The sequence below is a fragment of the Poecilia reticulata genome, linkage group LG5, assembly GCF_000633615.1.
Source record: "Poecilia reticulata strain Guanapo linkage group LG5, Guppy_female_1.0+MT, whole genome shotgun sequence".
Taxonomy (NCBI): Eukaryota; Metazoa; Chordata; class Actinopteri; order Cyprinodontiformes; family Poeciliidae; genus Poecilia; species Poecilia reticulata.
In genome coordinates this window covers 5,048,004-5,117,126 of record NC_024335.1, presented here as the reverse complement: position 1 = coordinate 5,117,126, position 69,123 = coordinate 5,048,004, and the positions used below count along the sequence as shown (strand labels likewise).

Sequence of the window (69,123 nt, the reverse complement as noted above, 5' to 3'; positions counted from 1 at the left end):
AAATGACCAGTTGTCTTGTTTCCTCTTAGATTTTCTTTATGACAAACCAGGAGACAAGATCCACTGCAAAAGCACAAAATACTACCAAGTATTTTTGGTCTAGTTTCTTATTACATCGGAAATAAGGAAAAACTAACTTCTAAGCAACTTTTCAGCAAAATGTAGGAACTTGTTTTCAGTTAATAATTCCTTAAAATTGATGAAAAAGTACTGGTTTCAGTGGCAGATTGAATTATAACAAGAGACTTTCCATGTTACTTGAGGAATTATTCATCTTGTTAAAAAGCTACTTGTCAGCTAAATCTGTCTTATTTCATGAGTATTTAAAGATAGTTGTGTTACAAAGTAGACCAAAAGTACTAGATAAGATTTTGTGTTTTTGTGTTCCCCTGTGGCTTTTCCAAGCTCCCTTTCAAACGGGAGACTGAGACATCTGGATCTGCAACAAGGTATAAAGAGGACAGATGCTGAGTCGGGAGGCCGGGGACTCTTGTGTGATTGCTCATGAGTCTAGGTGGGCACAGTGATGCTGCGAGCCAGAAGAGCCAGCAGAGCGATCTCCACTACGCCGTGGGCTTGCTCCAGTGCCTCCACCGCCTCCCTGGCAGAAAAACCCGCTGCCTGGATCCTCTGGATGTGCTCGGCTGGGAACTGTTCCATAAAGGGACGTGGAGAGGGTGGGACGGGGACCGGGGACGACGAAGGTGGAGGGGCCTGAGTGAGAAGAGGAGCAGACGAGGACGAGGTGCTTGAAACTTCCTGTGGCGGGCTAACAGCCGCTGATGCAGGGCTGAGGAAAGCTTGCTCCGTCTGGAGGGAATCCGGGGTGTTGGCGGCTTGTCCGTCTGCGACTCCTCGTCCGTGTTGCCCCTCCGGTGGTTCCCTGAACTCGGGGAACGTTCCAGAACCGGGGGAAACCTCTGGCTCAGGGTGAGAAGCGCCACTAACGCAGGTCTCTTCTCTATCCTCTGAGCTGTCGGGGCACCGTGGCGGTTCGAGCCCTTCCCCCATTTCTGCTGCGCCTTCATGCAGACGCTCAGCCTGACCTTGGAGGTCGGGGACGGGACTCTCCGACGGTTCCTCGTCAGCAGCACAGTTAGCTTTGGCATCACTTGTTTCTGCAGCAGCTGCGTTGGCAGTAGAAGGGGCAGGCTGGGTGTCTTCTGGCGTCGGTGTGCTTGGCTCAGGGGAAGCTTTGTCCGAGTCCTGCCCATGCGGGTGGGACGGGGAGCAGGACATGCTGCGGTTCTGCGATTGCACCAGCAGCTCGTGGAGCTCCTTCAGCGCCGCCGCCAGGGACGGGATGCTGTCGGAGCTGGAGCAGCGGTCTCCGTCAGGCTGCTCCCTCTCAGCGGAGTCGGCGGGACACGCCATTTCGACGGAGTCGGCCTCCGCGGTCTCCGCCGCTTCGCTTTCGCTCACCTCCTGGTCCATGGGCTGTTCGGGCACACACTCCTCACGCGAAGAGCTCTCCACCTGGTCAGATTCAACATCGTCAGCTGGCGCCGCCCCACTGGGCTCCTGGGACTCACTGGCGAATATATCCGATGTTGGACTGTGAGCGGGGGACAGGTCGGGTTCGCTTTGGAGAGGCAGAGGGTGGAAACGGTCGCCATGAGGTGGAGAAGCATCGTTTTCTGGGGTCAAAGGTTGAGGAAGCTGTGGGGCCTGCTGCACGGCGGCCGGCGCAGACTGGGAGCGATCCAAGGTCGGGTTCTGTGATTGACAACTGGAAGGGCTTTGAGAGGAAGAGGAGGGTATGGCCATTCGGTCTAAGGGTCTTGGTAATATAAATGGCGAGGGCTGCAGTGAGGTAGTTTGTCCATCTGCAGTGTCTAATATGGGAGAAAACAGAACTGGGAATCAGCCAGCTGGACGACGTTTCAACCACATTTATGAATGTTCAGCTCTCTCGCACTAACAACTCATGAACAATGCTACTTCTGCTTTTAAATGTCACAAGCTCAGGTTTAATACACCAATAAGTAAACATAAAAAGGTACGACAACCACACAGCAGCGAAATAACAGCAAAATAAAAAACTAAATGATTCAACTGCAATGGACTTAGCTCTGGCAATGGTCTTGTGAGTTTGCAGTACCTGGTTGGTCGGGCCCTCTTCAGCTGTCTCCAAATGCATCAGTGCTCTCCTGCTCAGGGGTTAGGGGCACACACCACACACATCATGCAAAGGGACGGAGAAAGTTAGCAGTCACACACAGAGCATGCAACCAAACCAAACCAAACTGTCGGCCTTTTCACACACGTCAGATGTGAAAAGTGTCATCTGAAAACAACCTGAGCCCGGGCCGGGTTCTTCATCGGGATGTTCACAAACCCGTCAGTCAACCGCAGAAGCTCCTGAATGAAGTCACTTCGGCTGAACGTTCAAAACCAATTATTAGAAATTTTAATCTCGTCATATATTGTTTTACTTTGACTGAGAACTTTTAAATATTTATCAGATCATAAGAAATCATCATGTTTGAGCCAATATTTTCAACCAAGGGACTTCATTCATCTACAGTTGACCATTATTTTAAGTTAACAGCAATGACACGCTTCTTATAACTGCTAACAAATGTTTCCACTGCTGTTTTTTATCATTTATCTTTTAAAATGAGCTCCATGTATATGAGATTGGAAGGACTTTGTACCATCACCCCAATCTTAAGCTCTCCACAGAAACTCAAACTTCAACTGTTTTTTTCTTTTTTTGACTCGGTAACATTAATAACATTAAGTCCAGTCAGAAGGAGGATGCTTGTAAACCTAAAAGATTAGAGTTTAAGGGTGTTTGTGACACAGTATTTATAATTCAGTCTCTGAGAACAGAAAATTTACATCAAATTCAAATTAGTGCAGCTGATTCTAGTTTCTGAAAAATCTGCAAAATTATCTCTTGTCTAATCAATCCACGTGTTTTTAGTGCAACTTCAAAATCTCAAAATATTATAATACTCGCAATTAACTTAAGTATATGTAAGCTTCACACCTGTGTTGTTTAAGTGAACTAAACTTTGCACTGGGGAAGACTTACTGGTGTTTATAACTCTCATATTCTATTCTTCAAGATAAGATGTTTTACTTATAAGATGATAGGGTAACACTTTATTTGAAGGGGGGTGAATAAGACTGTCATGACACTTTCATAAACATGTCAACACGTCATGAACATGAATACACCTTCATGAATATTTATGACTGTTGTCATAAAGCGTAATTCGGTAAATTATGACACTTTTAATACAAAGTTGACATTATTCAAAATGTCTTTGTTATGACAAATTGACATTAACCAAGAAATCATTACTGATATAAATTTGTTACTGATTGCACTTTAAAAATTAGGTAACTTTATGTTATTAAAGATAAAGTTTAAACAGTAATGATTTCTTGGTTAATGTCAAGTTGTCATAACAAAGACATTTTGAATAATGTCAACTTTGTATTAAAAGTGTCATAATTTACCGAATGACRCTTTATGACAACAGTCATAAATATTCATGAAGGCGTATTCATGTTCATGACGTGTTATGTTCATGACATGTGTTATGTTCATGACATGTGTTATGTTTATGACAGTGTCATGTCAGTCTCATTCACCCCCCTTCAAATAAAATGTTACCGATGATAGATATTATGTAATGGTTTGTAACATTTCAGGTTAACAATGCTGCATTCATTTTGTCTCAGGTTCATGTCTGAAAACCTGCACTGTTTGACTTTTGTTGGATTGCTGTCGAGCCAGTGTTATTTGTTTGAGTTATCAGTACAAATCTGTCACAATGTGTTAGTTTTTTCTGTACAGATGTTGTGTTTTGTTCTGGTGTTCTGAAATGGAGCCATGCTCCTTAATTTAATTCTGTGTATTTCTGACTTTCTGAATGACAGTAAAGTGAATGTTAAATGTATTTCTCTCCATTTTGTGGCTTCACAACTCCAAAGGATTTGAAAAAGAGTTTGAGAAGAACGATGTTCACCTCTAGTTTGGTGGTCAGAAGAGAAAATAAACGGGTTATTCTAGAAGCTTTTATGTTTTATACACGGAGCCTCGTTGCTCACAGATCTCCAGTTTTCCGAGTTGGAATCCTAAGTCTGGGGAAGCTCTACTCGGTTTCTTTTTGTTTAAGAGCTTTGATATTCCCACTTCAGAGAGAACTCAAAACGCAACGCACCAATTACCAGAGAGTTTCTGTTAATGGAAAATCATCTTCAGTTCGCTCTTGCTTTTGTATTCCTGCCACCGGATGTTTATATTCCGTTTGCATTTCATTAATCTGATTCAGAAAAAAAAAACCCTCCTACGTCTCGGCTTGAACTGCATGTTCTTTTCAGTTTATCTGAGTAGGCGGCTCCGAGTGGTTCTCCTCAGACATTCATCTGAACTGCCAGCAGAAGCTCATGCTAGACTTTCATATCTTTGCATAATAGAAAGGTACTGTAAGTTGGCACTAATGCATAATTTTGGAGGGGATTTCCTCCAAATTTTGACTCGGTACAGAAAGGAAGACACCCACCATGAGCGGTACAGCTGACAGGTCCGTTACGCCAAAGACGAGACGCAGATGTTAAGTTTCACCTCATAAATATCAGTTTCTAGCTCTGATGACATAAAATCCTAATCTCATTGGACAGCGATCTGATCTCATCTTTTTCTTGAAACACATTCAAACTGTCGAGGTGATGACATGAAGTGACTGGAAATTCAGATGAGTGCGTAAATGAGGTTGAGAGTAAGAAGCTTTAAGTGGCACATGCAAATGTACATCTAACAGAGCTGGAGAGAAAAAAAAAATAATAAAAAAAATCAGTGAAACCAGAGCGCTGACAGCTTCTTACCACTCTCTTGTATAGATCTCTGAAGGGCCTCTGCCAGTTCTCTGTCGGCGATCTCCTCTGGACGCGCGTCCTCGCGTCCTTCTGGTCCGTACGCAAGCCGGGCGCACTCCGGCAGCTCCGCCTCAGACAGGAAGCGCGTTTCGGTGCCCGTGGTGCCGATGATGAGCAGGTTCTTCTTCAGGTCGATTGAACACTACGAGGAAAAACGGACAGAAAACGTCCCAAAATTATCGAGAGGAGAAAAAGAAATGCCTGTCTGCATGTGCGCCTTGTTAAATTACGATTTCATCTGTATAACTCATCTCAATTTTATTCTATTTATTTATTTTATCATATAGATATACTTTTTGAATACAGCTAACCTGATGTCTCTTAAGCATGTCCAGGCCTAGCAGCATATCCATCGGCTGGTCCTCCAATATGGAGAACGAACAAGGAAGGAAGTCTCCTTCTATTTGGACCTGAGCTGGAAGGAAGAAAACGGAGAGAAAGGAGAACAAAGAGTTAAAGTTTTATCATGATTTTGTAAGGAAGGCATAAGACTGTGTGTCACAGCAAATATAGCCCAACTTTTTGGGCTATAACACATATATTGAAAAGACTGGTATTGAAAAACAATCCCATTTGCAATATGGTTATTAAGGACACCAGTCGTGTTATTTGCAGCATTAAACTGCACACAGTAACTCCATTTAATCATATTTTCAAAAATATTGTTGAGGAAATGGTTGAAATAACAATCCGAACCATGTGGAGAGTTTTGGGGAGTTTTTAAACGTCAAGAATTGATATTTATCGTGACAACAATAAATAAAAACTCTATCACAATAAATTATAAACAATGAGATAAACCCTGTTTTCAGAGAGAATGATTTTCTGCTGCTCCACAACCAGATAATATCAGGACATTTTGTATCCAAATAGTTACATTTGACCGAGCTCTGCTTGTTTGGATTTTAAAAATTTGAATCTGCAAGCAGAGAAAAGCAACGAGTCGCTTCACGCTTATGAAATCACAACCAAAGGATTGTAAAACTAAAGAGGATAATGCATTCAGTGAATATAAAACCACTCTAGTTGTATTTTAATATACTCCATTTTAACATGTTGAAGAGCCATCTACCCAAATGAACTCTGCCGATGATCTTCTGAGTGCCCACTCCTTTGGCGATCCCCGCCCAGCGCCGGTCCACCAGTCGCATGATGTTGCAGCGCTCTGCACACGCTTGGCTCATGATGGTCATCTGCGCTCCTTAACATGACAAACAAAAAACGGATAAAAGGAGGACAAAAATTGACAAAACAGGACGGAAAGGTGCAATTTCGGTATCAAACATACTGTGTCGATTTTATTCATGCTTGAATGTCGGCATTAACGACTGTAACTAAAGTCAGACACTGATGGCTGGTGTGTTAATGTTGCTTTTTTACATGTATTCAAACATGAGAGAACGACAAACAGAAAGGTAAATTCAAATATAAAACAAATCCTTATCAACTAAAAGTGACATTCCCACTAACTTTGAAGCCAAGATATTTTTGAACATGCTGAAACTAAACCGCTGTTCAGCGCTCGCATGTTTTATTACCACTCCGTTTCTTGACCAACAAACTTGTAGAAACTTTATCAGGCATCAGGGTTTTATGTTCATTACCTGAGTCAACAAAAGCTTTCACAGGATGGCCATTGACTTTGCAGTTAATGTACAGCATAACCACCTGTCCAAAGCTTTCTGGGGCCTCCTCCATTGCAATTGTCATATTCTCCTCCACGTTGTGCTGCCTGGAAAAAGGAAGAAAGTTAAAACATGGCGGTTAAATACTGAATTTTAATGCACGGTTGAATTAAGTTAGAAATGGCAAAAATCATGTTCAAATTTTGCACCTTCATTATCAGTGAAACCAGAGCTGTGTTGTATTTTGTATTGCATTGTAGTAAGCTGTTATAGTGATTTTCAAATGTTTTCCTACCTGATGTCCTCCTCAATCTTTGCCTGAGCTTCCAAATCAAACGGATCAGCGGTCAGAAGTCTGATTCGCTCTTGCTCTCTTCTGGCTCGATCCTGTTGTTGCTCCAGCAGCACTTTGGTGAAACGCTCTGAGAAAAGAAAAACCGAGGGATCAAATAACTGCTAGTTGGGAGTTTGTTGATACAACAAATGTAAGCAGCTTATTCCAACAATCTCAGCAAGAGGAAAGGCAGTTTTGAAAGAAAAAACTGAAAAATCTTGTTTGCCAAAAATTGTGTATAGGAGATTGCAGACATGCTTGACATGCTTGTAACTGCAGAAAATGGTTGTTCTAAAATGTATTGACTTGAGGAAACTAAAAACAAATAACTAACTTTTCTGTATTTCTCTTCTCAATTATGCCCTACATAAAATCCTAATAAATTATATTCAAGTTTGTGTTGGTAATGTGACAAAAATATTAAAAACCTCCCCAGCTACTAAGCCTCTTTAAGGAACTAAAAACTTGAATGTGTTCACCTAAATCTCCACTCAGCAGGGCCTCAGCAAGTGGTGGGTTTCTCTCCTTGAGCAGAGAAAGCTCATGCGGATTGGATAAAAGCATCTGTTGTAGTAAGGCGGGGTTGTCCAGGCCCTGTGGCGAAGAGCCGCGAATGGCCATCGGTGTAGAAGGCTGTGTGGGGCGCGGCTGCGGCTGCGGCTGTGGCTGTGGCGGCGGCGGCGGCTGCTGTGGAGCTTGTTGCCGCGGCTGCGGGGCAAAACTTTGATTGGGTGAAGATGAGGTGCCAGGGACTGTGATGGATCTGAAGTCGATACGGGGCAGGCCTGATGAGGAGGAGAAAGGCAGAGAAGTTAGACTTTTCACCCATCCATCCACTGACTCCACCCACTGGTGGGGTGGAGGAGTCTAGAGCCTATCGACACTGGATGAAAGGCAAAGTACACGGGGCAACACACAGACACGCTCACACACATTCACACCTAAAAGAAGTTAAGAGACACTAATAAATGCAATTTTTGTTTAACCTGCTTTTGGACTGTGGGAGGAGGCTTAAGAACCCGTAGAGAACCCGCACATGCACTGGAAAAACAGGAAGACTGGGAATTGAACGTGGGACCTTCTCACCACCATGTGACAGAGCTTATTATCCTTATATGCACTGAGCTAACAGCCTGCAGGGAGTGACGAATGACCGTGAAAGGCAAAAGCTAACCTGACACATGGGACACGATGGCAGCAGCAGCAGCAACAAAAGTTAAAATCAACTTTTCTATTTTGTGGGGTGTGTTGTGGCGGTGCTGGGGTTAAGCACAACCCATGTATGGAGGTCTTAGTCATCGACGCAGCCGTTGCAGGTTCGATTCCTGGCCTGGCGACCTTTGCTGCATGTCTTTCCCCATCTCTCATTACTAACTTTCCTGACAATTAACTATCAAATAAAGGCCACTACAGGCAATAAAATCTTTAATAAAAAATAAAAAAATCTACTTTTTGTGCTTTGTATCAAGCCATAATGTTATTTCTCAATCAAAACCATGTCTGGTATTGAAACCTATCATAAGAACTACTTTTCAGACCAACGCTCCAAAGAACGGTTGTAAACGGCATAATGGAAAGGCATTGATGAAGGCAGAGTGTCAGAAAGAGCAGAAGTCACATTTCTTAAGTTATGCTGGATATACAAAACATTTTTATCAGAACTGAAGGTAATATAGTTACTTTATTGTGCTAAAAATGTCACTGCATTCCTGGAAAATACGTAATACTATCTCTTTCACATTTTCAACATTGTTTCACATCTCTAACCTGCATGTACACAAATGTGAATTCACTTTCACATTTGTGAAAATGAAATTTGTGCAAATTTCACTTGCACAAATGTGCACAAATTTTGCCGGTCGCTTGGTTGAGGCGGACAAGCGATTGTCACCAAATTGCAAAAGTTCCAAAGGAAATAAATGGAGAGGGAATGACGTTGCCTCCCGTGTGTCAAGCCCTAAAAACTAATAAGCCAGCCTGCTGGTCAAAGGAAATGTCAACAGACATGTTACCTGGAAAAGCTGGTTGAGTTTGTGGAGGCCTTCTGTCAGCTTGTCGAAGAACAACCACATCTCCATCCTTCACACCGTAAGTCCCCAAGGCACGGGTGGGGTCTTGTAGGGGCTGCTCTACATACGTGATCTGTTTGGAAGAAAGGTTAAGATTATTTAATCGATGGAGATCCCACTGCAGTCCAACCATGCTGCACTCACCATGAGCTACTTCTTGCAAGTATCTTGCTCTAGTAAATTGAATTTAAAATAGTATAAGAATTTTACAGGCTGCAGCCCGACAACAAGAGATAACATGAAACAGTAATTTGTCATTTTGCATAATGAGTAGTTTTATTTTTGTTGGAAAATAATAGAGGATTCATTAATGCGGTAAAATATAACATATAATCAAAATATTTTTGCAAAACATTGCAAGATCTCAGTTCTGAGCAGCATCACCCTGCTAGAACTTCAGCATCTTGGTCAAGAAGATCTGGAACAAACTCATTTCCTGACCAGCTAAATTACCGACAAATAAACTTTGAATGCATGGGAGAAATTTTAAATATTAGGTTCCACTAAATCTTGCATCGAAGCAGATTTTGGAATGATTTTGGATGAAATGTTACATTGGAACACTTGATGTTAAATGTTTTGAAGTGACAGTATTATTTGTTGTTTGTTTTTTTAGTTTTAAATAAAGTGATAATATGAAAGTTTGGTACTTTTAATCGAGGTTACTTTAATCTGGGAATATACAGGTCTATGTCCATTTGCAACACGTTTAATGCAATGGTTTATCTTAATTTAACATTCTTGTTTTCAGTATGTTTAGTAGAGATCTGTATAAATCTAAAATCAACAATAAACACAGTGAAGACACTGTTATAGTCTGGAGCAGAGAACAGAGATTAGTACCATCAGATTCACCATTGCCTGCTTTTTCTCCTAACACACTGCACATGCTGGAACAAATATCCAAATAACCAGGACCTCTACGTTTCTGACATAGTTCGTGGATCTTCTGGAAAAGGGGGCCTACATCCCAAATGAAAAAATGTCAGAAGATTCTGTTAGAAATCTGGCAAAGTATAAGCTGAAGGCTGTTTTCCAGTCAAACTAAATCAGTTAATTTTTGTACAGTCTTAGACCAAAGAGTATACAATTATGTGTTAGTGCGTTCTATTTAAATTTTCTTAAATGAAAAATATTTAGAGATCCACCAGTCAAGCCTTTTGTGGTTCATACATATTCCCGTGTTTTTTTATTGAGGTTTTTGAGGTAGTATTTTCACGTTTTAAACTGAAGCGATTATGACAGTATCTCTTTATGCATCAAATAATTTTTTCCTGTCCTTTTTCTATTTTTTCTAGTGTTTCTCACCCCACGTGTGAAGCTGTTGCTGAACTGTAGATCATGCAGCAGCAAAAGACTCACATTTTGTTTCTTTGATACAAAAAATACGAGCACAATCTCTACTGTTTTTAATTTTTCCTACTAAGTTGCACATTTCTTTGAATGAGAGTAAGTTAGTTTTAATAACTGCACAGTATATTTTATATATAAATATTTTTTACTTTTGTGTAAAACTACATGCTACATAGCCAGTTGATTGGTGCGTCTACATAGTTGTTGGTTGAGATCAAGCACAAGGCCAATGAAAACACTGAACTTTCCAATTAGTCCCTAAAACCATAACACCAGATTTATACAGCTATGTTTAGTGTTAAAGCTGTTAAAAATACACTGAACCTTAAACTGTAAGAGTATTTTCTAAGCTTACATTTTCTCTTTATCTTGATAAGCCAACCAGAAACATGTAGCTACAGATAACTACTTCATTTGTTCATAGTTAACTTTACAGGTTTGGCACTAAGTTTATGCTATGGTAGATAAAACTTCATCAATAATGTTCTAATAAACGAGTAAAAAATATGTCTAAAAGCTTATTTGTTGTTAATAACTCATGTTTCGCAACAGCTCAAGCGTCAAATCATCAACAGAGCGATTCATGCTAGCTAGGTTAGCTGCTAGCTGAGTTAGCTCCGCGGCTACATTCAGTTTGGGTCTTGCCTGAATTTCCCCAGCTGGGATTCCTGACTCCAGTTCACAAAGTGCTACAAAGTCCCTCAGCTCCAGCTCCGGGGACACGTCGAGGGCAAACGTGGTTTCTGGACGATCCCTCGGCGCGCAGAAAACGGTGACCAGCATCGTTTTGTGGAGCGGGGGGACAGAAACAGGATCACTGGACAAACCCTGTTCTTCTACAACAGAATGCGGTTAGTGTAGTTCCTTATGTCACACAGGAAAACACGATCACTACGCGGATTTTCCGAAAAATTGAAACGTGTATGTCGGTACAAATGACATCAAAAATCGAAAGTACTGTAAAATCGAAAGTCAGGCACTGTTTGGACTCAATTGGTGAACGCCTGACGTGACAGTTTCTCTTTTAAGAACAACAAAATATTAAGTATTGCTCAACAGTGCCACATGATTTACGGCATGTCGCACAACAGTACTTTCTTCTTCTGTGGTTGTTGCAAGCATTTCATGGGAATGTGCTCCGCCTACAGGAAGGAAAAGGGTAATGTACATGATAATTGTACTTTGCGATTCAACATATTTTTACTCAAGTAAAAGTAAAAAGAAGACGCCCAAGAAACTACTCGGGTAAAAGTTAGTAAAAGTACAATTTACATGTTTTATGGGATTGCCTGGATCTTACTGGTAAGGAATCCAAGGAGAAATCTGAACCATATATTGAAGCTTAACTTGCCACTTGACCAAAAATTTTTATATCTTGAGATTTATGTCATTGTGTGGATTGGAAAGAAAGTTCAAATTCTCAAAATCTGTTTAATGGTGACAATAATAACGATAAATATTTGGGTCAAAGCTCTACCTCCCACACATCATCAGTGGCAAGAAGGTTTAGATGTCTATGTAATGGAAAAAAAATACTGCAGGTCTTTATTTAAAGACTTGTTTATGTGGTTTCTTGTTATTAAACCACACGCCACTTTGGTGAGATTAAACTATTTACTAGCTTCACTTGATATGTTGATAAATTGATTTTTATTCCTCATTTAAAGTCTAAGTGTGTGTGTGTCTAAAACGGCTCATCAAAACTGCCTGATTTTTCTGCGGGAGACAATCCCAGACATTCTGCATATAAACAGCCAAAGAACCAAGATCTCTAAATTACTGATGCTGTGCAGGGATTAGTCAATGAAGTTACTCCTGTGGGTACATTAACTTATTATTTAAAGCGAGGCAAGTTTATTTGTAGTTCATAGCAGATTTCATGTACAGGAGAATTCAAAATGATTTGCATAATAAAAAAGTCTTAAAACATTTAAAAACACATATAACAACATATAGTACATAATAATAAATTACAAAAATGCAACAGTAAATAATTTTTTTTAAATTCTTGACTTAAAACAATTGAACATTTGAGCAGGTCTGATTCATTCAGGGAGTTTGTTCCGCAGGCAAGGAGTATAAGAGCTGAACGCTGTATAATCGTGTTTGGTTGTAACCGAGTACAAAGAGTAGCCATGACCCTCATGATCTGTTCTCGTTGGTTCATAATGGACCAGAGATCAGAAATATCAGAAATATTTGGACCATTCAGATATTTCGAAACCAGCAGGTGAATTTTAAAATCTACTACGTGACAGACAGGAGGGACTGGTTTTTGTGGTACACAGTGTATCACTGAAACACGGGTGGTTAAATGTGTTATTAGTGACATAAATAGTTTCTCTCTGTATAAACGTCTTTACGCCACACTGACAGGTGTGCAGAAAGTGCTGTGGTTTGGTTTAACTGCCTAATATGTCGCCTTCTTTGATTAGTTTTTTCTGAGGCTACAAAACAAATTAACTGCAGCCGAATGTAGGAATTATTAACTTTATTGCTTAAAGCTCAGTGTTGACTTTTAAATGCTCTTCTTTGGCTCCAAACACCATAATTATTTATAAAGACATGCAGAACCAAACACGGAGAAGCAGCATTCTGCTTCTATGCACCATAAATCTGAAACAAACTTCCAGAAAACTGCAAAACAGCTGAAATGCAGGACCATACAGATGGCAAGCATCTGTATGGTTCCATTGAAACTTGAGGAACTCCACATGCTATTTTTTATTTATTTTAGTTTATAGTTGCATAAAGACTCAAAATAGTCTTAAATAAGACTCCAGTTAGGTGAGTGCTTGGCCTGAAAGAACCACCTAGTTCTTCTTCAACTGGTCTTCTTCTTATGATCAACCGTGTTAAAAGCAGCGCTGAGAGCGAGTAAGACCACGCCTGAAATGTTGCTGTTATTTATATTGAAGTAGCTACAGCCCACCTACTGTCTCCACCAAAAACTATTTGGCAAGTATGGGAATCATATAGTTATTATTACTGCAAAATGCAATTATCAGGCTTTAAACACACATCAGTCAAAGAGGCATTGATGTTTTTCAATTATCCATTGCTATTGCTATGGTTACATGTACTGTGTTTTAATAATAGGAAAATCATGCTAGTTAGGATCTTACACAAAAACTTTTTCCTTTTCAATGTTGCTTGTTAGTGTCTGATTCATATAAATACATTTCTACATTTGTAAAATCACAGTTGCCATGTTACTTTGCTTAGTTTTTCCCAGCTTTACATTTTCTGCTTTGCTCACAGATTAGATCAGAGTAACCACAGTCTTCCTTCTTTATTATTCCAAATACAGGTCGCTGATACTGCTACCGGAAACATACATCAGAGCACATCCTGTGCATCGAGGTATGATGGACTTCACATGATAAAGGTGTATGAAAAAGACAGAAAGAGGCTAAAGTTGAAAAACAGTTTAAATAAATAGTTGTTATGTTATACATATGGAGGTTTTATTTCTTTAAATGTCAAAGTCAGGAAACCACAATTTAGGCAGCAATAAAAGACCAATATTCTTTATTTTGTGTAAAGAAACTCCATATATTGCAACTTCAGTTGAGGTTCTTTACTCTTAGGCAAAAGTACAGCAGATGTATTTAAAATGTACATTATTATTACATATAAATCTTTCACAAGTTTGTATAATTCACACTTATATTTAGCTAAATGTTAATTCCAGTTGCAAAAAGCTTACTGTTTTGTGTTGTTTCCTAAACTAGTGAGATACATTTCTTGCAAAGTAGGGATATTTTAATTATGTGTCTTAAATTACAGATTTTGAGTTTTATCTTCCCAGAAAATACATCATTAGAGGTTTTTGCTGTTTATACAAAACCAAAAATGGTTAATGGGTTATTTTACTTTCATGACATTCTGCATTGATGAGTCTGCATTTCTCAGAAGATCATGTGTTACTATCCCTTCATACACGTCAAATTTGTTTAGTGGTTTTGGATTAAATAAAATTAAGACTGCACAAGACAAAGGTGATCTACAGAAGGACTTTTTAATAGAGAAGTCTAGAATTACCGACTACTTCATTTATTTTCTAAAAAGTGAAGCACGTCTTCTGAAAAAATCCACTATTAAAAAAAAATACCCACACAAATAAATTCAGAAATGAGCATAAAGTGTATTTAAAATATCTGTAAATGCACTAGATCCAAAAAGAAAGGTTCTGGTTTGCTATCTTATGAGCAGCAATTTAAAGTAGTACTCTTAGTACTCTTCCGTTCATGTGAGGTCAAATAGAAACAAATACTCAGCTTCTTTAATATTTAAGATGTTTATCTCCTGGTAATTTCAGGTTGTGAGTAAAAAATGAACTCATCTTATTCTTATCAGCAGCTCATTCTCAGAATGATCTGAGTTTTCACAGTAACATTAAGCTGACTTTTGACAGTATTTGAGCAGCGTTACGGACGTGCCTTTTGTAAAAAATAAAAATCAACTTGTCTCCGAACTTATAAGCGTGTTCAAGCCAGAGTGGAGGTGTTTTCAACATCCGTTTACTAAGAAGCATGCTTGTGAGTGGTTGTATATCTTGCAGGTTAATCATCAGTGTGTGGTTATTTCCATGTGCACTCCATATGCAAGCACACACTGCATGTCATGTTCTTACCGAAAAGCTGCTAAGTTTCCGTTACCTGAACCGCAGTGTACTTTTTCCCTCAAAAAAAGAGGAAATGGTCCAGATAAAGGTTAGAAAAACATAACAAAAATACTTTTAACGTAGAATTGTATTACTGAAGATAATGTTTTGTTTCCTATCTATAACCTCTATTGTAATGGAGACTGCTGAAAAGACTGGAAAACACAGATTTCAATCTTAATCTCCCTATAATAAACATTACAAAGAAAAACATATTTTTGCTATTTTACGGAACATTGTCTGGTAAAGTAGTTGCTGTACCAACCGTTTACTTGAAACATTAAAGAAGCAAACGCTAAGAAACATATTTATGCATTTCACAATGCCTATATGAGCAAGTTTATGAGATTCTGAGCTAATTACTTCAGAAACAAATTCAAAACTTAGTGTGAGACTGAGGCAGTTTTTTCAGGATTTGGGAACTAATCTCTATTCAAGAAAAACGGGTTTAAGAAGTCCAAAAATAACTCAGGAGGCTCCAGAGGCAGCAAATTCCCCAATATCAGGAGTTAGACAGAAAACAGTCAGCAGTTTTACTTCCAGTTTTACTGAAAATAAAACTACATGATGAGCTGAGACAAAGATTAAAATTGTAGCTATATTTGAGTTTTTACTTATTAAACAAATCCAAACCTTGTAGTTGCATGCATCGAGACTGACTTAATAAATATACTGGGTAGATTTGTTTTTAATTCTGTGGCACTACTGGCCTTTATTGAAAGTAATCAAACTAGAAAAAAAGGGAAGGCATGCAACAAATTCCCTAAGATCAGGACTTAAACTCTGTTACAGCTGAGTCAAAAACCAACAGCATGAATAGAGTAAACTCCAAATTGGGTAATTTACCAAAAGTATTGTTTTACAACCTGCTAGCTTCCAGTCAGGGCAATTTATAAATCTGTCAATGTAAGGTTCCTTTTTTGCTGTTACAATACACCATGCCGAAAACTCATGAATGAAGCTTGAGTTGATGTTATGCTTGAGGAACCTGGACAAAGTTTGAGCTACCAGAACCAACACAGTTATTGCATGACACGCAAAATATTGTCTTACCTGGAATGAACTCGCCAACGTTATTATACTTAACTAAAGATGTGACAGTAAACTTGCTAAAATGTTGCCTTTATCCAAGAAATGTCAAGCTTGATAGAGCTACTCCAGCTCTTAATGTGGTTTTGTCTCATCACCATCCTGAATGAATAAATCAGACACATGACTGTGACTCATCCTAGAGCTTGTTTTTATCCAGCAGCTGAAATCGAACATTGAAAACAGACAGCTGGTCACTCATACTACAAAAAGGATCCTTAATCGATGTAGAGGAGAGTATTAACAAAAAGGACTCCAGATAAATGTACATAGGATCAATCAATCAAATTTTATTTGTATAGCACATTTCAGCAGCAAGGCATTTCAAGGTGCTTTACATAATTAAAAGAAATAAAATTAAAAATAAAAACAGCATGTGACATTGAATAAACAGTATGAAATGAAAGAGATTTTGACAAAAAATTAACTTTTTAAAACTATGTGTGAGTATTAAAACTTTCTAACTTGTCAGTTTTAGTTACCCTCTTTTGAGGAAATTGAAGGTTTTTAAGTGCGCCTTAGTGCGGAACATACGGTCATTTTGTTGACTGTTCACTGCACTCAACTGTACACGGTTGAAAATCTCTCCATTTTATTTCTGGCACTGACATGGGAAAGTTGGCTGAAGTCTACAGTTACGTTTTCATTTTTTTTTTCACCTTCATGTCACAACCCCCACTGAAGAGCTGTGGCACGCCCCCTTTTGGAAAAGCCCTGCTCCAACTCATTGTGTTCCTACACCAAAGGCACGTTTAGTCCCTCTACTGACCTCTGGGTTTGCCTTTGGATCTCCTTCCAGTGGGATTTGACCTGGAAAACCTCAGAATGGAGGCATTTTGATCAGATGCATGAACTCCTTTAACGGAGTTCATGCATTTTTATGCAGATACAAAAAATGTGATTTCGGAGAGCAGAGTGTTAACGGGAACTGGTTTTCTCTGAAGGAAGACAATAAGGAAGGAACTATGCATAATAAAGTACAGCTTTGACAAGATGAGGTCTGCGTAGCACTTATGAGGTGGAACTATTTGCCTCAGGGAGACCTGCTCCAGGTGAGCTCCTCCTGAGCTCCTCCTGATCTTTCCATTGACTTCCATTAATTTTTACAGCGTAAACCTTACCTTTACCCTTTTCCTAACCCTAACCATCACATACCTAACCCTAACCCTAACCAAAACTCAATTCACACCTTAGTCCTAACTCTAACCCCTGACCCAAAAACAGGGTTTCCCCTTGTGGGGACCAGGCTTCGGACCACAAGGAGCAATTGGTCCCCACAAAGTAGTATGTATCAGGAAAATCGTCCCCACAAGGTATTACAAACAAACGCACGCAAACACACGCCAATCAATGCAAATCGCTGAGGATACACACAGTGTAAAAATGAAATGATTTATTCTAATGCTTGGGTGATAAAAGAGAACTAAAACAGTTTTGCTGATTTTACTGAATGTGCAGAAACACTAAGGGAACTTTGACTACTCAGCACAAGTAAAAAGGAGAAGAAGAAAGTGATGTAACAAATGAATGGAGCAATTTTAAAACTAGGTAATAAAATAAAATAAAGAAAAAAATAATATACAGCCACATTCATTAAATTAGAATACCATTGAAAAACGTATTTAGGTTTCATTAGACACAGACTGATGTGGGCTTATTGAAAGTATGTATAACACTTGGTTAAGGTTGTTATTTTCAAAAGGTAATTTTAATGTAACAAACAAACCTCATTGATATGCATAATCTGAGTCATTTACTGAGTATGGCTGTATATACGTAAGAAGAGAAATGTAAAGATGCAGTAATGACTCTATGTAAATGCCTGATGAGTCTGACATCTTTTTCTTCAATGAATTAACCAATGCAATTGTCTAGGCAGCATCCTCAACCATAACCTGAAACTATGACCTCCTTTGTGGGGAATGATGGTTAGAACAGAAAGAGCTAGGGTTAATGAAATTACTAGTTCAAAGATCAGACAAACATGTTTCACAGAGGTGAATTAGAAACTCACTGTTTGAACATTTTAAAACCCGACCAGAACGTTTTTATGACTGATGGTTTCGGGAAAGCCTTTTCCTGCCCAGTAAGCAGTGTGTTACAGTGGGCTAAGTGTGGAGAAGCAAAAATAAGAGCTGCTTTTTCAGCAGGTTTAGCTTTACCAGTGTTTCTTTATTAAAGGAGAAAAGATTGGTTGATGGATGTAGCATGTGAATAAAGAGTTGGACAAGGAGGGAAATCAAGGTAGATGGTCCATCGGACTGGTGGGCTCTAAAGCACAGAAATGATTAATAAAAGGGATAAATATTTACAAAGAGAAAATATAAAGGACAGTGGATCTAGTGTGGGACTTTGTTGAACACCTCTGAGAAGTCATTAATCTTCATGGAGAAATTGTAATCTAACACAAAAGGACAGTGTTGACAACTCAAACCCTACAAAAAGGATCGGGTTTTGTTGGTTTTATTTATTTTTTATTTTTGCTACTATCGTTTTAGAGACACAGAACATCATCCCTTCTAAGTTTATAAATCAAAAGAAAATCAGATTTTCTTTTATGGCAATTCTCTATCTTTTTAAAAAATAAAATAAAAAAAGAGATTGCTTAATAAGCATATTAATGTTTAGAGCCTTGGGTTTTGAAGGTATGAATGTAAATAAATAATATGATCTTGAAATTACTTTTAGCTTTAAAGCTGTAGATTTCCAACCTTGAGACTGACAGAGTGGGTTGGGTTTTTTTTTTTAGGGGAAAAGACAATGTGATGCCGACTTAAAACCCACACAGGGGTTCCTGTTTCACAGTCGAGTAGCTCTGCGCACAAACAACCTTGTGTCACGACTCAAAGAGAACAACTTAACATGTTTCTATTTAATCTGCTCATATTCATTTTGACTCTTAATGTGTTTATTGTTGATTCGGATGCCAGAATGTGCGATAGAGGTAGGAAAAATAACCTTTTGGGTGTTTTTAAAGAAATTGGGTGACACTTTATTTGATAGAAAATGTTTCTTGTTCTGTGTAAAGATGTAATTTTTTTTTCTTTCTGTCTTTTTTCTGAAGTACATAGAAGTTAAGCTGTTGTTTTTCTCCAACTTGTGACTTATATAGGTCAGAAAGTGAAGAAACTGCCTTCAGGCAAAACAGAATGCGAGCCATGTGGGGAAGGAACTTTTCAGGCAACACCAAAGAAGTCTCAAAGTTGTGATGGATGCACGACGTGTTATGAAGGTAAAAGTAAAAACCTTGTCAACATGTACTGACTGTTCTAGCAAATGCAAAGAGCAAATGATAAAGTGAAAACATTGAATGAAGACTTCTGTTCTTTAGCTTCTTTTTACAAATTAAACCAACGACTCTGTAGTTTAAATCCTAAAATGTATTACTTTCTTGGTTTTTCAGAATCAGGAAGTGATATCAAAGAGAAGTGCACCGCAGTGAAAAATACTGTATGTGGATGTCGTGATGGCTTTGTTCCACGTGCAAGGGATTCAAGCATCTGTAAATGTGATATAGGATCTGGACTGGAAAATGGGGGTAAGTTACAGACTCAAACAAATTTCTTAGCTTCCATTATTTGATCCAAAGGCTGAACCTTAATGAAAAACATTTATTTTTCCCACTGGCAGTTTGTTCAAAGTGCAAGGAAGGTTATTTCAGCCAAGAGATTAACACACAATGTCAAAAATGGAAAGAGTAAGTTTCAATAGTTGCACACCATCTTAAACCTCAAGTACACATGTAGCTAAAAGTTGTTGTTTTTGTCTTGGTTGTGTTTCTGCAGCTGTAAATCTGCAGGGATTAAACAGGCTGGAAGCTCAACCTCTGACGTCGTGTGTAATGAGATGATAAATGATAGTCAGACCACTGTAGCCCCCACAACAATCTCAAAGGTTTTCTCCTCGCTCTCAACAACACGTCGTCCACATGAGGGGGCTCCAATACAGAAGACACGCTCGAGCACCACCACGACTACTGTTCAGCGCCCCACTGTGAGAAACACAACGCAGAACACAAGCATTCACATAGGTAAGACTTTTCCTGCTTTCTGTCATGCTCAGATTCCAGGGTGGTGTAAGCTGTAGCTCTACTGTCTCATTTTATTCCAGGTACGGCTATTCTCATTTTGGGAATTTTCGGACTGCTCGGGCTGACGGCAATGACCTGCAAGCTGCATGTTACCCACTGCTGGCAGACAAAACCAGCAGTACAGAGTAAGTTAAAGACAATCTGGGCTCACAGGCTTTAATTTAGTGAAAAAATGGAAAAAACTGAGACCACTGCACTGAAAATCTCCTGGTTTTTCTGCCTGATATTGATCTCTGAACTCTTCCTGAGTTCAAACACTAGTATTGTTGTTTCTAAATGAATATGAACTTGTTTCCTTTGCATTATTTGAGGTCTGAAAACACTGCATCTTTTTGTTATTTTGGCCGTTTCTCATTTTCTGCAAATAAATACAAAATCTATGCTTGGAATTTCAGACATGTTGTCAGTAGTTCATAGAATAAAAGAACAATGTTCATTTTACTCAAACATAAACCTATAAGGAGAAAAATCAGAGGAACTGATTATTTTAAGTGGTTTCTTAATTCTTTCCTGAGCTGTATTTATTCATTTAAGTGCAAGAACATTGAAGACACCTATAGCAAAAAAAGTCATTCAGTTTTTATACTGGAATAAGATGCTAGTGTGTTTCTCCTGCACAGGTGATTATCCATTTTAACTTACCATCAGACAATGCTTTACTTAGTAAATACAAACATTTGTATGCATTTTGTTGAATGTTTAAGTTATTTTTTGTGTTTTTTTATTTAATAATCCAGGATGGTTTGGCATAGTATGATGGAAAATAGTGGCAAAATGTTTCCTGATTACTTTTTTCTTGATCATGTGTACATTTTTGTTTTTCAGCCAAGGACTCTTTGTGTCGGAGGCCAGTTGAGGAAAGCGGTGATGGCAGTGAGTCCTCTTTGAAACTTAACCCAGAGCCGTGAGGTGAAGTTTTCCTGTGACGAAAATCCTCATCTGACGCTCCAGAGAGCCATCCCTGGAAGAGTTTAATTTACTGCAGACCCCTCAGATCCTCCTTGTATTGTTTGTTGTGTGTTTCACAAAACACACAACGTCTGCATTGTAACAGGGGTGTTTTTAATATGTACAGTTGTCAAAATTTGACTGTTTGTTCTGTTGTAATACAGTGTAGGATTATTGAATTATACCTCGCTTTTTAAAACTGTGAAACCATTCAAGGTAGACATTCATCCTCTTGATGTTATACTTAGGAGGAGTTATTATGGCTGACATGGTCAATAGGGATTTTTTTTCTCATAAGTATACATTTGCCAAGACTACCTGGTGAGTTTTCTACTATATGCATTTATATGCAGGTGTTATAGACCTTCTGCTGACATTATACATGCTCTAACAGGGCTGAGACAACTCTGAGAAATACGCACTTTGAACGATAATAATGTGGGTAGAAACTATAAAACACACCAGGTACAGATGTTAAAAAAAACTATAGAACAAAAGTTCTGTTTTTCATTTACATTGTTTTTAAATTTCTTTTGTTGTGTTATTCAGTGTTTCCTTGGTCTGTTCCAACAGTCGCATGTCTCTTTTGCACAAGATAAAAAACAAAAAACAAATCTGTTGTCAGAAATATGTGGGGTGAGGGGAAGTACCACATGGAGCAAAATGTGCTTCTTTTTCCCCCCCACCAAAAGTTGCCTCCTCTGTTTTCTTGTTCTTGTGTTTGGAAAGACTGATATTGTAAATGTGAAGACTTTCATGTTGTTTGTGCCTTGCTGGAAATATTTTTCAGATTAGTGCAGTCAGAGGAGTATGAAACTTTGTCCTAATTACCTTTCACCATTTACCAGATGAGCACTGAGTAGCTTTATGCCTGGTTGAGTCTCAGTGAGTTGTAAAATGGACCCGAAAGGAAACTTTGTTGATTCATTCTAAGAATTGAAGGTTCCTTTCAAGAAGGTGGCATTGGTTTAGTTAGGAAAACTATTTAAATATACCATGACTGGATTAATTTTATATTTGTTTGTTTTATTTTACATTAAAATGAACATGTTACATGTGCAGCGTAAAGTAAAGCCTCCTCTATTCAAGTTTTTCCTGAAAATGTATTATTTATTGAAATAATATCACTGATACTGATGTGAACGTTTTACTTCTTCAGCTTTTGGTAGTATTTATGAGCAGTTGTGTGTTTTTTAAATTTTTTTTTACTGATGACATCTCTCTCTCTCCAGCCAAGGGGGAGACACCACAATGGAAAAACAAACGAAACAAAAACAATTCTCTGTTGAATCCTAAATAGTTTTCCTGCTTATGTTCAAGTTAGTTCAACAGGGTGGGCGCCCTTGTGTGGAATGTAAAGTTTAGGCACTGTAAAAAAAAAAAAAAAAAGAAAACATCTGAGAATATTTTTGTGTTGCACAAGATGCTATTCAGGCACCATGGCTTCTAAATGTGAAGATCTGCTGCAGACAGAATAAACAGATGAAAGAGTGCCTCCCCAAAACTGCCTGTAAATGTCACTGATCCAGGAAGCTGGTGTGCAGTTTCAGAGAAATTAAGAGTACTTTACACGGAACAAACCTGTTTGGGGTTTTTTGAGTTGTAGCCTGATTTACAAGCACTTGAAGATAAATATCATCCATTCATTCATGTCTGTATATATTTCTGGTTGTTGTTCTTTTATCCATGTTGCAAATTTTTTCTTAATGTGCATGTACGACAAACTTGTGTTTATATTCTGTATATTATTTGAGTAAAAATGTATTAATCTCTGAATAAGCCTTTGCACTTTAAAGTGACTTAAAGTGCGCTTTTTAAATTCACTAACCCTTATTTTAAGTAGATGATTAACATTACAATATCCACTGTGCACATCACAGTATGGTGCTTTTCAAATATTCTTCTCTGTTACCAGTTGAACTTGACCTTATTATAATCACACTGATCAGACATAACATTACAGTTACTTAAAAAGTGAAGATAAACTGGATGGGCCATTGGATTTGAGCAAGTTTTGGTTCCCCACTCATCACACACAGTCTCACACACACACACACACACACACACACACACACACACACACACACACACACACACACACACACACACACACACACACACACACACACACACACACACACACACACACACACACACACACACACACAAAATCAACAATAAAAGRAWAAAACACAGTTTTAAAGACATCCAATATTTGGATTTGATTTGAGGACTATACCTTGGTGGTTGCCCTTTTAAGCTATTTCTAACAACTGGACCAGGATATATTAGGCAATAAATGAATATTTGGTCATCAAAGGTGTTGGAAGTATGAAAAATAAGCAGATGGTTAGCATTTTCAAAACCGCAGCTCTTGTTCCCAGTCTGCAGTGTCCATGTTAATTAAAAATGGTCCTTAAAGGAAGTGTGGTGAGGAGGCATCAACATGGTGGCAAACTAATGTAGCGCCAACTACTGAAGAGGTTTGTGATGGTTCTAATAAAACCATCACAGCATGGATCACAGGCATTGATCAATCTTTGGGTTTGTAAATTGTGATCATTTTATGGTTTTGGATTTTCTCCTGCTCTGTTTTGAATTGTGGTCCCTGTTGCATTGTGGTCACCCGCTTCCTTTCATGCATTCTGCTCCATTTACTTCCTTTGTTCTTGTGAGAGCTGTCGCTGCAATCCTTTGTCACCTTTGTTCGAGTATCTTTAGTTTATACATCAAGGAGCAAATTCAAAGAAAGGTAATTAAAAGTTGTCAGTTAACTAATAAAAAAAAAAAATCTTTTTTTTTCTCCTGACAAAAGAAAAGCTAATTAATCTGGGGAAAAAACGCACATCTTTGCAAACAAGCTACATTAGGCTACATAAAACATATATGTTGTTTTTCTGATTAGTCATACAAATCTCCATTCCCCCACAAAGGAAAAATACCACAAAAAAAAAAGATTGGGTAAATGACAAACTCTCTTCATTGGGTTCAATGAAGTGAAATTTGTGGTAGGTTTGAATGACATTTTTTCTGGTTTTCTTTAACTTTGACTCACACACAACTTTCAGTTCAAGAATTTAATTTTCATTTATACATTTAGCCACTAACATCTTTTTCTTGTTTTACTTGATATTTCTAACACAGGGGCAAAAAAAATCTGCCTCTAAAACTGTTGTTTCATACCTGCGTCCTTCAGCTTTGCACTTTCTAGTTGCATGTGGAGAGACATTATATGGGTTTCTGTCAGCTGCCGCCTACGCTGTGAGCTACAGAAGGGGGTGTCCATGTGTATGGAAGAAATTGCTTCCACAGTGTCATCACTGCCATTTGTGGTTTTTCACCGGCAGACTCCTCCGACTACTGTTTGAGCTACGTAAATGCTAGTCACTGACTACGTCACATCCTACAGGAGGTGTTTCGCTGCAGCTGTCTACATGTGTGGTTGTATCATGTCTTTAAGAAACCGAAAAGAGAGGGTTGATATCTGTGGTGGCACAGCTACAGATCATGACGTTTGAAACGAGAGCAAACTCAGACTGAAGCAAAACAGGAACACAGAATCAGATAAAAGAATTACTGCAAATACATGGTAATGAGAAAGGAATGTGTTCAGCCCAATGAAGCACTGAGGCATTGCAATCTGTCGCCTTGATCTCCATCTGTGGGAATGGCTTCAGCATAGAAGACAGAGTTTGGTCAACCTGGAGAGCAAACAGAGACTCTAACTGCCAACACAGACAGAAACATTAGAGAAACCAAGTATTAAAATCAATTATTGAACAAAGATAATGGAGGTTTCAACTAAAAAATTTTAAAATTGATTGATAAACTACTAGACCCATTCCAGATGCCAAATAGCAAATGTAGTTAGCATTTTGGGAGCTTAGGCAACTGAACATTTCAAAGACAGATAAATGGAAAACTACTTAGCTTTATACGTTTTAGTTTATTGCTTTTATAAATTGTGGAGTACTTATTACTTTAGACCAACATTTAGCTTTATACTTTTAATATCAGAGAAAGACCCAAATAAACTCCTGTTAGTGTACTGAGCAACCCAGTACAAGAATCAAACATGGAGAACCAACATGTAGCTTTATACAAATCTAAAACTCAACCCAGAACAATTGGAGCCAACATTTACCTCTCTAACCTTTTTGTCTTTCTTTTGGCTATTTTGTTTTATACTTTGAACTGCCTTGTTGCTGAAAATGTGCTATATAAATTCAATTTCTTTTCTTACCTTACTTGGTGCTGCATTGTTTGTGCTCTGAGGAAGCCTCCTATGGTGTCAGGGCTTTAGAGTGTGGCCATGTGCTCCTAAATGTGACCAAACTTCTCAAAAGTACAATAAAAAAAAACTGCAGTTACACAGGTGCTACTGAGAAAAAACATCTGCGATAGAGACATAGATTAGACCCTTATCGCAGTCCAAGTCAATCAGATATCACTTCCAGTCTGGTTCAGGAACCAGACTGGTTCCACAAAGTGCTGCTGCTGCTGGTAATTCTGCTGTTCTATCTGTGCTTCTAACCTCAATGCACAGCCATGAACCTGAGTACGCAGTGACACTAATGCATATGTCTATGTGAACGAACAATTTGTCAAATGTGCACTTAAACCTCACACATGCTTGCTCAATATGTGCTCCGGCATGAACTCCACTCTGACAAACTCTTGCTCTGCCTGCTCTGTGCTCGCTCTCGGTTCTGTCGCAGTTCTCAAACGTGCTTCACTCTCCTTGTGTTCGGCCCGATGTCTCTGTTCGAGTATGTAAACGAACCTTTCATCATAATGCCTCCTGGTTCTAATAAATTTTGAATTGAAACACTTAAAAAGCATATTTGAAACATTGCTCTGCCCAAGTGGCCGCTCTCTCCACAGCCTTTCAGCTGTGATGTTAAATAGGATACCTGTCAAATATTTGGGCGCATCGAACTTTTGTGCTGGTGCAACCAAAAAAAAAGTCAAGTACACCAGAGCAGCCAGTGGAGATAGTAAGTCTAGAGTGCTGGGACTTATTAACTCAAAACTCACAAATCTTTAACCTAAAGGAACTTTTCACTTTGACTTTACTTGAAAGAATTAAGTTCAATACCATTTTGTATCCTGTGTCTGACACCATGACTCAAGCTTACCAGGGACAGATTCTGTACCAACTAGGGTGCTGTGGTGGTGCAGGGGTAGAGCACAATCCACATAAGGAGGACCCAGTCCCTGACGCAGCCCTCGCAGGTTCGATGCCTGACCTGATGACCTTAGCTGCAGGTGTTCCTCTCTGTCATTGACCACTTTCCTGAATAACTACTTTCAAATAAAGGCTGCCTCAGCCAAAAACCCTTTGAAAAAAGATATCCTTTATTAATTTACTTCTTTATTTGAAGTAAACTAAATGATTTGAGTAAGACTGACTTAGATTTGTCATCTTAAACATACTTAATAAATTTGTTAAAAAAGAAAATTAACAAATTGAGTTGGATAATTATGATATATTGAATTGGTTAAACTTAATAAATTAAGTTGGATGAACTTCATTGAATTGCTTGTTACCAATTGAAGCAATTCAATTAAGTTGGTTCAACTAATTTCTTTTCAGAGTGTACATTGTTGGTACATGTGCTCGAACAATGAAGCTGGTGGAGCAACCGCTCCCCAGCGGGTCACTAAAATATGTTTTTTCTTATTTTTTTTGGGCACAAATGCATGTAAACGAGCTTATATGCAATACAGTTCCTGTATGCAATACAGTTCCTGTATTGCATACTTTTTTGTTTGTTTTAGTGCAGTTATGTGCTTATAATGCGCTCCTTATTATATGCTTCAACACAAGTTTCACCAGAGGCTGAGATTTTTTGTTGTTGTTGGGTGGGTGCACTTAAAAGTGTAGCTTCTTATTCCTACACCTTGAAATAATTGGGCAGGAAATCATGTGCAAGGAACATATTATTAAATATGAAACACTCGATTTACAAATATATTTTACGTTATTTTGTTTTGTGCAGGCCAAGGGAGACTAGCTGTAGTTTTTTCCCCTCCACTTTTCTCACCCATTATTTATTTTTTTTATGACCTTTTACTTGCTCTGTTCTGCAGTGATAGCTGAGTGGAGTGCGCTTGTGACATTTGTTTAATTAGAGAAAGTCTGAGGAGGCAGTTTGATGTAATTGTGTCGTGAGCAAAACACAATAAGGCTGAATGTGTGGTTGTGCTGTTAACCACAGATGTGCAGCAGAAGACGTGACTGTAACTTAAGTTGAATGTTGCTTTAGTTAGATTTTAAAAAGTCAAAAGTTGCGTCTGTATCTGTGTGGGCTTGTATTGTTGGGTATCAAGTTTTTTTGCATAGATGGGGAAATAGTGACGGGAAGTTAGGCTCTTGAGGTACAGGTCCCAAAGAAGAGCCGACTCCTTTGTCTCCCAAACGGTTACTAATTAGAAAATATTAATATTTTGTATGTTAATATGGCTTTTAGGGTTATTGGGTTAGGGTTGCCTAATTTTATGTATTTGTTCTGTTACATTTTTTGACATTCTTAATTTTGTGTAACGTTTTTGTCAAACTTTTAATTTTCATTTAACAACAACAAAAAAAAAACAACAACAACAAAACACTGCTGAAAAAATCTTTGGAACAGAACCATAACAGAAACAGAACCAAACTCAGAAACCAAACTAACCCAATAGCAGCAAGATGCTGCTTCCTTCAAGGGTTTTAGCAGCATACTTTCCTCCTCACCAGTGTCCACTGACTGAGGGGACGAACAGATTATCCACCTGACTGTCTCATCTGCTCCCCTCTCTGTTTTCACATGATCAGATATTCTCACTTTAGACCGGCCACAAGCCCGCTGTGCTGCTAATTAAGATAAATTTCTGCCATGACTCCATCACTCTCAGTGAGTGAGCCAACTCTTCTGATTCACTGCAAAGCATCAGCTTTAAGGCATCATTGCTGGGAAGGAAAGGTCTAACTTTGAGATGCTTTGAGAACGTTATACTTTGGTCCATCTGATTATGTAATTTGATCAGTTACTCAATACTTGAATGTACTTTTTACCACATACTATTTTTTACTCTTACTTAAGTCATTTCTTGGATACCTATATTTTGCTTTTACTTGACTAAAAATACTTTCTTACTTGAGTAATTTTTTTTTTGTCTACTCTGCCCACCTCACTTAAATTGAAGTTTTTGCAGCTGACGGCTTGTCACCAAAACCAGATGTAATCTACTGACGGAACATGAGCTGGAACAGATATACAGAGGGAAAAAATTACAAATCACAATTAGCTGTGATAAAGTATGGAAAAAAAGAGTTTAATCTAAATCTCTATATGCCGCACACAGAGTAAGCCATGTTTAAGTCAACTCTCAAATATAGTCTTTTATTCACGATAGACTTGGAGTAAATTAACAAATTTAACTTAAGGTGTTTGCACAATACATCATGTAAAAACGACCTTAATCTATTGTGGCTTGAGTCCCTCAGACATGCTAACCTTAGCTGGAGAATGTGAACAACCACAGCTAAACGTTGATTTCTGTTTCGCTGAAAGGGTTCAGCTACAGCTTCTCTTGATGCTTCAGTTTTAAATTTGATTTTGCCTGCCAACCATTTTCCTTTTGACTTCATTACACATATTCTTCAGTTCAAATATATTTGTTCTTCTTTTTAATCACTTTTATTTAAAGTTTTATTATTTTTTGGAATGTTCTGAAAAGATCTTACCTGAAATACACACCTGTGTGACGGAATAAACTTACGTTATGTACAAAGATTAACTTCACTGTTATGGAGGAAGATTGTTTTCAGTGTAGCTTCTTGTTTGTCTCTAAATAAGCACACGCCAACAAGCACCAAGTAGTAGTCCAGTGTTTTCACATTTTAAACACTACTTAAGTGCTGAGGTCCTTAGATTGTACACAATCAGGGCAGAACAGAAAATCTTACACCTTTGTTTTGTAGACAGATCAACTGAGTTTTTTTGACCAAAAAATACATTACTTCAGACTTAAATTCTGTTTTTTAAACGTTGATTGCAGTTTAGCTTCTTATTTGTCCGTTTCAATATCCACACACCTAAGGACATGTTCCCACAAATCTCAGACATAAGTACTCGTTGCTCGTTTTGAGATTTCACTTTTACTGACATGAAGCTAGCCTGGATGAGTCATGCAGCCACATTGAGAAGGGATTATTCCTGTGAACAGTGGATTATTTTAGTTTCCAACAGACACGAATGTGTGTGAACAGTCTACATCTATGTTGACTTTCCTTAAACCCAAACAGTATGCTTGTGTCACTTTGTAAACAAAGGCAAAACAAGAAAAATCCTTACCCTATTTCAAACACACAAACGATGACATCTGAAAGAAACAGCATTATTTTTACTGGCTAACTCATTGTGTTATTCTTGGCTACAGCAAGAACGAAACAAGAATGTTTTCTCCACTCCTTTGCTTGACGGTTTATATATTGTCCTTTCCTGCCTTTTGTCATGGTTTGACATTTGTTAAAGTAACTCACAAAACACATCAACAATATTTATTTAGACAGCAAAATTGCTAAAGAATGTATAGATTGCTTAGTTAACTTGGTTCTAGGGGAGGCTTTCAGGTACAGCAAGAATTTTGCAATGAATAATCCACATGAATAATTTGTGATGAGTGGGTTAAAGGCTGATGAGGTCTCTGGGGAGAGCCCTGGGGATTGATGGATTGAGGCTGGTTTCGTGCTTCATTGTCCTCATAAATATACTTGTACAGTTGATGGTTAACCTAAAGGATTTTTGAGTTGTCGAATTGCTCAGAGTAATTTTCTGCCATTTAATGGTGCAAACATTTGGCTTACTGAGGATTAATTTCAGCATGTCTAGAGTCTGAGTGTCATTTGCCAGGAAACCCCAGGCTAGAAAAGACAGGTATGCCAGACCACAATGACAGCAGGCTAAAAGCAGTGCGCTTTACATTTCATCACGTAGTTGTGGAGTTTGTACGTCTACATAGAGGGACTGCAAAACCATTTTGTTCCCCTCCTATGCTCTCTTCAAAACTACAAACAAGTTCGCAAAAGAACGGCCTAACTCACTGTTTTGCAAAAAGTAATATTGCTTTGCCTAAATCATCTTTTAGGTTTTTTAATTACCTTTGACAAAAAAATGACTTAGGCCATTATTTTAGGAAGGTGACAATATTTTATTTTAGATAGCCAATGAATCATAAGACTTAAAATAAGAAAAAACAAATAAACACTTTAATTGATCAATTATTATTTCTCTTACTATAGATGTAATCCAGTGCACCAATAATAAAAGCTATTTTCTCATTTTCTTTAGAGGGTTCTTCAAAGTAGACAAGCTTTAAGTCAGATGTTCAATAGTTTGAATGATTAGTTGATGAACGTCAGCTGCAAAAACTTCAATTTAAGTGAGGTGGGCAGAGTAGACAAAAAAAATGTACTCAAGTAAGAACAGCACTACTTCAACGTATTTTTAGTCAAGTAAAAGCAAAATATAGGTATCCAAAAAATGAGTTAAGTAAGAGTAAAAAATAGTATGTGGTAAAAAGTACATTCAAGTACTGAGTAACTGATCAAATTACATAATCAAATGGACCAAAGTATAAAGTTTAGTGAAATTTGGAGATTTTAAGAACAAAAATAACAATAATTCACATAAGTAGCAAAAAAATAACAAAATCAGGCAAAAGAAAAATGTTTCCAAATCAGTTTCTTTCAATAAAAACATATGAAATCTTGATAAAACCTGCGGTTGTGTGTCTGTCTATGGTGAATTTTTGATTAGAACATGCTCTTCTCATTCAGTGGGTAGAGAATTCAGTTATTTTACTCAAGTCGGAGAAACAATACTTCATAATAAAACTACTCAAGTAAAAGTAAAAAGTATAGGAAAAATACTCTTAAAAGTAAAATTTTTTCAAAAAAGTTACTGAAGTAAATGTAATTGAGTAAATGTAACTGGCTATTACCCAACTCTTATGATCACACACAAAACAATACTACTTTATTTTGAAATTCTGCCTGAAATTTATCTTGCTCTATAAATTACTGTAAATACATTTACAAGCTGCTGCAGCCCGGCATAAAGACAGCATCAAACAGAGGCAGACAAGACGAGACGGTCGTATTTTAGGGAGATAATTCAATTAAACCCATAAAGTAACATGCATTATCAGTTATCAGTAATGTTTGAACGCCTGTGTGAAAATGTATATAGTGCAGAAAACCCCGAAACAAAACCAAACCAAACATCAGGGCCCTGATTCAGAAGATGGGCTTAATACATTCTTAACAGAAGTCAGTTATTCTGAATAAACCTACCCAACTCGCTCTGTGATACTCAAGATTTCACATTTTACAGTACATGAAAACCCTCATTGATTTGGACTAGGTGATCAAATCAATCATTATTTTAGTTTTTTGCAGACCAGATGTTCAAATGTTCTTTTGACGTCTGTGAAACTATAAAACTCAACATGCAGCAACAGACTTGAACATAAGATTCTGGGCACCGGAAACTGTTTTAACAGAGGTTCATAGAAAAGCAACAACAAAAAAAAACCCCCACATTGAGCTTACTTGCAGATTTTATCATGCTTACACTTTCAAAGGAACAAAACAGATTTTTTTTCAAGTCTGAGAAGTCTATTAACCACATTTTAGTATTTTTCTTTAAAAACTGCGGTTGGTGTGAAATTGATGTTCACACCAAGATAATTTTTTTCAGCTCTATAAATTACCTTGCTTGAGTTTAAATGAAAAATAACGTAAAGTAAATTGAAATGCACCTTAAATTAAAATGATTATAAAATATAGGTACATTTTCATGCTTTCCCCTAATTGTGTGCCAAATAAAATGACTTTTGAAATAAAAACTTATCATTCGTCAAAATAAATTACATAAAATAAGCTTGTTTGTAAGCCATGTGCAGTAATAGTGCTTCAGAAATTTTGTCTTTCAGGATTCTATAGGTCTAGTGTCGAAAAACATTGTAAAATTTGAAAAATACTCCAGATTGTTTGGAAAATACTCCTTATTGTTTGTTATTTCAGATAAATCAGCCACAAACAAAGAGGACATAGCTTTAAGAAAAAGGTTGCAGGGAGAGACATTTACTTTTTAAAAAGTTGCAGGATAAAAATAAAATCTGAACAACTACGGTTGGACTTCAATGAAATATAAAGTTTTAAACCATTCAATAAAACATGTTTCCTCATAATAAGCATCATATAATACTATAGGAGTTACAAAAGGACTGGGACAAAAGTAGTAAAAAGCAGAGATCGATGAAAAGAATTTAGGTTAAAGGTGATCTTTTATGCCTCCTTGAATAAGTTAGGATTTGTTTATGGGCTATACAAAACATGTTCGTTACATTTTTTTGCACAATTATTCTCAGATGATGAGATTTCACTTTGCTCAGTTCTTCTGATATGAGCTTTCAGAATGTGATGTGTTAGTTCCTCTTATCTCTGTAAATCAAAATAAGTTGCTGCTTGTTTGATTGCTACCAGATGTGGAATTGTGACTAGAATCTGAGTCAGAGCAAAACTCTTGTCTTTTTCAGCAGCCATTGTACAGCATAGCAGCGGTGAAACAAGCTCACAAACATGCCTGAGTTCCTGCTTGGGTTGCTTGGTGAGGAGTGGGGGTTCAGCTAGCGTTTCTAGGGAACGGGCAGTGCCTTGTGGTTGAGACTTAATAATGTGGAGGTTTTTGAAACAGTTCATTTTCCAGACTACAAAAAAACATTAACTTGCTTCTAGAAAACAACTGAGAGGGGTTTTTAAGCACTTAGATTGTTTTTAGAAGGAGTAGAGACCAAAATGAAAATGTAAAAAATTTGCAAAAAATAATTGTTTCATAATGGATTCAGTTTAAGGATAATTTGCTGACTTTAGTAAACACTGTCCTGATTAAGCCACTTTTGATGGATTGTGAAGAATTTTCATCCAGTTTGATCGACATTTTACCTGAGGGACAATGAACTCAATGAAGATCAGACACAGGAAGCATTATTAGTAATAGTTGTATGAGTACAATAGCTGTTAACTACACCCTCCTTTTATGGCTTAAACGTATGTGGGTGACGGTTGCCAAATGTAGAAGTTGGTTTGTTGTAAGGGTAAATTTTGCACAGTTAAATAAGTTAAACAAATGGAAAACTGGTTGTAGTGTTTCAATTTTTAGAGGGTCAACTTCACTCACTGGCCACTTACAGAACTTCTCAAATTCTTCATGAAGCTTCGTGTTGAATCCGGTTGTACGTATTAGACAGTTGTTGCTAGTTGCTGCAGGTTTGTCAGAGGATCTACTATTCCACCACATCAGCTCAGTGCTCAATTGGATTGAGTTTTGGTGACTGTGGACGTTTCTGTACAGTGAACTTATTGTCATTGTCGAGAAAGCAGATTGAAAATATTTGAGCTTTGTGACAGAGTGCATAATCCTGCTTGAACTTGTCGTCAAAAGATTGAGATAGGGATTTAATGATGAGGGGAATGATTAAAAGCAGTACTCAAGTGGGTTGTGTCCTTTCCATTGGTGTTAAGAGACATGAAGTAGGCAAAAAAAAAAAAAAATAGATAAAAATATCTCACACCCTCACAAAAACGGCACACTCAACCTTTGATACCAGGTAGAAATGGATCCATTCACAGCAAACTCTGATCCTACTATCTAAATATTGCAGCTGAGAGCAAGTCTCATTGGACCAGGCGACATTTTTACAATCTTTTATTGTCCACTTTTGATAATTGTAGCTTCAGGTTAGATGTGTCCTTTGTCCAAAAATGCTATTCCAAAGACTTTGCTTGTATCACACTGCACTCGGCTAATTCTCCTCTTACATCTGACATCAACAAGTCATTTTTTTCACTCACTCTCTCTCAGATCCTTCTTTGATCTTCTTGTTAGCAGTTTCTGATACTCACACCATCCCTGTCATCCAAAGTCACTTCAATCTCCTTTGTGACACTCAGCAGTAAGTTATCTTCACCACATCTACATGCCGTAGTAGAGCATCGAGTAGCTGGCATGAAATGGCTGGCTGAAATGCTGACATATTGAATTGTTGAAAAGATGTACCTAATAAAGTGGCCGGTGAATGTATGTGTGACATTATTTAAAAGTTAGGATTCTCACAACAGATTTTAAATGGTGTTTTAATACACAAACTCCACAACTCATGAGTTAAGTTATATTGAAGCGCAGATTTGTAGTGACTTCATAAAAAAAATGAAGATGAACACATTTGCAGTGAAAACTATTTGATTCATCCTGTACTGTTGAATGCTTTTGCGTAGAGATGAGTGGTCTTTCACTTCCTGAAGTCTAACACCACTTCTTGTTAAGAAACCCCGACAGTGACGTCACGCAGAAAGCCAATATAAAATCTCACACACACAAACGCAGCTCTGACTAAAATGATTCATCTCAGCTTCTCCAGAGCACTTCTAATAGTGTTTTCTCTGAGCACTTGGACTAAAGGAGAGAAAGAAAATTGTGGAGATAATCAGTATGTAAAAAATGGACGTTGCTGTGACAAGTGTGAGCCTGGTAAGTGTTAAAGTTTTGACATTTTTAAAGCCCTACATAAACCATGTGAAAGCAATGAATAGTTTTGCGCAGGTGTTTTGTGTTTTTAGATCTAATAATAACATTACTGATAAAATATACTGAGTATTAAAATACTCTTGGAGTTGACAAAATGTGTTGTTTGATTGGAAGGAACATATATGAAGGACTTTTGCTCTCAAACTCGGGAAACTGTCTGCATAGCCTGTCCAGAAGGGACTTATGCAGAACATATCAATGCCTTTAGCAGCTGTAAGGAATGCCCTTCATGCCAGCAAGGTAACACTTTGCATGTACAATAACAATTCATCTAACTTAGTGGCTCAAAGCAAATATAAAAAATGGTTGGAATTCTTGTTTGTCTGCAGGGTTTGCCGAGAACTGTACCAAAACCACAAAGGGAAACTGTCAGTGCCGACCTGGCTTCCTGTGCTCAGACAAGTCATGCTCACTTTGTGAGGAAAGCAAGTGCAGCGCAGGAGAGGAACCAATAAAGACAGGTGAGAGTGGACATATTCAGACATATCAAAAATTAATTATTTGGTGACATGAGATATCTGTGTGTCATCGACTAGGCTAGAGCTATTTACATATTGTCACCCTCTTAGAATAACGGAAATCACTTTTTTGCCAAAAGTGATTTTTTTTTTTGCATGTCATTTTTTGGCAGATGGTGAGGTGGTGATTGTTTTTGCCAAATTCACTTTTGGTGATAAATGAAATGCCATTATTTTAGGAAAGTGACAATATTACTCCTTATCCTTCACATGAGAGTGGATGGCATTAGAAGTTTGCCACCCCTACGCAAAAGGAAATGATTAATCTGTCTGTCTGTCTGTCTGTCTGTCTATAGAGTTGGAGAATGGAAGCTATTCTTATAAATGTGAATTTAAATGCCGTGAAAATAATTTCTTTGATGCAAAAGACGACACCTGCAAGCCGTGGACACAGTAAGACACATTTCTTAGCATTTCTACCATTGCTGTAGGTTGCAATATAAAGTCATAGAAAAAAAAAACTTATGTAAATTTGTAGGCAATGCACTACTGGAACCAACTCTTAATACCTCAAGTGTATAGAAGCAAGTAACAGCATGTATTTTAATCTCCTTTTTAACAGAAATTGATCTTTGGTCCTTTATTTTTGATTGTAAAGAAATTGTGGGAATTTTAAGCTAATTAAATGCTTTCTCTGAGCTCAAAAGTTTACTAAAAATACAGAAAATGCCCAAACTTTTCTTAGATCACCAAGTCTGTGTCAAACGAAAGCAGAGTTTTCATGCCAAATGAAAGGAAAATGATACATGGTTTTCAATATTTCTCACAAATAAAAGCATGTAACACATTCTTGCCTTTATTCTCCCCCTTTCTAACAGCCCTAAATAAAATCCAGTGGAACTGATTCCTTCTAGAATTGACCAAAATAGTATGTATAAAGTAATGATAGCCCAGTGTGTAATTTTTTTCAGTATATATACAGCTACTCTGTCAAGATCTAATAGGTTTGCTAAAGGACATTACTTAACTTAAAGCACAATGAAGACCAATGAAAAGTGCTAAGAGACTGAGGATAAAGTTGTTGAGAAGTTTAAAGCAAGAGCAAATCTAGAGATCTGCAAAACAGGTGGAAGAATCTATCCACATATTAAATGGAAGAGTGGGAAAAAATAAAGTCTTACTTGTTTTCTTGACTGTGTCATGCGTTTCTACTGTGCGTAAAATTTCCCTGTTGGGAAAATAAGGTAGTTATTCTATGGTATTCGAAAGTTATCATTAAAATAAAGCCACAAGAGATCCCCACCTGTGGTTTGTGGGGAAAAACCAATGTAGGGAAAAACCAAAGATATTGAAGTATGAGCTGTGGTAAAATGAGACAAAAAGTGAACACCTGCAAAAAAAACCCATGGCATGTACCAAAGATACTTAACTCAGTCTTATTGGTACATTACTTGAACCTTCTTCGATATTTTCAATACAGTAAAACAGTACAAAATATTACAACACCATAAAAAGTCTCTTGCTCAAAATCCTTAGTTCACTTCTCATCTGTGTCAATAAATATGTTGGTGCTGACTTTGTGTCATTGTGTACAAGTTAGACAGTTAAATTGTTTAGTCATGATGTCAATATAACAGAGTTCTCTGGAGGGATAGTTTGATGTGAACTATTGCAGTATCTTTGATGACAATTATTGTAAAATGCAATTGTTGGAGATTAATAGTAAGATCCAAATTTACGCTTAATATTTGTACAATAATTTGTTGACAGACTATGTCTTCGCTGTATGGAAAAGGCAACACTGCAGAGCTCAGAGAAGAAGAAAAAACAAAAGTAGAAATGGGAACGTAGGACAATCTTTTTAAGGAAAACTACTCATGCATTTCTGTAGGAATTAGAGTGCAGTATTTCTACACCTGATTTCAGAAAACTGGTTGATTATTTGTTGATCTAATGCTTTACTTTGGTTGGAGAAAGTCTGGATTCTCCTGGGAGCAATGTACCAGTTTTGGACAGATTTAGAAAAAAAACAAAAACAAGTTTTGATATAGGAGGCAGCATTGTTGCCTTGCAGCAAGAAGGTTCAGGGTTCAAATCCTTGCCTGGGGTTTTTCTGCGCTTGCTTGGGTTCTCTCTGGGTACTCTGGCTTCCTCCCACAGTCCAAACGCATGACTGTGAGCTTGACTGATTTCTCTAAATCCTTCTTAGATATTGCTATGAAGACTGGATAAGCAGATTTGAGAATTTCAATTCGGATCTAAGAAATGTGCCAAAGTGACTGAGGAAAACTCTAACATTGCTCTGAACAGTGGTTGCAGAGTCATGCTGCTGGATTGCTTTCTTCAGCAAGGAAGCTTGTCAGAGTTGATGGAAAGATGGAGGAGAAACATACAGCCAAGGAAACAATGGAATGGTTTGGGACCAAAGCATGAATTTGCTATGATAGCCTTGTCAAAGTTAAAACTTCAATGCAACTGTGAATCCCAATTCAAATATATTTTCAAGGCACTGTACCCATTTCTTGCCATTCTTTTTCTTCTCATGCATTTTATAGTGGCAACAATCAGTGTCACTCAACAAGCCACCAAGAAATAATAATTGTACTTGAGGAAAAGGAAAAAATGAGAAAAACTGTGTAGCGTGATAAAGTTTAGAGTATCATTAACATATTGTATGATTTACAGATGCAGTACAAAGGGACTTGCTGAAGAGAATCCAGGAAACAAAACTCATGACGCTGTTTGTATTGGTACGTTAACATGTGAATACTTCCATGACAATATTTTGGCTGTAATTTCTTCCATGTTTCTCCCATGCAAAATTGGTAGGGTGGATAAGATTCTCAAAGAGTTTCTTAAGACTCTGGATGTTGTGGTGCTGTGTTCATTGACATGACTCTACAATATCGTGTGATATTTCCCCTAGATTGGCAGACCAGGGTGGCGGTTCTCATATTTAAAAAGAAGGGTAGCAGAGTGTCTTCCAACTAAAGGATGATCACTCTAATAAGCCTCTCTGATAAGATCTATTCAGGGATTCTGGAGAGGTGTCATCTGGATAGTTGAACCTCAGATTCAAAAGGAACAGTGTGGTTTTTGTCCTGTCTGTGGAACACTGAACAAGCACTACACCCTCAGAAAGGTCCTGGTGGATACATGGGAGTTCACCAAACCAGTCTACAAGTTCTTTGTGGATTTGGAGAAGGTGGGGAGTCCTATTTGGGTCACTGCAGGAGTATGGGTTAGCAGGCCCTTTGATGTAGGTTGGTAGGTCCCTGTGTTACCGGCACCACAGCTTGGTCTGCTTTGCTACCAGTAAGTCAGGCTCATTTTTAGTGAAAGTTAGACTCTGTCAAAGTTGTCCTCTGTCACAATTCTGGACAGCTTTTGTTTTTGCAGCCAAAGTGTTGAAGAGATATGTTTTGGTGGCCTCTGGATGGGGTCTCTGCTCTTTGCAGATGATGTTGTCATGTTGGCTTCATCAAACCATCATCTCCAGTTTATGCTGGAGGAGTTTACTGCTCAGTGTGAAGCAGCCGGTGATGAGGAACAGTACCTCCAAATCCGAGAGCATGGTCTTAAGTGGGGAATGGGTAGAATACTTTCCATGGGTGGGGGATGAGGTCCTGCCCCAAGTAGAGGAGTTCAAGTTTCTCAGGATTTTTTCTTCAAATGAGGAAAAAATGGAGTGGGAGGTCGACAGGTGGATGGGTGCTATGTCTACAATGATATAAGCGCTGTACCGATCTGTTGTGGTGAAGAGAGAGTTGAGCCAAAAGGCAAAGCTCTTGATTTACCGGCTATCTATGATTTACTCTCATCTATGATCACAAGTTTTGGGTAGTGACCAAAAGAATGAGATTGCATATACAAGCGGCTGAAACTAGTTTTCTCCACAGGGTGTTTGAGCTCTCCATAAATAGGATGAGAAGCTCAGTCATCCAGAAGAGGCACATCGAGCAGATCCAGTTGAGGTGGCTCAGACATTTGGTTAGGGTGTCTCCTGGACATCTCCCGACTGAGATGTTGCAGGCATGTTCTAAGAGGAGTAGATGCAGGATGCCATATGGGAGGGTGAGGGGGAGTCGTTGAGGGAAGTCTGGGCCTCTCTACTTAAGGTGCTACTTCCATGTCTCAACCCTGGACAAACACTGACTGATTGACTGGCGGATGGATGAATATATGATGAATTGTCAGTCTTAGAAGCTAACTATTATTTGACTTTTTTCCAGATTCACAAAGAGATGGCAAAGACTATGACAATACTCACTGGATCATGAGCATTAGCTTTGTTTTTCTCTCCCTGACTCTCTTTCTGTTAATGTTTTACGTCTGCTCAAAGAACCTGAGGAGGAACCAGAAGAACAATGTTGCAAGTAAACAAGTTTAAGATATTTTAACTCTGCAGAACATATTTTCATCAAACATAAATGAGTTGTTTTTGTCTGCACACATGCAAGAGTGGAATAATGGATGATGATACTACAAAGCAGTAATTTATGAAATGGCAATATTACTGAAAAACTCATAAAGTCGCAGGGTAGAGAAAAAAAAGGCTTTATCGTGTTGAATAGCTGTCAGTATTCATTTAAGATAGCCCTAAAACACAAGTGGCTTTAGTGACTTTCTTCCATAGGGCTCAGAGTTAAAAATAAGTTGACAAGATCTCTTAGTTGGATGCTTCGTAAGCTAAAGAGGGTCAAGCCTCTAGTTAAGAGTCTGGAGGCTTTCCCGGCATTTTTCAGATAGAAGAAACCCTTGGGGCAAAAACATGTTGGATGGACTATTTGTCCTTTTTGGCATCGGAACACCTTGAGTTCCCCCAGAATGAACTAATAGCCCCTGGGGAAAGAGATGTCTGGGTGTCCCTCCTGGACTTAAAGGATGGATGGATAAAATCCTGTAAATGAAACCTGAATTCTACCTCATACATATTGAAAATATTTCAACTGCTGCATTTATGGCACGCTGTGTGTCGGATTGGAACTACAGTGTTTGTTAAAAACTTCTTATTTATGGGCATTTAGGACAGTTCCTGAACGTAGTATAGGAAAGGGGGGTGTAAAATATAACTGATGTGACAGTTGAAATTAGCAAGTTTTTAATTGAGTTTTGAATATATTGTAAATGGAAAGTTAATGTTCCTTACTTGCTGCTGGGAATAGGGAGATTATTTTTCATGCCTAGTAGGGCACTGCATTTTATCTGGCTGAAGATTTTAGTGGATTTTCTGCATTATGATTGGTTTAGGGGCGACAGAAGCAGTACCACTCTTAGAAGAATCAACATTATCTGTAAATATTTTTCTAGTATTCTGTCACTAAATTATGTCTCTGCCTCAGGTAAGACTTCAGTCCAAGCGGTCTCGTCCAAAACCAGTGACTTCCACCTTTCAAAGGAGGAGAGCGGACTCAAGCTCGTCATCCAGGATGAACTCAAGGACTGTTGCAGTGTGACTCATTTGGACTCATCACTTTTTCATCAAGAGATATCTTGTTCGTTCTGATAAGCTATGACTACCACTGGAACATGTATGGATTAGTGTACACACCACATTGAACCTTTTGCATTTTTTCCGGTTAATGCAGCCACCTTCTGTGTGACAGATGAACTAGCACAGAATTTAGAGACAAACAAAAATCTGAAAAGTTGGTCAGTACTTTGACTAGGCAATTCTGACACATAAATTTGCTTTGATATAAAAACTTTTACATTGCAACTCTGGCTGCAACTTTATGGTTGTAGCATAGGAAAGTGGAGCACTACTCCAATCTCTAGGTTTTTGTCCTGTGTTTAATTCAGTAATTCTTAGAAGTCATCCGTATTTAAAGGGGAAAAGGCATGTTTTTTCCAGCCTAAACTTATTTTTTGATCAGTCCTACTAGAAACATAACAATTTATGTGTCAAACATAAATGAAATGTTGTTGTTAAAATGTTTATCACCCCCAACTGTATTTAAATGTTATGTTAATTTTAAGTTTTTGATGTTTTGCTGAAGAAGCAAAGAGGTTGGTTATTTATATTAAATTATTATATGTTTGTTAAAGCATTTTAAAAACTGATATGAGCTTTTAGAATATGAACATAATCAGAACTGGTCCTGCTAGTTCTAATGTTACAAGAAATTGCTTAAACTTATGTTTTAATGATTTTTAAATCACATTTTTTTCTTATGATGCAATATTATATGATGAGAAATGTTTTGTAAGGCTTAAATGGGAAACACCATTATATGAGCAAGTTAATTTCAATCAGCAGGATCATCAGATCAATAGTTATAAATAGTGAAAAATACACTGAAATGTATGTATTAACTGTAATTTATTAGTGTTTTGTCATATTTTCTCTGTATTCATCAGCTGGATTTAAGGGAAAATTATAATTTCAAGACTCATCATACTTATAAATTATAGACTTCCGGTTCCATTTCAAAACAATTGAAATGGAACTGCTACGAAGTGTACTTTTTGTCTTTTTCAAATAAACATTGCTTAAATCGCAGTATTTGTGATGAGTTTACTTCCTTTATTCTGGAAAAAATAATAATTGGATATCAGTATATGTTTCTAAATTTCACAAATATCCATTGATATAAGAGTATTTATTTATGTATTTATTAGTTCTCATCACTTCTGATCCTTCACTCAAGACATCTTCTCTGAGCTACAAATGCCTTCTGAAGAAGATATGCCCCATTCCAGACCAAAAACAACAAATCAGAGTCATGAAGAGAGTCAGGAGGAGTCACCCAACCTCATGCACTTCCATTGTTATTTATTGTTATCAGTGGCTATGATTAGTCTGAACATTCATGACCGGCTCTGCTGACTTAGAGAAGTTGTAGCGGTAGCAGAGAACAAGAGGAGTAGTGAGAAGGGGATGAGCAGCACCACACAAGATTGTGACTGACAGCGCTAAGACCCGCCTCCTGGTTCTGATTGGTTTTTTTTCTAAAACTGGAGCACTGGAAGAAGGCAGAGGTCTATTTTTTCACAGATTATTTGTCTCATACCATACTATCACGACATAGTTCAACAAATATGCAAAAATTACAGATTGAAGCTTTAAGCACTTAAAATTACAGGAAAACATTCACCAGGGGCATATTATACAATCCAGTAATGAAACATCTCAAAAAGGCAATGAAAAAAAAATCATAAATTAAACATATAGTTGAAAATTGTTTTGTATGAATACACTTAAAATAAAAGATCAAGTCATGTGATTCTTGGAAAAACAAATGTTCTTGAATCAATTTTTTCTGCTAATTTCCTGTCTACACTCCAGTCCACTTGGTGGCGGTAATGCACCTATATAGTTGGTCTTCCAGCCGCGACAAAGCACCTTAAGAAGAAGAATGAAGAAAAAGAACAACAACAAGAAGACGAAGAAGAACAAGCTCAAGATGAAAGCTATGGGATTCCACTACCAGTAGGGGCGCTGTTGAACAGTGTTGACTGACTGATCATATGACCATTGCCTATGTGTCCCAGTTCCCTTCCTTCCCCCTTTGTTGCTGCTGCTGCTGCTGCTGGACAACGCCACATCTGACAGGGAGGGAGAGAAAGAAAACCACCACAGGGGAGCGTGATCGGCGACATCAAGATGCTGGCGCTAATAAATCGGCTTTTGGACTGGTTCAGGTCCCTGTTTTGGAAGGAAGAGATGGAGCTGACTCTGGTCGGCCTGCAGTACTCTGGAAAAACAACATTTGTAAACGTGATCGCTGTAAGTCCTCAGCGGCTATTACTACTAGCTACTTTTGCTAGGTTAATGCTAACACCATTAGCCTTTTTAATGGGATGTTAGTCACCCAGATTGGGCAGGGACTGAAACTCGGTGTTTTTTTTGGCTGTACAGCTGTCGCTCCGTTGCCTGTGCGAAATCAGTTAAAAACACACCTGCGGTAGCCACGCTGTTGGTGTTTTGTCAACACGTCTGCTAACTAGTTTGCCGCTTTTCGGCTCTTGTTAACTCTGTTATTACTGTACATGCTAACCTCTCTTCCCAGTCGTTTGTGGTTTTTGTCACCTTCGCGCTGTGGGAAATTCACAGAGGTGTTTAGAAATTTTCTATCACCAGGAAGTTGACAAAAACATGTCGACTGTTGCAAGAATTGCACACAAACAGGATGGATCCCACAGTCATGTGAAGACTTCTAGAGTAAGTGTTACTGTTGTAACAAGTCAGCAAGAGCGACGTGTGGTTGCCATTCACACCCTGAGACGGTGAATCAAATAAATGCCACAGTTTCATGAGCTTCCATTAATCGGATGAATATGCGGAATTTTGTGAAAACAACAACAACATAACAGCTTGCCATTTCTTTGTTATGCCTATATTGATTCAGTTTAACTTTCTATCTTGCACAAATATGTTTAATTATGAACAGGACCCAAACAAATGGAAATATTTCGATATACTTGTGTTACAGTTTTCTTTTGCATGTTTGAGAAAGCCTCTCTTATGCAACTTTTGCAGAGATTTCTCAAATATTGGTTGCAGCTTTTGTGGCAGCTAATGTTGTCTAATCCAGGGATGCTCTAACTTTTTTTTTTAATCATAATTGCCAACTCGGTAAAAAAAGGAACCACACCCAAAACAGATTTTCTTAAGTATCTTCATACAGACTTATATTTTAAAACTAGTAAGGGTCAGCACTCTTTCGGTTTGTTTTTGTATAACTTAAAAACCAAAGCACAAACGCACTGCTCTATGTATGGAGCTGCATGCTTGTTTGAAACCTGGCATTTGATTGTATGCTGCATTTCTGCTCAGATGTTTAATTTGGAGATGTTAAAGGAATGATTGTCCTCTATTTGATATTCAAGGTGAGAAACTGAGATTTCTCATCAAACCCTACTTCTAAATTAAAGATGGCAGCCTTGCAAATGAAACTTATTCATGGCTTCTGTAAAGAAAAAATTGAAATGAAAACTGCTTATTTGTGCCTATTAAATTTAATTGTCATTTCGTGAATGTGTTTCTACAATGTTTCAAAGTAAATAACAGATAAGTACAGTTTTACCTGGTCAATAAAATTAAAAATGACTACAAAGCTACATTTAATAACACTCGTTCTGTTTTACTTATGAGACCAATACTGACATGTCAAAAAATGACTAAAATTATTTGTTGATAGAAATATATCTTGCACCCCTAGCTATTACCTGATCACTGATCATATGAAAAAGCAAATCCCACTGGTTTTTGAAATTGGATTTGGTTCACGGATTGTTGGATTTCAATACTAGCAATTTGATTTCAGAGGACAATGAATCATTAGCGTAACATCCAGTTGCACCTATTCCTTCCCCTGGGTCACGTTAGTGTTGTATTTTTCTCAATGCTACCTTTTTTAAATGTTTCTTGAGCAGCTCATCAGTACCTTCTTGCTTTGCACTGTTGCCTCGTTGCAAAGACTCTAAACTTTGCCTTAAGATATTGGGTTGAAATCCCGGTTAGGGTACTTTTTCTTTACAGATTCCAGGCTCACCAGATCCATGCTCTAAAACCATGCATGCTAGATGAATTGGCTGCTGCTAATTGCATGTACTCATATATAAGGCTTCCCCTCCCCCCCCTCAAAAGTTTCCTAATTTATTTCTCCATCAGTTTTGTCTGCGGAGCAATTAAATCTTACTTTACACAATGAAAAGGATTTTTATTTGGAGCGTCATTGCACATTGTGTTGATGGGATAGAGAGAGTGGTTAGTAAAGTATGTTAACTGCGTTATCTCAATATTCGATTTGTTTATCCCTTTTGACATTTACGATTTTATAATTGTTTCCCCTAATAGAAAAAAAGCAAAACAGGAAATTTCTAAACAGAATTAACTAGTTAGTGAAATTCAGCAAATTAAAAAGAAGGTTTTATTAGAAAAGGCACATGGTTAGCTAAACTGTAGACTACAATTTAGATGAGGAAGCCAAAAGATGGCAGGATGTGTTAGATACTGATCAGAGTCTTTCTGCGTTTGCTCATTATCAGTAAGTGCTAAGGCTTCATAACCAACATGCTAACCCCACACCTCCCTCTTGTCTTGTAGTTGTAACTTCTCGTCAGCACCGCTGATATAATTAGGAACTTAAATGACTCTTTTTTTCAGTGAATCCACAGCAAGACAACTCATTGTCTTCTACTAGCTAGCATGCTGTTAGCAAACATGAAATTGGCTTGCAAATTATTAGGTTCGGCTTTATTGACCAGGATTGTGTACATAAACAAGGACTTTGACATTTGGTTTTCACACTCAGTGCACAGACATTAAGTATAAATATTAGAAGAAATAAAAAGAGGGATAAAAGAAATGGTGTGTATGTTCAACCAGTTTGTTGCGTAAAGAACAAGAATAAAAGGAAAGCAGGTTGTGGTGGGTCAGATATGCTTATTTTGTTCACAGCAGAGGAGCTGAGCTGACTAATCAAGCTGCATGAGGCAGCCTGTATGGATGCTCAGAAGGGTCAACAAAGTGCAAAACCCACAACGTGACAACAAATGCCACAACAGAAGACATGCTTAAAAGGAAATTATACCAACTTAGAATGACTTCTGTTCTGGCTTTTGTTGTTGTGCTGTAAATTGTGCATTTTGTTGACCCTTCTCAGTCACCGCAGGCATAGGGGACGAAGTTTCTGTCATGTGTGGTTTTGGTGTTTGCTAATAGCACTTTGTAAACACCGATGAGAAGATAGATTTCTAAACATTGCATCAACATAATCTGTCATTTTCAGAGTGTAGATGTTTTATTTTGAATGCCGTCACTAACGGTGTTATCTACTTTTGGCTAGCATTCTTTTAGCAGCTTGTGAGGTTCTACTGGTATGACAGCCAATGTAAAAATGATGAGGTTTAGAAGATTTTGGGGTCTGTAGTAACATGCTAATGTTAGCTAATGTTAGTGTTACCCAATTAAGTCTTTTTTTTCTAATTATATTTTAACAAACATTAGTTCTAGATTCCTGTTGCATTTTGGGCTCAGCTCTTCAATTAAAACTTTTATTAGGTCACTGCTGGGTTGAATGCACCAAGTCAGAGACGTCATTATGATTTTTTGTAGAAAATACCAAATAAGGCCATTTAACCATTTTTTAAAAATCTTTGTTCTGAGGTTTTAGAAAAAAAATCTAACATTTGAAAACAAACTTGAGGAACTGGTGTTGTAATGTATTCAGTCATTTTAGCCACTTGTTGGTCAGATTATTAACACTGTCAATTACTTGCAACTGAAAATAGGTTATTGTAGACCTCAGATGCGCAGAAAACTCTTCAAAATAAGGAACTAAGAATGCTTGTTGCCTAAAGCTGCAACCATCACCACTATCTTAAGAAACATAAGTGAACACCAAAGATTTGCAAACTGTTTTTTTTTATTTTTTTTATTTATCTTGAATAACTCTCCAGTTTGTATTGTACTCTATCGATTGTTAGAAGGGAAATTTGTTTGGCGGTTGAGCGTGACTCTGTTTCCTCCTTTATGTGTAAAGGCTTAAAAAAACCGGCCCATGTAGCCAGTGACGCATAGTTTTGATTTCATGAATGGCTGCGGTGGGGGTGGCTTCTCCTCCTCTCAGTCATAAGACTGCTGAGCCACTTGGCTTCATCAGGTGACTCTGGGAAGTCATGTGCTGTGGACTGTATCAAAGCTGTACATGCACTCTTACTTTACAAAGTAATCAAAGTTTAGGGAGAATAAAACAATTTGAACATAAAGTAGCTCACAGTAGTCAGTTGTTTGCGCCTACAGGAATTCAGGGGAACATTTTCTCACGTCTTCATTTGTTTTTCAAGAGGAAATGTTGACACACGTTGCATTAGATTGCAAAGAGTTTCACCTTCCTACAACCGTTTATTAGCTGTTCCTTCTCAGGGAAACGTTATCTTCAGAAACTTGTACTAGCTGATGTAATTTCAAAAGCAAATACTACTAATCCTTGTCCAAATTATAGTTTGGGTTTATTTTAAGACAAGTCGTATGTTATGTTACCCATATGACTTGTCATTTGTAAAGAGTCATTTCAAGTTTCTAGAAGTTACGTTTTCATATATTGGCACTTAACTCCTTTTTTATTTTGTGGTAACTTTAACAACGTAAACTTACAAAACTGTCCAGGTGAAACCGTTGCTACTGGTACATCCCCATAAATAAATTATTTATTTCAGTTATTTAAATTATCGAGGGAAATTCGTACATATTTCTTTACACATATAGTGATGCATTTCAGTGGTTCACGTTTTGTACGTTTGATACTTATGGTTTACAATTAATAAAACCAAAAATTTCTCTGGAAATCACAATGTGGCTTAAGTTCATAAATAATGCATTTTCATGTGGAAATGCTTTGACCTACATAATCATGAGAACAACTACACTCTTCAGAAAGAGGGTGAGCCGCAAAATGTCATCGCTGAAGAAGCTGACGTTATATCCAAGTACACAAAAAGAGAGTGGAAGGAAAAATAATGCTTGTGTAAGCAAATGGGAATACAAGACGGCAACCTGGGCTGCTGTACCCAGCAGAGCTACAGGCTGGTTACCTTTATGGTGTTGTGCAGTAATTTATGCAAAAGATACTGTAGAAAAAATTAGCATATTTTTGGTAAGGGGTATTAGAAATCCTTTATCCTTTCTTTGGTTTGTAATATTCAATTCCTCTAAGAAACAAAATTTTGGGTTTCCATTATCTGTAAGCCATAATCATACAAATTAAGTAAAATAAAAGCTTGAAATATATTGGTGTGTGTAATAAATATTTCTGAAATTGGTTTCAATTTATGATGTAAAGTACTTAAATTAGCTTTAAAATTTCTTATTTATTAGGATGTTGACACTAATGTGTGTGTGTTTTTTTTTTATAATCCACTAAAATTGTGGTTCTCATAGCTTTTTGATTTTCTCATTTCCTTTGACAAGACAGCTCAAAAACGACCATTTTCAATAAACATTTGTGAAGAAGTGTAGCATATGTAGAAACTGCGAACCAAGGAAGAAGCATAAAGAATTAATTTCACCGTTGTGTTTTTCCAGTCTGGTCATTTCAGTGAAGACATGATCCCCACAGTCGGCTTCAACATGAGGAAAGTCACTAAAGGAAATGTCACCATCAAGGTTCGGCTTTATTTGATCTATTGTTAATAGTCACTTCACTTCTAAATGTTTAAAATGTTTTGTGGAAAAACTACAGTTCTCCCCTAAATGAAGAAGTGAATATCCAGAAACTTTGCTGTTCTTTCTGCAGATCTGGGACATAGGAGGGCAGCCCAGGTTCAGGAGTATGTGGGAGAGGTACTGTCGGGGAGTTAATGCTATTGTGTGAGTATCCAAACCGTTTCTCTGGTTTTATTTAAATTAGGGACAGCTTGAGTGACACAAAAGTGTTACTTTCTTGCTAACGATGACTAAAGCAGTTTTTTTTTTTGTTTCTTCATGCGTACGAAACTGAAGGTACATGGTTGACGCTGCAGATCGAGAAAAGGTGGAGGCCTCCAGGAATGAGCTTCATAACTTATTAGACAAACCTCAGTTGCAAGGAATTCCTGTAAGTGTCTCCCTGCAAGCACTTCTGCAGACGTGTGTAATTTCCATACCGGTTACGGAAAACTTTGTGGCTTCCTTTAGATTAATCCCTGCAGTTTCACTCTGCAGTAGTAATGTTGTGTTTCTCCTTTCTCTGTTTAGGTTTTGGTTCTTGGCAACAAAAGGGATCTCCCCAACGCTTTAGATGAAAAGCAGCTCATTGAGAAAATGTGGGTATGAGTGAGACAAAACAAAACGTGCCAACGTCTGAAATTGATTCAGCTGAAAACCTGCAGATTAGAGCAGTTTAACTGTTTTTAAAACTTTGACCAATTATGAGTTGTTGTTTTTTTTAAAGTCCTGCAACGTTTCAAACATTTTTGTCCTGCTGACAGGTCTTGCCTAAGTTCCACATCCACATTTCTTTTCAACTGCAGCTGTTGTCGTTTGTGCATTACTGGCTCCATCTAGTGTCAAGTTCAAAAAATGCATGCATCTCCCAGACAGCGAATAAACTGGGGAAAAGATGTGTTGTCATGTATGTCACACCCTTGTTTCCATTTGCAGGAACCTTGCAGCTATTCAGGACAGAGAGATATGCTGCTACTCCATTTCCTGCAAAGAGAAAGACAACATTGGCAAGTTGCACTTCATTTCCGTAGTGTTGTTCTATTGAAGCATTATGCTTACAGGTGTTTAGACTGCACTGTTTTATTTCCACCTGTAGTTGAAGTTAAATTTTGGATTTCTGAAGAATATAAAAAAGTCATAAAGCAATTTTATCCACAGATATAGATCTTCAATTAAATTTAGTTCCTTAATATGCCCGTCATTTCTTCTGTTAACCTTTTTATATATATTTTTAAATTTTCTTAGTGCGGAATTCGTTTGATAAATAAATGTGTTGTGGTGCTGGATTTAGTAAGCTAATGCTGTGACACTTGCCTTTTCACTTATAGGAGGATTCTGCTTCTTCAACAGCATTTTTGTAGTTTTATTAAGCATGTTTTACTCAAAAGGTTTTGCTGTGGTATTCAGAATTATATATTAGTTGTTTATAAAAACAAAATTGTTTTTGGTAATTGATGTGAGCCTCAGATTGATGTAATAGGGGACTGTAAAATGTCTTTAACTTATTAAAATTTGTAGAAACCCTATAAAACTTCGGCAGCAGTCTGGTAGATGACATGTGTGCTGCAGTTCTGACCAGTATTTAAAATTTACACTGATGATGCAGCAGCTGAAAGCATAATTTTCACACATGTAGTCAATTTGCTTTTTTCTTGTCAAGCTTTAACTGTTCCACAGTAATGTGCGCTGAGGACACAGTCTAGACCAGAGGAGTTCAAGTCCAGGCCTTGAAGCCTGGTGTCCTGCAACTTCTGTCCCCATCCACATGGACATGATTTTAGGTGGATTTGCAAAATGTTTTCTTTTGTCGTTTAGGCTGCACGTCAGCACAGATTTGACGTCTTGGAAGACCAGAAATGATCATTTTCGAAGCCAGATTCCAGAGTGTAAAATTTTCAGAACCACTGCGAGCCGCTTCTTTTTTCTGTTTTCTTTTTTAAATGATGATTCTGAAGCTCCATCTCTCTTGATCCCCCATGTGTCACTTTCACGAAAGTCATTGTGTTTTTTTGTGTTTCTCCAGCAGCTTTAGAGTGCCACCGATTGGTCCAGAATGTTGACTACTCCTTTTTTTTTTTTTTTTTTTTKTTTTGCACGTTGCAGTGTGGATGCACATTTTTCTAAATTGTTTGCAAAAATATACCATAGTCGTTTCATGTTCACAGGGCCTCATACGTGTCTCTGCTTCAGCACAACTTAATCAAATAATGAGATCATTAAAATGATGCTGAAGAACTAGACTGCTTTCTGAGGAGGTAATTCAGCCGTTTGATTCAAGTGTGTTGGAATAGGAAGGTGCAGGACACTGGATTTGAAGACTCCTGGTCTAGACTCTTAATCTTTAAAAGTCTGTCTGCAGTTAGTTTTTCAAGCATGTATTCATTTATACTTAAAAAGTCACTTTAATTTCATGCTACGGTTGTAGTGGATGGAAGGGAAGTCGAATTATTGATATTATTCATTTGGCTCAAGCATTGAGGGAAAAAAAAAGAGTTACTGTTGTAGCTAAATATTAGGGGTAAACATGAAGGGAAAATGTTTGGACAAAATTATAATTGATTCAAGTTGAAATAACAGACAGAAGTATTTTTATTGATAGAGGACACATAATAAAAGTTACCCAGTAAAAACAATACATTTTCAGATCTGAGAAACTTGATGCTTACAAAGAACGCGTGTAGTCTCCTTGATTGTTCGGCTGCCGACTCTGGTAGTGAGACCTGTGTTGTCTTCATCCCTTAATGTTCGATTGTTCCTTCCCTTAAAAACAATATCCCAATTGTTTCGTAATCCTGGTAAGGAAAGAAGAGATGTTATTCTTCATACAGAGTGAATGCAGGAGTGCTCACTTAATCTGTTTATGCATTCTCAGTAAGTGGCACAAATCCAGTCAGCATATTAAATTAAAGAGGCATTTTGTTGTCAGGAAATGAGCGATTCAAAGAGAGATGCAGTGCTCTGAAGTTCCACCTCGTCTGAAATGCGTTTCTGTTTTAGAGTTGTGGCTCTGAAGGCTCTTATTGCATCAGATTTTTTTTTAAAAACAATTAAAATGCCAGTTATGATTTATTTGTCTTCCATACTTTCCATATATTTAGGCTGTCTAGCTCCAATATGGTATATTTGAACTGTTTTCTTTCTTGCTTCTAAAACAGCCTGTCTTTCTCTCATTTGCAGATATCACACTTCAATGGCTCATCCATCACTCGAAGTCTCGCCGGAGCTGAATACTGCATTTATTTTCTCTTCTGTATTTGCCATGTTGCTGTCATGTCACACTCTCACTACCGCGCAATGATGTACAGCCGCATTTTCACTTTATGTGCTGCCCTGTTATGCTTGCTTCTTACCTTTTTTACCCCAGCGATTCTTTCCCAAACTCATAATGCACTACTTAAGCTTCTGATTCGAGGTTTAAAGAAGGAAATTAACATAATGCATTAAGTGAAGCTGTAATTTACAGAGAAAAAGGAGACTGACTTTTCAGTTACCTTTTCTCTTGCAAGCATTATCCAGGGGATGGCTACTGATAGTGGGTATAATAATGCACACTCTCACAGATGGGTGTTTATTTTGTCCAACAGACCTCACACAATGGGAAATGTTCTTCACAGGCGGGTACTATGCCAGGATGTGGCTGATTTGGACCTCATTTCTATCGTGCTCTGTTCCTGTGAATGTCCTCCGATGACTGTCGCTCTTCGCTTGGATCAGTGCGCGTCTTTTTCTTTTAGAAAATTATGCATTCTTTGCATTCAATTTGAGCAGATCTGTACAAATATCTTGCCAGTATGATTTTTACCAATGTGGGATGTGTGTGTATGAATATATGATTCTATTTAAAGTCTGAATGTACCAAAAGTAAAGCTGTACAGGCTCGTGTGGTTCATGTTGGCCTCGGTGTATAGTCTGATGATGTCTTCTGTGCTGCTGAGAGAGTGGCAGAAATTAAAGTGCCTTGTGCAGCGTCTCTCTCTCTCTCTCCTCTGAACAAAGCAGCATGTAAGGTAGAGTCACAAACGACTCCACCTCAATGTGTTAGAAAATAAAAAGGCATGCTTTTTAATTTAAACCTGGTTGTTATTCGTATGCTTTGATTTGCTTTTAAAGCATAGTTTTAGTGTAATTTTACCTAAACTATTTGGATTTCGGATGACAAAACACTTGGCTTTTTATATTATTTAGGTTCTGTGTATCTACACAAGTGTTTTTAAATACTATAGTTGGAACATAATGCTCTGAAATAGTATTTGGTTCTTGCTTTTTTTTTTTTTTTTGGTCAAAGTTGCATGTTTCAGATGATTACACAAAGGCTAATAGTTCATCAGAGACATCCAGTGGAAACACAAAGGCAGTTTTCAAACAATGATTTCATTCAAGATTCAAGAAAGCTATCCTAAACCAACCTGAATGAATCGAGTTGATTAAATGATCACTTCGCCTTAAAAAATGAGACGAGAGCAATTAAACAGTTGTGCTTTTGTAAAGCACAACTCTGTTTCATAAGCCTAAGGTGCTTAGGCTTGATTAATAAATCGTCTTAAATGGAGCCTGTCTGGCAACATGAAGTATGCTAGCATGTCTCCAAAAGCATCACAGAACCATTAACAAGTCATCTACATGGTCATAAAAAAAAATCCAGAATCTCAATAGCATTTTGTGTGTGGCAGTTCAGACGGTTCCACCTCAGTGATCTGATTAGCTGTTTTAGATCAATTACTTTTATATCAAGGCGTGTATCTACTGTCTGATGAGTCTAACATACCATACCAGAGTTGATCAGCTATCTGTGTTTCTCATTCCAAACTGCCTCAAACCGGCTCTCCTGGCGTCACCTCTGACCCAGTGCATCAAACAGCAGATTTTGATTATATATAAAAATTAGCACAGGTTTCGTATAATATCTTCAAACTCTTATAAAACAGACATAAGCAGTTTCAATACCAAAGCATCTGTTACACTCAATATTTTCTTATTAGTTTTCAACTTCTTTGGTTATAATGAGCTAAAACATTTTCAGATGAATATATGATTTATAGACTCTTAAGAATGTGATCTACTATAAAAAAAACGATTAGACTAATTTTAATCAAATCGGGATCATTATATCTAAGAAAAATGTTCTACTGATTAAGTTATATATTGATTAAACTATGAGTCTAAATCTCACCTAAATTGAGGCCTACTCAAAACAATCAGGATCAGTCTAATATTTCAACATGTGCTAAAGTTAAAACTAGCATTAAAAGCAGCATAAATAAAGTAATATTTCCAGCAGCTGCAAAATATGAGTTTGTTTAAAAAAATCAATGTTTTAGCCTGTTTAACAATATGCAATATTTTAGTAAAACAAGATATGTAGTCATTTTGGAGGAAAGATATTTGTAAATTATTTCAGGCCATAAACAAGAAAGGGTTTTGTAAGCTTGCCTTATATACAAAAACCATTCAGCTCTCCATGTTTTTGTTTTTGTTGTTGTTTTTTTTCGAGGTTTACTTGATTCCATGTTGTCTAGTGTCTCAGTAACAATTGGCTTTGGATCTCCCTTACTAGAGAAAAATAATTAGCTACATTTATCCAAGTTTAATAGATCAATTAAATGCAAGATTGGGGTGAACCTTTGGGTGCTTTTTAAAAACAATTGCTGCACATTTGTGGTCTTATATAATATGAAATTATAGAAGGAGAGCAGAAAGCACGATTATTAAAATATTAATAATTTGTGTTGTTTCAAATATTTCCCATTGTAAGACTGCCTGCTTCAGCTTGGATGTGTAACATTCTTCAATTTCAGTCTGGGGGCCGTGTTTCGGACATCTCTGACTAATATAAAGCATTACAGGTCTCTGTTGACTTCGTCAGGGTCAGTGTTTACGATTTATTAATTTAAAAAAGACAGTGGGCAACAATTGCACTCACGGTAGAGATTTAAGACACAAACCACCACCGGAAAAAAGCACACAAAGGTCTCTCACTTTTAGTTTTAATTTCTAAGTAAGTGAATATGTATGAAAATGAATATCATTGTGAGTATAATGATTTATTCATTTATTGGGTGGCCCATATACACAGTTTGTTTTGACCATGCTGATTGACTAACAGTGAAGCGCACCATTTACTTTGCAAAATTCTCTAACGTTCAGTCCTTCTAGATTTAAATGTAACCAAATAATGTTTCGCCTTTTGACAGTTTCACTCTTGTGGCTCATTTTTATTGGTGCGTTTCACCGGAGTGCCACGAAACTTAACAGGAGGATTGACAGCTCGTCATCAGCCAATCAGCAATAAGCCCGCCTTTCAAAATGAATAATGACGAGAACGATTAGCCAATCGTATCGCCGGATTTGGGATGGGCTGGTTTGTTGACAGGAAGTGAGTAAGGAGGAATCTCCACCGTACGAGCCTCTGTGACTGTAGTTTAGCTTGACAAACAGCGGTTTTCGTGTTCAGATATACCTCGGAGGTAATGAGGACTTGGATTATGCACTTTAAGACCGACCTGGGGCAAAGATGCAATGGAGGTCAATAGTAGTGGGTCTGGTGGTCCTGAGACTCTCTGTCAGCTGGGTTCTGTGGCTAGCCTTCGGGCTGGGACCTGAGATTAGCTCCGGGTTCAACTTCCACCTCGGTTTTAATTTGCACAAACTGGACTTGCTGTTCCGCGAGGAAAAGGAAGCCGACCCGAGCGCTGGCTCTTGGTCCCAAAGAATCCAGGCTCACAGGTATGACGAGACGGCGACCACCTGCGCAAAGATCGGGGAGGATTCCCCCAGGAGGTCCTACCTGAACCTCTTCGATGGCAACAGGGATGAGTACGTCCGGAGGTACAGATCCTTCCCTGACACGCTGAGGGTGAAAATGAAAGACATGGCCAAAGAAATGTTCTACTTTGGATACGAGAACTACATGAAATATGCCTTTCCAGAGGACGAGCTGAATCCCATTGATTGTGAGGGGAGAGGTCCAGACGTGCTGAACCCGTGAGTCTCTCTCTGAACTGGCCAGTCCTGGTCTTTCAGTTATCTCAGTTATTTTAAATAAGCTGAGATTTCCAGTTGTAGTTTGTAGGCAAATCAACTTTAAATGCAACAAATCAGCTGGCCCAGAAAACAAGCAGGTCATGGTTCAGGTTCACACACAACATTCATTGACTGATCCTGTTTTGACCAACTCGGGTCGTGTGAGTACACTGACCTGCATGTCTAAGATATCCCATACCTGACTCAAAGGCATGAATTACCTCAGCAGCTTGCCATTACTTTATATTGAAGCTTACAAATTTAAATCAGGTAGGTTCAGGCAGAAAAACTTGTTAGACATGTAGAACAGAGTGTTGCATGGCTGGGAGACATTGAAAACATCTTAATCCAAAGCTCAACAGTACAAAGGGCAGCTTTTAGATGTATATTGTCTATATTCTATTTATATACACAGCAAAATATACATTTTATCCTATATTATCAGAAGCCTAGCTACAGCAGGTTTGCTCATTTTGACCACCGAGCGCCCTCCATATGGCACCCTAGAAAAAGACTTTCAGATGAAATATTTTAAACTTCATTACATTTTTGTTAATTCTGTTTTAACGGCCTAAGTAAACAATATGGTGGATTTGCCTAACAGTTTCCAACCAGATTTGCTCTACAAATGCAGACAAGCAAAATGGAACTTCTCTTGCTGAACAATTGAATATATTGAATTAAAAGGCAAAACGGGCTGCCAGTAATTCTGAAAGCAGAAAAAAAGACCATCACACATCAAATATGAAATGAAGGAACATTTTTTTCTTTCTGAAACTGAAGGAAGGCTTCTTAAAACAACAATATAATTGAGTTTCACAAATTTCTATTTTCAGACAAATTTAATTTTAAGCAGATAATTAATTGGTGTAGGAACAGTGTTTTTGTTTAAAATGAAGCTCACATTAATTGTAGTTATTTTTAAATACTAGAAAATAAATTGCAAAATGAGTTCTATTTGTTTCAATTAAGAAAAGATTCTTTTACTGTCATTTAACTTCTTTGAAAAGTACGGACTGTGTGGTACAAAGTTAAAATAAGCTAAATAAATCCATCCATGTAAGCTTCGTTTTGCACACATGGGAGACTTTTAATGAACGGTTTTACAAAACTTCTCAATGTTATTTTTAACCAAATGTGAGTCAAATGACATTAGAGAGTGACGTTGGAATGAAAGCAATATCGCTGCAGACGAGTTGCAGCTGAAAGGAAGATAAAAATACTAATCCGTTTTAATAACAAGATCCTTTTGTTTCCAAATCAGCTGCGTGCTTTCCAAGATGAAGCAAACTGTAACTATGGAGACCTGATAAGACTGATTAGATGTCTTCCACTAACATTAGATTATGTGTAACCATCAAAACTGCTCAGCAAAAAGTACTTTCTGTTCTGTAGTGTCATAAGAAAGCTTTCCCACTTTTTCCTGTTTTTGTTGTAGGTCGAACATCAATATTAACGACGTCTTGGGGAACTATTCACTCACACTCATTGACACCTTAGACACCCTGCTGGTAAGTTAGCTTCCACATGGTTTTTGTATTGCTTAACACAGAAAATCTCCTTGAGGACATGGTAGAGGTTTTGATCTCATGACTTCAGCAGAAAAAAAAAATACAAAACCAGATTATAAATCTGAACTCTTTTTGGTCTTTTTCCATAGAAAATGATTGTTTTGCACACATTGCTAGTTACAAGTGGTATGTTTTACACCATGGTGGTTAACACTTCCTGTACAAGTAGTGGGTCGTCTACTGCTCTCAAAATTACCCGTTTTTGAATTAGTTATGTGTTAGTATGTCAGTCTAAAAGGTTGGCAATTGAGGGCTTTCCTATCACCCAGCTGCAGCAGCATTCACAATCTTAAACAAACCAGAAAGATAACGCAGAATACGCTGTGGTTAAACTGGGTGTCTTGTTTCACCAGGTGCTTGGCAACGTGACAGAGTTCCAGAGAGCCGTCAAACTGGTTATAGATACCGTGTCTTTTGACAAGGACTCAACTGTGCAAGTCTTCGAGGCTAACATCAGGTACAAACGTTACGTTAGACATGTCCAAAACTCTCCAGCTTGTGATCAACTTTAAAGTTTTCCTCTTACTTAAAGTTTTCTAGGTGCTCACTAATACATGTTGTAGAGCAATTATCTCAAATTATCACACATTTAGCATCTTATGAGTTGATTGGGTCATTCTTTTGTGTTCTGCTCAACATGTTTTTTCCAGTTTTCAATTCTAAAGCTTTGACCAATTTTACTCTGCTCCAATTTCTCTTCAAGAGCTGTGTTATATCGTTACAAGGACACGGTGTTAAATATTTTCTTTTGAGCTTGGTATGAGTACTAGTTAATTATCTGCATTAGAAGTAGAGTAGGAATGTCACATGTAAAGGCCCAAATAGTGACGGTAAGCTGTACAAACAAAATGACTGCAAATTTAACACATTATAGCAAAAACAACAATACGATCACTGAAAATATTAATTACATTTATCTTTATCGGTATATACAGTATATATATTAATACTGTTCAGGGCTGATCAATCAGCAGTTTGCATGATGCTGGTCAGCAGTCACTTTCTTCATGCATCTCCAATGATATTAAAAAATAAAGCTGTACATTTACTGAAAAAAACATAAATACTGTAGCTGTACTTCTTTGTAAGACTGATACAATTTTGCAGCGATGGCATTAAAAAGGGGTCACTTAGTTCTTCATTTAATCTTTGAAGGATCCTTGGAAGCCTTATCTCAGCACACATTCTGCTGACTGACCCCAAGCACCCGTTCGGGGAGGTGGGCTTCAAAGATTATGACAATGAACTTCTGCATCTGGCTCACGACCTGGCTGTGCGCTTGCTTCCTGCTTTTGAGAACACAAGCACGGGCATTCCTTTCCCCAGGGTGAGCGAGATCACTCTTTGATTACAAAGTAAGTCATTCCGCTTCCGTGCGCGAGGCCGGGGCTGATTGTTTGTCTGTGTCCCGCATGCAGGTGAACCTGAAGACGGGAGTCCCTCAGGACGGCATCAATGAGACGTGCACCGCAGGAGCCGGGTCCCTGCTGGTGGAGTTTGGCATTCTGAGTCGCCTGATCGGGGATTCGACGTTCGAATGGGTGGCGAGGCGAGCCGTCAGAGCTCTGTGGAATCTGAGAAGCAACGAAACTGGACTGTTGGGTAAATTCAGCTTCCATTTGGGGTGGAGGAGTTTTAATTCCACTTTGCCCATTGATTTTTGTTTCTTTTCAATACTTGGTTCTCGCCTGATGTTGCCAAAGGTGCAAACATCCCTCTTTGGTTTCTTTTTGCAGGAAATGTCATTAATATCCAAACAGGCCAGTGGGTTGACAAGCAGAGTGGGCTTGGAGCTGGAATGGACTCTTTTTATGAGTATTTGCTGAAATCTTACATTCTATTTGGTGAGAAAGAAGATTACCGCATGTTTAAGGCAGCTTATGAGAGCATTCAGAACCACCTGAGAAGAGGGTGAGTCCCAAACAGAAAAAACTAATTTGAGAGATTGATTTTGTTCATTGTCCAATTTTCTGCATTGTTGAGAGTCTCGTTTGGTTGCAGCTGAAATGTGAAAATATCGCAGCAACAGGATCTGAGTCTGCCTGGGAATGACCAAAAAGAGGAATTAAAACTGAGAAATGTTTACAGCGTAGTCATGTTTTATATACATTACTTTATTGAAGTGTTCAAACTTTCTGAACTTTTCTACATTGTGTCAAGTTGGAACTCTAAAGTTTTGAGTTTATTATTGGGTTAATAACTTTAGCTGCATTTCTTCCAGTAGCTTCCCCGTTGCTGCTGGAAGAAATGCACCCATAAAAACGGGTTAAAAAAATAAAACCATCAATAAATGTCCTTCTACTTTCCAGCTATGCTCTGCTTCTTATTGGTCTTAATATTGGTGTTAATGTGAGAAAATATGAAAAAAGTCATCGTACTCTAGAAAGTCACTGTATGTTTCTGTTTTTTTTTTTTTTAATGTGGAGAGGAATGTTGTATAGCTGAATTGTGTGAAATCTTTTCCCTTTGTTCAGGCGCGAGTCTTGCAATGAAGGTGAGGGTGACCCGCCTCTCTACGTTAATGTGAACATGTTTAGTGGTGAGATTATGAACACGTGGATCGACTCCCTTCAGGCCTTCTTTCCTGGGCTGCAGGTGTTTTTTTTTCTTTCTTCTGACAGAAATATATATATATATATATTTTTTGTTCCAGTAAACTAAAATAAGGATTTATGTAACTCATAGGTGCTGAACGGGGATATCGATGACGCCATTTGCCTGCATGCCTTCTACTATGCCATCTGGAAGCGCTTCGGGGCGCTGCCAGAGAGATACAACTGGCAGCTCAAAGCTCCCGATGTGTTATTTTACCCTTTAAGACCAGAGCTGGTAGAGTCCACCTACCTGCTGTACCAGGTAGTAACTCGGTGACAGCAGTGGTTGTTTACTTTTTATCAATCGCGAGTAATTTTCCTTACTTTCTTCTCACAGGCAACAAAAAATCCTTTCTATCTGCACGTTGGAATGGATATTCTCCAGAGCCTTGAGACAAATGCCAAAGTCAGGTATCTATTTATGTTGTTTTTACTGATTTTGGACATGTATAAATATAAAAAAATATATGTATTTGCCTACTGTACACTTCACTGCTGTGTGTTACTGCTACTGCAGATGCGGATATGCCACACTCCACCATGTTGTGGATAAATCCAAAGAGGATCGCATGGAGAGCTTTTTTCTCAGTGAAACCTGCAAATACCTTTATCTTGTAAGTTTTCAATCTGAGGCATTATACTCTGATATGTAGCGACAAACATTTATTTTACTTCATTGTTTCCTAAGGCTTATGTGCACTTTAAAGACAAAAGTGTAGGATTTGGTGACCTCTTGTGCTAAAATGGAAGACTTGCAATCTTTGAATCACATTTTAAAGTTTGACAAAAAGCAAACTTCATGTTAACACACATAAAGGTTTACATATCCTACTATACCAGAATGAGTGTCAAAAAATAAATATAAATGTATATGTATATGTTTAGTACTCTATTTCTGATAACCTCTTAGCACGTGGAAGGTAATTTGAATAGTGTATGCCGCCCCCCATACACCATTTTGAATATATGAATTAATTTGTTGGGGAATTTTATTGTCTTTTCCTCTGCATTGCAGCTATTTGACGAGGACAACCCACTGCACAAATCCGATAACAAATATATCTTCACTACAGAAGGTCATGTTGTGCCTATAGACAAGCGCTTCAGGGAGAAGCAGTGGAACGACTTGTCTCCATGTGAAGAGGGAGCGCTGGCAGAAACGGAAACAAGCAACCAGCCGCCTCCGAGCAACATCAGCAACGTAAGATCATCATCCCGGTTCATTTAATGTGGTCAATGAGTTTGACCAGAAAAACAGTTAGCCTCAGGGTTCATCCTCAGTCTGGAAAAACATAAAACTTGGCTGGAGTGTTTTCCAGGTGTGAATCAGTATGGAAAAAGAAAATTAAGTATGTTAGTTCTCATTTCTTTTTCTTCATCCATCCATCAGTCCATTCATCCATTCTCTATAAATTAAAGTGATTTTTTTTTCTTTTTAGCTATGAATTGTTGACATAAAACATTGTGAAAAGGAACTCTGTATTTATTCTTTCTTCTGTATCTCTGCAGTGTAACAGGATCCCAGAGGAGCGTCGATATGCTCTGCCATTAAAGAGTGTCTACATGAGGCAGATTGATCATATGGTGGGAGTGTTTTGACGAAAAAGGACAGATGTGGTTACACTTGTTTGAAAGGACTGGAGAGGAGGACTTCCTCAGTTCAGAGTCTTTGCACCATCTATTTCTCAGATCTGGATCTAGACAGGAAATGGACAGTAATGAATCCTGAGAAGACGAGACTGTATTAAAGAAAAAGGTTTTTGGTTTTAGAGAACGATGCCAACAAAGGTGACAAGTCCAAGGTCAGGAGAATTAGTTTTGATTGTTAGTTTTTGTCTGAACTAAGAGGGTTTTAGACAAACTGAGATGTCTGTTTGGGTAAACTTTGCACATATGTGTGTGACAGAGCTGAGAGTTTTGACAGAAAAGCATCTGATAATAAGATCAGTGCCATTAACCTCACATTAATTCAGTGCATAGCCTATAAACAAATGTGGACCTTTGAGCAAGCCACTCTAAACCTGAGAACCAGTGCCTCTTTAAGTTGATATACCTGATTAGATCAGTGCTATTATGTAAGGGCTGTGAGATAAAACTCTTAAAAGAGCTGCTTTTCACTCCAGATATTTTTTAGTCAAACAGCATTACTGCAAAACTCTGGTTTTTAAAACTAGAGATGCACCAATCAGAGTCTCATGGCAGACTAATATAGATTTTTAGCCAATTCTAATTTCTCTTTAAGATTTAAAAATATATAGGAACAATGGTCTTTTTTCTAACTTTGTGCTATGTGAAATCAAATTATTTATTTTCAGAGCAAAGGCAATATGACTGTGTTGTAATGAGAGGGTAATCTCTGTGTTCTCTTAGAGAACATAGTTTCTTATCTTAGTTGTTAGATTTCCATAAAGGTTGCACACATTACTAAATATAGCTTGTTTCATTACACGTTTGAAAGCTGAAGGGGACAAAAAGAGCAACTTTGCTGTACTCTGGTCAAGTTTCCTGCTGCCCCCCACGCAGCCTGAATGAACAGCAGTCATGTCTTAATAAGTCATGCAAAATGCTTTGATTTGAAATGGCTCTTTACATCTTTTATACTTCCTCTGACTTCAATTTTGATCACCCGCTGATAACAGTTAAACTTCTTCAATCAGTAATAGCATGCACACATCGGGAGAGCTCAGAAACGGATCTGGTCACCAGTAAGTTCTCCAAAATGTTCTACCAAGTTCTTGGTGCATCTTTACTAAAATGCTAATGCATATCTGGGCAGAGACAGAAAGTCTGGGGAGTAAACTGCATTTTTTTGCCTTTGACTCATGTTTGACAATACTGAGAAAATACAATATTGAGATAATCAAATGTTTGTCTTTCAAACTTTTATTGACTCTATGTCTTAGAAAGGGCTTTGTGCTCCCATCAGAATGAGGTTCAGGGCTGACTCTTTAAGTGCCTTCTATTTGTCTTAGTATTTCTGGATGCTATGTGGTGTATATTAGCCGTGGATAACATTTTTGAACATATTTTATTGCCACTTTTGATATTGCACAAATGTTTCATTCCATGTTTATCTGCGGTTCTTTTAACCATCACAAGCCATAAAATTTTATTTTTTTTATTTTTTTTTAATTCTAAGTTTGTATTGGTGACAATTCTACTGCATTGTTTATGATTTGTACTTGTACAGAAGAGACTGGAGCTGTTTCTTTTGGTGCACTTCATACCTGTCATGCGGTTAAAAACTCAGGGTTTATTAGAAATGCAAAAATCAGTGAATGCTTTTTTTGTAAGAAATAAAATTTGCAATGTTGCCTACTATTTTCCATTTTATTATTGTTTCCAACATTAAATATTGTTCACAATACTGAGGTACATTTCTATGCAATATTACACAATATAATTTACAAATATTTGATGCATTGAAATCATCTTTCTGCTACTGTGTAATTCTGCTGCGGTCTTTGTTTAGGTCCGCTTTCCTTTGATTTTGTCTGCATTTGTGACAAACACCCAGGTCACGTCTCACATATTCAGATGTAGCTGTGGTTACACCTAACTTCATTTTTTCTCAGAATAAAGTAGAAATCTTCCATAGTTATCTGCGTTACTAATCCTCCCTTCAGGATGTGATGCAATCACATACTGTAGCTCTCAGAAGTGGTCAAAGGTCATTGATGTATTGGAAAACAGATGCACCTCCCATTCTGGTGAATTTTGTGAGGGAGGCAGAGGCAAATGCAGATGCAGTGACTTGCAAAATTGTTCATGTGCTTTTTTCATCACATTTTATATCATAACCACAAACTTTAATATATTTTAGAGGTGCATAATTCTAAAATTAAAGGAAAAGGAATTTCCAGGAACCTGAGATTAAAAACAAGATATTAATTCTAGAAAAAATGACACACTACTGAGTTTTCTACAGAAGCTTTAATAAATTTAATCAAAAATGCACATTTTTATATTTCTCTGAATTTCAGTATACGATACGTTGACTCAAAGGCTTTTTGACAGGGAGATTCGAATTGGGGTTAAATTAATCTCTAGTTTAACAGTTTATTGATTAACAGTATTACAACACACCATTAGACATTTGATTAATTATGTGCAATGGCCCTTTTTCAACTACTGCAATAAAACCAAAAACAATCTAATGCTTCTCTCAGAAGTTCAATTTATTATCTTCTGGTGTTACAAATTGTGCTGTTTTGTGTCTTTAGAAAAAGCCTTTTCTAATGACAGTTCATCTTAAAGTCTAACTGATGCTGAAGTGCATATGCAGGTGGTGAGGCCATCTTGTTAGCCCTTTAATTATATGCTGTCTGATTACTTGAGCTTAGAGACACTGCGTCTATTCATGAGTACATCTGAAAAGAAATCAGTTTATGCAGACAAAATCTACAGATTGCATTCATCTCCAAAGATGAGCAAATGAGAAAAGATTAACAAAAAAATTCAACTCATCTTAAAATCTGCACGGGATTATTTTCATGTCTCAGTGATAAGGAGTCTTTGGTCGAAGCTACAAGTTTAGTTTTTAAACACAGTAAATTAAATGATATTTTTGTTTTTGCATTCACTGGTTTGATGATGGCTTTTTGATCTCCATCTTCATTCCCCTGTTAGATTTGAGGAGGAATCTGAGGAATGTGACAGGGCTAAGACGCTACCCTGTCAAATAACATAGAAACACACGTGTTAGATAGGAGAACAGTCACTCTCGGTTAGATTTGCATGATTTTTGACTTTGCTCACCTTCATTTAGTTTCCCTGCTTGGCTCTTAGAAGAGACCGCAGTCTTTCAGGTTTTCCTTGATGATGATGTCGGTTACGGCGTCAAACACAAACTTAACGTTTTCTGTGTCTGTGGCGCAGGTCATGTGCGAGTAGATTTCTTTTACATCTCGGCGCAAGTTCAGGTCCAGGAACTGGATTTTGATGTAGTTGCCAGCATCCTCATAAGTATTGGGCCCTGGGCAGGACAACAGCGAGATATAAAAGATAAATGACAAAACAATAATGAAATGAGGAAGAGTTGTTTTTCCACTTTAATATCCACAAAGTGAAGAGCTAAACTTGTAGCCAGTCTATTCTTCACATAGCTAGATCATGTTTTGCCGACGATACTGTCATTTATACATTGAAAAAATAATCTAAGTAGTTCATGAAAATCTCACCGTCATACTCGGGGAAGCACATGCTGAGATGGGCTTTCTTGATCTTCTCAACGAACACATCCTTCTTGTTAAGGAAGAGGACAATGGAGGTGGTGGCGAAGTAGCGATGGTTGCAGATACTGTTGAACAAGTGCAGACTCTCATGCATTCGGTTCTGAAAGTAAAAAAAAGAAAAAAAAACTTTTCAGTGACCCAGATTTTTACTTCTTACCATAAATTATGAGATGCAATGGTCAACTCTGTCATACCACTTCGTCATCCTCCACCAACACCATGTCATAGGCGCTCAGAGCAGCAATGAAGATGATACAGGTGACACCTTCGAAACAATGAATCCACTTCTTTCTTTCTGACCTCTGGCCACCCACATCAAACATTCTGAATCAAAACAAAAGGCAATTTGCTGCGTGATCACCCGATCAATCCTAATTCCTACTAATGAGCAATAATTCGTAGAATCACCTGAAGTTAAGATCCTTGAAGGAGAATTGAGTCTCAATGATACCAGTGGTTTTCACTCTTGATCGCAGCACATCCTGCTCAGTGGGCACATAGCCTGGTTGGATCAGTCGCTCCAGGTCATTGAGGTAGCTGTGTGAAAATTAAACTCTGTCAGTGGACTTATTTTTACGATTACATGAGCAGTGTTTCAGTGTGTTGTTGCTTACTATCCAGCTGAGTCGTTGAGTTGATACTCTGAAGCCCTGTCGAAGCAGACCTGGATGCCAGAATCCTTCCACAGACGCAGAATGATGTCTGACAATTCTTTGGGCATGGTTCCCTCCTCAATGGTGTCTGCAAGATGCATCAGTTTTCTAGCATCATCCTGCAGGAAGGACCCAGGTGGACAGTCACATCAATAAGTTTAACTTGGAACATTTGACCTAAGATTTACATAGACGTGTGTTGTCACCTGCTGATCGGGGTGGCCGTAGTTAATGTTGAGTGTGTTCATGGCCTTCACGATTGCCATGATGGACTGCAGGGTGTTGCTGTAGATGATGACGATGAACTCCAAGCATTCTTCAAGCGAATAACCATCTTTGTGGATAATTCTGTGGAGAAAGTGTGGCATTACTATTGAATATAGCTTTGGACAAGAAGGAATAAATGCTGCTTAGACACAAAGTTCTTACTTCATCTGTTTGACAATGGTGCTCTTGCCTGATTCTCCAGCCCCTATGAAAGGGAAGAAATCATTTTAGAAGATGTCTTCGCCTATTTTATCAGAATATCCCAACATTTTCTTTGATTTGAAGACACCTTACATGGCGATCCATTCCCGAAAACTGGACATTGATGAAGCTACCAGCATGCTTATCAGAACTGGTGTTTTTATTTATGTTTGTAAGGTGTTGGAATAACATCTGTTTTTCTCAGGTCCTCCACTAAATCCTCCAAAAGATGATCCCAACAAGTGCGGCATAATGCTTCTTACTTCAGCCCTAATCTTTTTTTACTTGACCCTAACCTGTATCACCATAAGCAGAGGATGAAGCAGTGCATGAAACAATGTCTGAAACAGGTTCTTATGTGTGTACAAAGTATTTTCAGATGGCGCAGTCTTTCAACTGTCAACAAATATTACAACTCTGAATTACTTCAAGCAGCCCAACTACATTTGACTGTATGTTCTGTATTTTATTAGCTCATAGAATAAACTGTAGCTCTGACAGTTTCTCTCATTCAGTCTAAATTCAGAAGATGTAAAATGAAGGTGCTATAAATCTGTTTTGGTTTGTTGATTCAGGGTCAGTGTCCTTCAGTGTTAAGCCCTTTGTGCAGAAGAACCTGTTGTGTCAGGATTAACAGGGATTGCCTTGCGTGATTATCTGAGTGTCTCAGCAATTCAGTGACACAGTTTATTAAGCTCTTACTTGATATGTTGCATCTTTTCATGCACAGTTAGATACTATAAAGAGTTTTAAAAAAATCAGCCCTGGAAATTAATTAGGTGTTATTTGCAACAATGCATAAACCGACATCATTTGCTTTTATCATTGTTAAACATGAACTAAAATTGCTTGTGAAAGTCAAAGCAGGAATTGTTTTAGGGAAAGTTTTTAACCAAAACAAGTTAGGAAGTCACAGTAAGGTAATTTTACAGCTCAACTAAAATAGCACACTAAAACCATCTAAGGTGTGGGAATGGCTCTGACCAGATCCTGATGTATTGAAACCATTGCTTCTAAATCACTTGTCCAACAGGTGTGTCTGTACCTAGCAGCAGCAGTTTGACGGTCCTTGCATCCTTGTCTGCATCCTCCTTCAGCCTCTTCTCCAGCTCCCTGGAGTGTTTGTCCTCGGCGCTAGCTCCGGCCCCCATCCTACTTTTCCCGGCTTGGGCCCCTCTGTTTCAAAAGCCAAGTGTCAGGGAAAATGGAAGCAGGTCCCGGTTGGCTGCTCGCCTGCTACTGTCTGACTGGTGCCTTCAAGCACGCAGCTGATGCGCCAACTGCCGGCAGCTGGGGATTGTTTGAGTATTTTTTCCCATCACAGGGAAGGATTTTGGGCTCCCTCAGCCCACCTGACCAGTGGTGGCCAATGGAGCACAAGGACAAGACAGCTACAGGGCAGAGGTGTGAAGGGAAGCAGACATACATCACTGTAGGAGTGCTCTAACCTTTAGGGTACTTTGCTGCGCTCAGCGGAAGATGAACATCGGCTCAAGTGCTTATCTCATGCTCTTCTTAGGCTCCTTCAGAAGAGAAGCCAGTAAAACTAAAAGAACTTGGTTCATGTCTTTGTTACCAAAGCTAAGTTTAGTCTCTGATGTGACCAAAACAAAAATGAAATCTGATGGTAAACTCATTGTGGTTTTACTTCTGCAAGAGGGATGAGAATGTGATGAGACTGTTAGAACCAACACTAAATCAGGAAATGCATGTCAAGACCATCAACCTGTAGTCTAAACACAGACATATGCACACAAAAATGCAAAGATGGGTCCAAACATTCCTCATCAGATCCGACAGCCTGAAGGGTGAGTCCTGAAGTGCTTAAAGAGCTTTGCAGTTTCACCAGACAGATCTCATTGACCTAAATCTGAAGCTGGTTAAGGAGCCTAATCCACTCACACTTTCAGTTCTGTGTGCACGAAGATGCGGCATGAGTGTACGTTCGTGATCACAGCATCATATTTCATTACACGCTCAGGAACTGAAAAATAGTGAAATTATTGTGTTAACTCTAGCGCCTGGATTAGAAGGCATACACAGGATCAAAACGTAGAGCATCTGTAACTGGGTGTAGATGCAATTTGATTGTAAACATATTTGCTTCTCTTTTGAGGTAATTTTTTACTTCTAACCCCATTTTGTTTGGATACAATCTTGTCCACTGTAAATTTTAAATTGTGACAAGACAGAAAGTGTCATTGTTGGACCAGAGTCTTTGAAAGAGAAACTACTGAGTCAATCCATTGATAACTGATGGCATCAAATTGACTCTTAAAGTAAATAAACTCTGTGTTATTTTTAACCAAGGTATGTCATTTAAATCCCATACCAAACATGTTTGAAGGATTCCTTCTTTCTCTAATATTGCCAAAATTAGAAATACTCTGTCTGCTATTGACGATGAAAAAGTAGTACAGGCCACCACATGATACATACATTTGTTCTTGGACTAATGTAATTATTTGCAGTCAGGAAGTCCACAAAATGCAGTCAAGTAATCATGATTAAATACATGTAATTTGATTCATAATAAAGTTGTAATTAGTCTTGATTGATCCTAAATAAATCCTAATATTAAGAAATATACTGTACAAACGTTTGCTGATTCTTTTTTAAATGTTTGTTAAAAATCACTCAATATAAACATAAATTTATCCCTTAGATTGATAATGGATTTGATTGATTCTTAATGTTAACATACTTGGAAGAATTTTAATTGCTTTGCTAAAAAATTAAGTGCTCTAAAATCACCATGCAGACTTAACAAAGGAGAACACTTGTTATTATAAAATATAGAGCTTTAATTTATTAGTTAGCAACATTGATGAGGAAGAAAAGATAGTAGTTTTTACAAGGCATTACATTACCACAAAGTGTGCTTATTGTACATTACCTCACAGAGCTGTCATACAGAGAAAACAGATTCCCACAGTAGAAATTTATGCAAACCTGTTTTCTTCCTCTACTTCTTATGTCTGACAAGGAGAACTCAAAGATGAAATCAGCCTTTCTGATCTTTCAGCATTTCCCAAAACAAAAAGGATCCGAACTCCCACAATAAAAAGACATCCACAGCAACAGTTTAGACAAAACACTACATACATACACTGTACATGCCATGCACATTTAAAATTCACTGTCTGAAGACTGTGGTATAGTTTTTTTCTTCAGGTTTGGCAAGTTATCATGGTGTTTACTGTGTAAAGGTGTTCGTTTCCATAGTTGGTGTGAAGTCTGTGGCACCAGTAATAAAGGATGGCTCTGTACCAGG

The 69,123-nt window shown here is 37.8% G+C and overlaps 6 protein-coding genes across 10 annotated transcripts in view; 4 read left to right on the top strand and 2 right to left on the bottom strand.

Moving 5' to 3' along the window:
* ddi2 (DNA-damage inducible protein 2) overlaps positions 1 to 11,355 on the bottom strand; it is a 12,100-nt gene extending 745 nt beyond the window's left edge. The window contains exons 1-10 of one of the 3 annotated variants that reach the window (XM_008408694.2): positions 10,920 to 11,355; positions 8,865 to 8,994; positions 7,332 to 7,637; positions 6,814 to 6,940; positions 6,498 to 6,625; positions 5,966 to 6,094; positions 5,205 to 5,308; positions 4,843 to 5,035; positions 2,102 to 2,150; positions 1,796 to 1,835 (exon numbers count right to left, since the gene is read on the bottom strand). In XM_008408694.2, coding sequence (XP_008406916.1) covers positions 2,140 to 2,150; positions 4,843 to 5,035; positions 5,205 to 5,308; positions 5,966 to 6,094; positions 6,498 to 6,625; positions 6,814 to 6,940; positions 7,332 to 7,637; positions 8,865 to 8,994; positions 10,920 to 11,057 — 1,266 coding nt within the window. In that variant the 5' untranslated portion in view covers positions 11,058 to 11,355 and the 3' untranslated portion in view covers positions 1,796 to 1,835; positions 2,102 to 2,139. Of the gene's footprint in view, positions 2,151 to 4,842; positions 5,036 to 5,204; positions 5,309 to 5,965; positions 6,095 to 6,497; positions 6,626 to 6,813; positions 6,941 to 7,331; positions 7,638 to 8,864; positions 8,995 to 10,919 lie in introns of all 3 variants that reach the window. The other 2 variants (XM_008408692.2, XM_008408693.2) reach the window with 2 other exon arrangements.
* A 7,479-nt stretch (positions 11,356 to 18,834) lies between these two features.
* On the top strand, positions 18,835 to 22,456 carry si:ch73-361p23.3 (tumor necrosis factor receptor superfamily member 4). The gene is made up of 7 exons (XM_008408695.1): positions 18,835 to 18,973; positions 19,142 to 19,261; positions 19,433 to 19,567; positions 19,660 to 19,726; positions 19,815 to 20,059; positions 20,140 to 20,244; positions 20,945 to 22,456. The coding sequence occupies exons 1-7, from the start codon at positions 18,892 to 18,894 to the stop codon at positions 21,025 to 21,027; spliced, it is 837 nt and encodes a 278-aa protein (XP_008406917.1). The 5' UTR covers positions 18,835 to 18,891; the 3' UTR covers positions 21,028 to 22,456.
* Positions 22,457 to 34,526: 12,070 nt separating this feature from the next.
* tnfrsf18 (tumor necrosis factor receptor superfamily, member 18) lies at positions 34,527 to 41,534 on the top strand. Of its 2 annotated transcripts, none has more exons than XM_008408696.2 (7): positions 34,527 to 34,644; positions 34,816 to 34,941; positions 35,031 to 35,162; positions 35,516 to 35,612; positions 37,845 to 37,909; positions 39,502 to 39,535; positions 40,502 to 41,534. In XM_008408696.2, the coding sequence occupies exons 2-7, from the start codon at positions 34,824 to 34,826 to the stop codon at positions 40,503 to 40,505; spliced, it is 450 nt and encodes a 149-aa protein (XP_008406918.1). In that variant the 5' UTR covers positions 34,527 to 34,644; positions 34,816 to 34,823; the 3' UTR covers positions 40,506 to 41,534. The 2 variants fall into 2 exon arrangements, with proteins under 2 accessions (XP_008406918.1, XP_017160179.1); XM_017304690.1 differs by having other exon boundaries at positions 39,392 to 39,535.
* A 1,055-nt stretch (positions 41,535 to 42,589) lies between these two features.
* arl8ba (ADP-ribosylation factor-like 8Ba) lies at positions 42,590 to 52,381 on the top strand. Its single transcript, XM_008408697.2, has 7 exons — positions 42,590 to 42,888; positions 48,190 to 48,270; positions 48,401 to 48,474; positions 48,607 to 48,700; positions 48,841 to 48,908; positions 49,246 to 49,316; positions 51,487 to 52,381. The coding sequence occupies exons 1-7, from the start codon at positions 42,766 to 42,768 to the stop codon at positions 51,534 to 51,536; spliced, it is 561 nt and encodes a 186-aa protein (XP_008406919.1). The 5' UTR covers positions 42,590 to 42,765; the 3' UTR covers positions 51,537 to 52,381.
* Positions 52,382 to 54,633: 2,252 nt separating this feature from the next.
* On the top strand, positions 54,634 to 62,815 carry edem1 (ER degradation enhancer, mannosidase alpha-like 1). 2 transcript variants are annotated; one of them, XM_008408698.2, is made up of 12 exons: positions 54,638 to 55,290; positions 56,768 to 56,840; positions 57,254 to 57,357; positions 58,056 to 58,227; positions 58,319 to 58,502; positions 58,637 to 58,811; positions 59,375 to 59,495; positions 59,586 to 59,756; positions 59,832 to 59,905; positions 60,012 to 60,108; positions 60,510 to 60,695; positions 61,004 to 62,815. In XM_008408698.2, the coding sequence occupies exons 1-12, from the start codon at positions 54,821 to 54,823 to the stop codon at positions 61,091 to 61,093; spliced, it is 1,917 nt and encodes a 638-aa protein (XP_008406920.1). In that variant the 5' UTR covers positions 54,638 to 54,820; the 3' UTR covers positions 61,094 to 62,815. The 2 variants fall into 2 exon arrangements, with proteins under 2 accessions (XP_008406921.1, XP_008406920.1); XM_008408699.2 differs by lacking the exon at positions 61,004 to 62,815 and having other exon boundaries at positions 54,634 to 55,290; positions 60,568 to 60,687.
* A 593-nt stretch (positions 62,816 to 63,408) lies between these two features.
* gnat1 (guanine nucleotide binding protein (G protein), alpha transducing activity polypeptide 1) lies at positions 63,409 to 67,156 on the bottom strand. Its single transcript, XM_008408700.2, has 9 exons — positions 66,895 to 67,156; positions 65,811 to 65,853; positions 65,588 to 65,729; positions 65,343 to 65,500; positions 65,137 to 65,265; positions 64,923 to 65,052; positions 64,675 to 64,828; positions 64,253 to 64,469; positions 63,409 to 64,168 (listed from the first exon to the last, which is right to left on the bottom strand). Exons 1-8 carry the CDS (start codon positions 66,998 to 67,000, stop codon positions 64,279 to 64,281), a joined length of 1,053 nt encoding a protein of 350 aa, XP_008406922.1. The 5' UTR covers positions 67,001 to 67,156; the 3' UTR covers positions 63,409 to 64,168; positions 64,253 to 64,278.
* Between the last annotated feature and the right edge of the window lie 1,967 nt (positions 67,157 to 69,123).

Bases quoted from the DNA above. Each gene is read 5' to 3' on its own strand.
- si:ch73-361p23.3 (XM_008408695.1), top strand. From the start codon at position 18,892: ATGTTTCTATTTAATCTGCTCATATTCATTTTGACTCTTAATGTGTTT. The intron at 18,974-19,141 runs GTAGGAAAAATA...TGACTTATATAG, and splicing joins TGCCAGAATGTGCGATAGAG to GTCAGAAAGTGAAGAAACTG. The intron at 19,727-19,814 runs GTAAGTTTCAAT...GTGTTTCTGCAG, and splicing joins CAATGTCAAAAATGGAAAGA to CTGTAAATCTGCAGGGATTA.
- tnfrsf18 (XM_017304690.1), top strand. From the start codon at position 34,824: ATGAAGGACTTTTGCTCTCAAACTCGGGAAACTGTCTGCATAGCCTGT. The intron at 35,613-37,844 runs GTAAGACACATT...TATGATTTACAG, and splicing joins ACCTGCAAGCCGTGGACACA to ATGCAGTACAAAGGGACTTG. The intron at 39,536-40,501 runs GTAAACAAGTTT...TCTCTGCCTCAG, and splicing joins CCAGAAGAACAATGTTGCAA to GTAAGACTTCAGTCCAAGCG.
- arl8ba (XM_008408697.2), top strand. From the start codon at position 42,766: ATGCTGGCGCTAATAAATCGGCTTTTGGACTGGTTCAGGTCCCTGTTT. The intron at 48,475-48,606 runs GTGAGTATCCAA...ACGAAACTGAAG, and splicing joins CGGGGAGTTAATGCTATTGT to GTACATGGTTGACGCTGCAG. The intron at 48,701-48,840 runs GTAAGTGTCTCC...TTCTCTGTTTAG, and splicing joins CTCAGTTGCAAGGAATTCCT to GTTTTGGTTCTTGGCAACAA.
- edem1 (XM_008408698.2), top strand. From the start codon at position 54,821: ATGCAATGGAGGTCAATAGTAGTGGGTCTGGTGGTCCTGAGACTCTCT. The intron at 58,812-59,374 runs GTGAGTCCCAAA...CCCTTTGTTCAG, and splicing joins CAGAACCACCTGAGAAGAGG to GCGCGAGTCTTGCAATGAAG. The intron at 60,696-61,003 runs GTAAGATCATCA...GTATCTCTGCAG, and splicing joins CTCCGAGCAACATCAGCAAC to TGTAACAGGATCCCAGAGGA.
- gnat1 (XM_008408700.2), bottom strand. From the start codon at position 67,000: ATGGGGGCCGGAGCTAGCGCCGAGGACAAACACTCCAGGGAGCTGGAG. The intron at 65,730-65,810 runs GTAAGAACTTTG...CTTTCTCCACAG, and splicing joins ACCATTGTCAAACAGATGAA to AATTATCCACAAAGATGGTT. The intron at 64,470-64,674 runs GTGAGATTTTCA...TGTCCTGCCCAG, and splicing joins GTGCTTCCCCGAGTATGACG to GGCCCAATACTTATGAGGAT.